Source organism: Lepidochelys olivacea (genome assembly GCF_965140295.1).
Source record: "Lepidochelys olivacea isolate rLepOli2 genome assembly, chromosome: 20".
NCBI classification, from domain to species: Eukaryota; Metazoa; Chordata; order Testudines; family Cheloniidae; genus Lepidochelys; species Lepidochelys olivacea.
The window spans coordinates 14,505,494-14,575,414 of record NC_140430.1 but is presented as its reverse complement, the minus strand read 5'-3'; the positions used below and the strand labels follow the sequence as shown (position 1 = coordinate 14,575,414).

Here is a 69,921-nt window from a genome sequence, read left to right as displayed (position 1 = left end):
CACGGAGATTTTTCTTTTTAATCATCACTGTTCTGATCGGTCTCCACCTTTGGAAAAGCTGATTTTAAAAAAAACCACCAACAAATGCGTGTGGTGGTCCTGGTTTAAGATGCCAGCACCACTGTGATTCCCCTCGGATCAGGTGCATAGGAAGCTGGCCAGGGAAGTCAGCACTCCTGGGTCTTATTTCCTGGTCTGACACCGATTTGCTGTATGACCTTGGGCAAGTCACTCGGGCCAAAATGTTCACAGATGAGTGCCTCCAGCTCGGAGGTGCCCAACAGGAGACTCCAAATCCCTGCCCCTTTGAAAATGGGGCTGTTACCGACTCAGTCGCACCTTCTGAGACACAAGGACAATCAATGTTCTTGCTTCAGCCCTTCATAAAGTGCTTTGAGATCTAAGGCAGAACAGGGCTAGAGGGGAGCTAAGTGTAGCAAGGAGTAAGCCGCGAGGTGCTGATTAAGCTTGTAGCAGGGTGGTCACCCGCTCCTGCCCTAAAGGGCTTGAAGAGAGGTTTAAGATGGTTTGGGAGAGGTTTGGGAGAGGGCTGAGGGTGCAAGAGGGCTGCTCCTAGGAAAACCAGCTAGCCTTGGCTGACTGGGGAAACAGCCACAGCTGTGGCCACGTCCCAATCAGGGCCCAGCTGGCCTTTATAAGAGGGCAGTGGGCCAGGAGGACACAGTTTCTCTTTAGATGTTGAGATGCTGACTGCTGGGAGCTGAGCAGGCTACCCTAAAGTGGAGCGGGGCTAGGGAAAGGCCTGGGGAGCTCTGGCCTTAGAAACCCCCAGGCTGCAGGCCTTGATGAAGGCCTAGAAAAAGGGTACTGGGGTTGCAGAAGGCAGCCCAAGGGTAGGCAGAAGCAGCAGGTCCAGACCCTCCTTGCCAATGAAGAGGGGCAATTATACTGCAGTCTGCCCCAGGGAGCGGGCACTAGAGGGTGACTGGCAGTAGCCAAAGACTGAGGTGAGGTGGGGATAGAGGGTGGGGGTTCCCTGAGGGGTGGGGAGACCTAGATCTGTGGGGGTACTGCCAGGGGGCAGCACCCTGGCATGAAAGGGGTGCCAGGGTCTGGGAGGGACAGGGGGGCAAGCGGGTCACCAGCCTGTGGAGGGAGCTCAGGAGGCTGGAAACACTAATTCTCTGGATGACCAGCAGGAGGTGCCGCAGGGGTAAGTCCCACCTGGCCACAAAGCTGAACTCTATCACATCCCCCCTTCTTGGTTTAGCTTGCAGCATGGGGCTGGCCATGCACCTTCTACTCCTCGGAAAGGGGAGCGAGATTAATGCAAGTGGCACTGAGCAACTGTGAGAGGCTGGTGCCCTTAGGAGACCTGGGGTCTCCTCCCTGCTCTGTTACTGACTGAGCTTGGGCAGGTAACGTCCCTGCTCTAGGCCTAGGGGCAGCTGGTATAACAGAGCAGCTGCAGGACCCTGGGTTTTGAGGGGAAGTTTTTGATTTATTATGCCCCATGCAGGTTCCAGGAGGCGGCTGGGGAGGAGGTATGTGCTATTCAGCGTTGTGGGTAATCTCCCTGGAGTCCAGGGAGATTACTGATGAACCCAAGAAGCTGAGTAACAAATACAGCTGCCTCAGCTGCCCCAGAACCTGCATGGGGCATATCAAACGCTTCTTCCCAGGAGAGTCTGAGAGACACTTTTCTCTGGGCGGTCTGGGAGGGGAGGCATGGTGCAGCTGCAGCTGGCCCCAGGTTCCTCTAGCCAAAGGGGGGCACTCGGGACTCCTCCAGGTGTGGGGGGGGAGGGTCTCAGGGCTCCTGCCATGCAGGGGGCAGCACAAGTAGAAGGGCTGCGGCTAGCCTAGCCTGCTGCCTGTGTCTATGCCTCAATTTTCCTCTTAGCCTGGGCTATGTACAAAGTAGCACTGATTCAGCCCAAGGCATGCCACTGAACCAGTGCCACTTGGCATGTGAACCTCTTTAGCTCAGTTCAGACATGGCTTCGACTGGTCTAGCTTCCACCTGTACATTACCCAACATCCACACCCACAAAGCTGCACCAGCTTAGCCATCTCTTTTACCTTCTTATGTGGTGTCTCCCTATCTTTAGTGTATTTATCCTCACAGCCCTGCCTCACAGGGGGTTATCAGCCCATTGCACGGATGGAGCACTGAGGCACAGAGAAACGAAGCAATTTGCTCAATCGGTAGCAGAGCAGGGATCTAAACCCAGGTCCCCGGCTAGCGCCCTAACCACTGGGCCATCCTAAGTATCCTCTCTCCCTTTAGTTAAACCAGTGCAGCATCTGTGTGGCCAGAGGACAGCTCCAACCAGGGAATCCTCCCAAAGGAACGGCTGCAAGCCCAGAGTCCCACAGCTCCCAAAGAAGTGGAGTTTCCACCCTGCCCCCTCCCACATGGGCTCAGAGTAGGGATTCTCATCCCTCCCCAGGAGAAAGAGCAACACCCCCCGCAAGTAACCTCCTCCCCCCAGTAACCCTGTGTAAGGGGCATATGGCAGGCAGAACTGGGCCCAGCCTGATGCCAGCAGCACCAGGCCACCCCAGCAAAGCCCAGAGAGGGGCTTCTGGGCCACCCCAGCCAGTACCCATTTTGGGAGATTCTCCCCTTCTTTCCTCCCATCCCCACCCGGGTCAGCAAGGGGAGGGACAGGGTGAGAGCAACAGCCAGAGCCAGACAGGCAGGACTAGGCAAGATTCATCCCTCCACAGCTCTGCTGATGCCCCTCAGTGCTGACCCCCAGCCTCCTGCTATCCCAGTCCTGGCCTCCCAACCCCCCAGAGCTGTGCAGTGCCCCTTGATCTCGACCTGCAACCCTCCCTGCTCTCCGAGCCCTGGGTTCCCTGAATCTCCTGCTACACTGCACCAGGCCGAGCCGTTTGGGGTTGCAGCCAGGTCTTACCAAAAGATAACCAGCCTCAACAGAGAGACCCCAAAGCCTGGTCCACGCCCAAAGTGGATTTAAACCACGGTTGTGCTTTGAATCCGGTTTCATCCGACTAGTGCCAAACCTGTTACCTGGGGACACTGACCCGGGTGTCAGCCTGGTTCATATCAGCTTAGCTCCCACTGGTAAATTTCCAGGCGGCAGCTAACCCAACACCACCAGCTTTAAACCTATAGGAGGTTCACACGGTTTAGATTCATGGATCTGGAGACCAGCAGGGGAGCATCCACTCGGGCCTCATGTCAGTGTCAAAACCGGGGTTCAGTGAACTGGCTTTCAAAAAAAGAACAGGAGGACTTGTGGCACCTTAGAGACTAATCAATTTATTTGAGCATGAGCTTTCGTGAGCTACAGCTCACTTCATCGGATGCATCCGGTGAAGTGAGCTGTAGCTCACGAAAGCTCATGCTCAAATAAATTGATTAGTCTCTAAGGTGCCACAAGTCCTCCTTTTCTTTCTGCGAATACAGACTAACACGGCTGTTACTCTGAAACCTGGTTTTCAAAGCAATTTTCATTCAATGGAACATTTGGCCCAAGAGATGGCGAATCCAGCACCTCCCTCCTCCATAGGTGCAGCCCTCCCGTCTGCATCTCCTTTCCATGGGGAACCTGCAGCTCCCAGCCCCTGGGATCCTGCCCTGCCTTTGTCTGATGGTTGGAAAGCCCCTGAAGCAGCCGATTTCTCTGCTCACGCCGGGACTTACAGACCACGCGCCGCCCAGCGGCCCCTAGGAAAGACCCTCCTCTCTGCCTAATAAGCTCTAGCAAGGGCTTTGGGTGCTGGAGAAACACAGGCAGCATCTTGGCTAACAGCCCCAGGGAGGTGCCTGGTGGCAGGAGGCTATGCCAATGGTTTAGTGGTTTTTCAAGTGACTTCTGGCCTGAGGCGCTGTACTCCCAGCCGTGGGCCACCAGGTGGCAGTAGGTTGTGCCGTTTTTGCCTTCCCAGCTTCTGCTATCAATGCATAGCACAGACACCAATCCACAGGTCTGCGGGCTGGATCTGGGGGTGGGGGAGCAGGAATTGCTACTGCCCCTAAGGCCCAGGCAGGACACGGGGAGGGAGGCACGGCACCGGCGCTACTCCCGTCCCTTAGGACGAAGCTAGGAGCTGGCGGGCTGTTGGGGGGCAGCGGGGCACTGGCCCTTTGGGGCTCTGCCCTGCGGGATGCTGAGCTCTGTGCGCTCCTGTCCTTGCAGGGCGCCAGGGCCCTGGGGCAGAGAGGGCCCAGGATGGGGGAGGAAGAGGAGCCTGATTGGGGTGGGGGGCTGAGTGCATGGGCCAGGTGGATCTGGCAATGATGGAGCATAGGGGCCCCAGGGTTGGGGGCAGAGCCAGGGGCTGCACTGAACTGAGGGGGGTGGATCTAGGAGGCAGCTGTGGAACTGGGAGGGGAGGGGAGACTTTACCAGCAAACTATCAGTGCAGTGAATGGCACCAGCCCAGCCTGGGGAAATCGTTAGCTCCCCTTTGTAAGGTGCCCTGAGATCCCCAATGAATGGGCTGAGCACTGATCCCTCAGGCAAGGGGCAGCTCCAGAGGGGCCCTTCCCCCAGGCTCAGGAGAAGGCAGAGCCCGGCATGGAGAGAGCTTGTGGCTGACTGGGCCAATTTCAGGCTGGAGCCAAGGGTTTGTTCAAATGAGCCAGCCCAGCAGATCAGGGTTCTGGTTCTGACCCGGATCTCGCCCACCCCGAGAATTTAGAGAACATGGTTTCAAGTCCATCAGCTGACACACTGAGGGTCTAGAGCCCAGGAGAGCGCCAGTAGCCCTGCAGCCTGCCCAGGGATGGCTTAGCAATCTGGCTCTTGGGCTAGGACACCCTCCCCTCCTTGGCATTAGGGGTTTGAATCCCAGCTCTGTTTTTCCTGATCCCAGACAGCTTGGTGCATGGGGTGTCCGAGATCTCAGTGCCCTCCTCATTTGCCATCCCTGACTCCCCGCACTGCCCCAGAGGTGGCTGCGCTTCAGCTCTCGACTTCAGCATGCCAAGGGCTCTTGGGCTGTAGAAGTTGTTCAAGCCCCACGGCAGACCCTGGGCGGAGCTGACATCGCTCATGGAGAGCGCGTGGCTGGCAGGCAGGGTTAGGGGGAGGCCATGGCTGGCTGATAAGCCGGGTTGGAGCAATGATATATGGCCCTGCTGATAAGAAGCGCTGTCCTTAATTGGCCTTGATTGCCTGTATCATCGCTTCACAAGATGAGTGTTGCTGTGTTTTTACATGGCATTGTAACACGCTGTCTGCTCCAGGCCAGGCTCCCTTAAATCAACTCAGAAATGCCTGCACGGGCTAGCGGCTGTCACACTTAAAGCCAGCGGGGCTGGGGGGTGCCAGGGGATAAGGCATCACACCCACTGCTACCCCCGCCTCCTCAGCACTGATAGGAGTGGGACCCTCTCTGGAGCCTCCAAAGGCCCCTTCCTCAGAGAGGGGAAGTAAGATCCCAGAGTACATTCACGGCAGGGCTTGGAATAGAACTCAGCAGGTCTGATTCACGGCCCCCTGTTCTAGCTATGCGCCCATTCAGTGCCAGGAATAGAACCCAGGAGTCCTGATTCCAGTCCCCTGGTCTAAGTACACTCCTGTCAGTGCCAAGACGAGAACCCAGGAGTTCTGGTGCCCATCCCATTCTAGCCATGCTCCTGTCAGCACCGGGAGTCCTAATCCCAACCCCCCGTTCTCACCTTGCTCCCTATCAGCGCTAGGAATAGAACCCCGGAGTCCTGGCTCCCAATTCCCGTTCTCGCCACATTCCCTGTCAGTACTAGGAATAGAACCCAGGAGTTTTGGCTCCCAATCCCCTGTTCTCACCACTCTCCCTACTAGTGCCTCTAAGGTCAGGCATCACAGTTACACAGGTGCTAAAATAACAAGGAGTCTTTGTGGGACTTTAGAGATGAACAAATTTATTTGGGCATAAGCTTTTGTGGGTTAGAACCCACTTCCTCAGATGTGTGGAGTGGAAATACAGGAGCAGGTATAAATACATGAAAGGATGGGGGTTGCTTTACCAAGGGCGAGGTCAGTCTAATGAGAGGTTTCAGAGGAGCAGCCGTGTTAGTCTGTATTCGCAAAAAGAAAAGGAGGACTTGTGGCACCTTAGAGACTAACAAATTTATTTGAGCATGAGCTTTTGTGAGCTACAGCTCACTTCATCGGATGCAGTGAGCTGTAGCTCACGAAAGCTCATGCTCAAATAAATTGGTTAGTCTCTAAGGTGCCACAAGTCCTCCTTTTCTGTTTAGTCTAATGAGAGAAATCAATTAACAGCAGGATCCCAAGGGAGGAGAAATAACTTCTGAAGCGGTAAGAGAGGAGCCCATTACAGACAGTTGACAAGAAGGTATGAGTAACAGTAGGGGGAAATTTGTATTGGGGAAATTAAGTTTAGGTTTTGTAATGACAGGTGCTAAAAACACCCACCCCAAAGTTTAAACCATCAGTCAAAGTTCACTTTGCCTCTGCATGAAGCAGAATTTGCTTACTCTGGCCACGATCCAGCCAGCAGCCCACTTTACCATAAACTGTCCCGGTGGGAGATGAGTCCAGGAGTTTCTATTGTGACAGACCACCAGGGCCTCATTACAGCTTCCCCCCTCCTCCCCGGATGCCTCTAACTGTCCAACCCTGCTGCTTCTCTTGCAGGTCACCTGTCCGAGAGGTGGGTTTCGGGCACCTGTGGTGCCAGGCTACAAACTACTGACCCCTCCTGGCGAAAGGGCAGGACCGTAGGTGCAAGAGTCAAGTACGTGAGCCAGCAGCGTGGCCGGCATCCCGTGTTCCAAATTGTGAGACTGGGGTAAAAGATCAGGAGACTGGCATCAGAATCGCGAGACTGGCTTTAACATGGGGAGATGGGTGTAAAAACGATGCAACTGGCATGAAAAGATTGGCCTGGAAGTCGTGAGATCATTGTAAAATTGTGAGGTTTGAAAATATCGTGGGGTTTTCTTGGCTCCCTGATTTCTTAGCCTTTCGGGGTCCCGTTACTCCCATTTTCTGCCCTTTCGTGATTTCAATGACAGCTGAGGTTCGCCTGTCACTCCATGACTCCAGAAGCTGGTGCCTGATGAAACAAAGTCACATCGAATCTCATGATACACTTGGGATCCCTGGGACGCTGCTGCCGAGGAAAGAGGGGCAGGCAGCCCTGGGATCACGGCTCCTTTGTGCTTTTCTTTACCAGTCACCTACACAGTGCTTTGCAAAATCCGGGAGGAGGCTCTCACCATCCGCAAGACATGAGACTCCCCTCTCCCTGGGCTCGGCCTGCTGGGGGTGGGGGTTGGGAGGGCAAGAGGCACTGGGGGTGGGGGCTACGGTCCCTGTTCAGCCCCACCTCTTGTCTGGATTGAGGACCAGGTCCTCCCAGTCTAATGGTCTCTTGCAGGGGGCTAAATCTGAGCTGTCTGCATGGTCCATGCTGGGGGGAGGGATGACCCCTCCTCCCTAGAAGCAACATGCAGGAGCCCAGGTGCAGGTGTAGCAGAGATGCCTGGCTCATCTGCTTAATTAGGAGCTAATTGACTGTGGGGGGTGGGGATGCAGGGAGGCGCACCGGGCATCGCTCTTCCTGAAGAGCAGCTTGGGGAGCCAGCAGCTCGCCCTGTTTGGATCAGGGCCGGGGGGAAGATCTGATCCCCCCAGTGCCTAGGGAGATGGTGGGCATCGGCTGGAAAGGGGGGGTCTCAGGAGAGCACTGGGCCCTGTGTGCTGCGTAGCTGACTCAATGACCCACAGCCATGGAGTCGGCGGAGGGGGGGCGAGAGACGGTGCCCAATAAGCCGCCCTGAAGATGGGCCCCAGCCCCATATCTGGACCCAAACTGCCCCATCCTTGAGGGCTTCCGGCTCTGGCCTGTTTGAGGGAGGGGCCCTGAGCTGCCATCTGCGCTACGGGGAGGCGCCGGGTGGGTGGCGCTGGAGGCTGGCGCCTTCTCTCCATCCACAGAACAGGGCCGGTGCCGGCAGTTCCAAAGCGCTCTCCCCCTGCGATACCAGGGGGACCCCCTACGCCCAAGGGACATGAGGGGGGCTCAGGCTCCGTGTCTCAGCCCATCCTTGGCAGCTGCCCATGTGGTGCCTTTTGGGAGGTGGAAGCATGGGCACTAGTTACTGGGCTGAGACCCCCTGACTCATTACACACCACGGTGGAAGGGGTGGTTAAACGAAAAGGCTGCCAATCCCTGAGGGTCACGTGGCTCCCAGTCCCGTCCCCCCCCCCAGGGCACATGGCGAAGTCGGCCATCCAGTCCGTGGCTCCGCCGGCCAGGATCTAGGGCACCCCCTGCAGCGGCACCAGGCAGCACCTGGTCATAGCTGGGGAGAACCCCAGGGTCTGTCAGCGCCCAGCAGCCTCAGTTACGAACCCCCTTTCTGCCCATCAAGGCCCAACCCCAGCCATCCTCTGCCACGAGGAGGGCTGCGGGACGTGGGCACCGTCACCCATCCCTGACCCCCCCCCCATGAGGGGTTCTGTCTGGGGCGCCATGGGCCATGCTTGTGCACACCTCCCAGAACATTGCAAGGCCATGCTGGAAGATGGGAGAGACCACAGCAGCCCCAGTCCTGTCTCCTGCTGCTAGACGGCTCCTCCCCGTGCTGCCCTCGGCCCAGCAGGGCTCTGCCTGGAGCCGCCAGCCTTTGCTGGCACAGACATGCTCATCACCCAGCGCCTCCTCGAACTAACCCTCCCTTGGTGCTGCTAGGCTGGCCCACCCCTGCTATCTATCACAGCCCCTCTACTAGCATCACTTTGCCTAGGAACCAAACCCACTCCCCGGCTGAGCCACCAGGGGGAGGTGTTGACTCACATGGGCGGGACTTGTTTTGTGGGTGGAGCTTAGAGAGCACCTCCTCTTTTCCCCTTCCCTACCCCAAATTCAACCGGTGAGCGCTGTTGTCCTTCCCCTCCAGATCAAGGGGGCAGAGCTGTGTTCCCGCAGGTGCCATACTGCCCCAGAGCCGCAGGGTGGGCGATCAGAGAACCCTGCTCCATCCACATGGCCTGTGGGCACCATGTCCACCTCACATAGCGTTGCCCTCCCAGATAGACCTGGTCTTGACTTCCAAACGTCCGCCTTGCCCTTGCCCTGCCAACCCACCCCCCTCCCACCAAGACACTCCAACCCACAGCCACCCCCTTCCCTTTGGATCCCAGCCTGGGGTGGGTGGAGGAGGACCAAGATCTATCCACCCCCATGCATAGAATCATAGAATATCAGGGTTGGAAGGGACCTCAGGAGATCATCTAGTCCAACCCCCTGCTCAAAGCAGGGCCAATCCGCAATATTTGCCCCAGATCCCTAAATCGCCCCCTCCAGGATTGAACTCACAACCCTGGGTTCAGCAGGCCAATGCTCCAACCACTGAGCTATCCCTCCCGCCGAGAAACCCTCCTGAGGCTGGGAACGGGGTAGGGGAGCGATCCGATTGCCCAACACCGCACACACACACCCCTCCCTGAGCCAAACCCTCTGTCAGTTTCACCCCTGGAAACGGGAAAGGAAAGCGACGGGGGCGGGCGGCTTTTTGCTGAAACTTTGCTTCGCGAGTTCGGTCCCCGCTCGCCTCCTCCCCTTCCCCCGCGCCTGCCGGCGCTGCCTTATTTCGGCCCATAATGCGGCGCTCGCTTTTCAGGTCATGTTTTTAGTAATAACCTTTAATGCGGCTGGCCGGGGTCCAAATGGTTGCTATGGAGCGATGTGTATAACTGATCAGATGGACTATGAAGTGTTAAGGCTCCTCTGGGGTCCAATCCCACATAAAGCTATCATTAATTTCTCTGAATTACACCAATTCCGGGACATTCTTTATGGACAGATAGTGAGGGAGACAGTTATATGACAGGACTTGCTGTGCTAAGCAGATGTGCCTGGTTCTCTGCTATTCTATGCATACTAAATGGCTGCTCCGGAGAGTCCCCAGTCGCCGCCCCTTTTAGCGGGAGCCAGGAAAATGGCCACGGGGAGCGGCGGGGGGGGGGGGGAGGGGGAGGGTCTGTTCTTGGGGCTGGGCCCCATCTTGTGGGGGAGGGACAGCAGTTTGGAATTCTGCAGTGTCTGATTCACCAGCCCGCCGGCCCTGGCTCGTTCCCCCTTTTCTCCTCCGCCGGATTTTCTCCTTCACTCGCTTCTCTCCCGTCCCCCATTTCCCCCTCCTTTGCCCCTTCGCCCCCCCCTTTCCGCCCTCCCCCTGGGAAAGGCCACTTCTGACTGGGAGCTAGCAGCTTCCAGGGGGAGGCATGATGGGGAGGGGGCTTAGGGATGCAGTGGTTGGGATCCCCAACAGGGCCCGATCCTGGAGGTCATGGGCCCCTCTGAACCCCTGTGGCGGGAGGGAGGGAGGGGGACCTGACCAGCCATGGCAGAAGCTTTCAAGGGTTCAGCTGCGGGGCTCTGATCAGCACCCAGAATCTGTTGGGAGGGGGCAGATCCCCAAAACTTCTGGCCCAGCTGGGATGCCATGGGGGTTTGCCTGGGCCAAGAGAGACGACTTCTGGGCGTTCCCACTGACTTCTGCCAGGCGGTGCAGGAGAGACGTCTCCACTGGGCCCTGACCACTAGGAGCCCCGAGGTAACCGAATGGCAGCCAGGCCAGTGCGGCAGGATAGAGTTAGCCAGTGGGGGCTAGTGGGGCTGCCTGCCCTGACCACCAGCCCCTGAGTCTGGGAGTCACCAGAGTCTCCAGAGCATCGTCATGGTGCTGACCCAAGTCCAAGATCATACCAATGGGGTCCTGTCACCATGACAACGTGGCTCAGCACCCAATTCTAAAGTAGCCAAGGGGGTCCCTGATGGGATATGGTGCTGCTCGGCTGACCCCCATCCCAGAGCAGGGGGCAGAAGCCAGGGGAGTGAGGGAGATCGGGCTGGGCCAGTCACAGAGAGGTGGGGGTCAGATCCTGGTTCTTCTTCAGACAGACCCCTGAGGGCTCCAGGGAATGATCCTGTTTCTAGGTCGAAGGGACCAGCCTGATCTCCGGCATCACCAATGACTTTGAAATCTGCAGCCCAGCCCTGTGGGGCAGAGGGTACGCGGGGCATCCTCTGGGCACCCTATGCAGCTGCCGGTGGAAGGGGAAGAGGGCTTGTGGCCCTAGCAGGCCTTTCTCCATTTGGGAAAGGAAGTGTGGCAATTTGAGCAAAGGTGTGAGAGTTAGGACTCCTGGGTTCCATCCCCAGCTCTGGGAGGGCGTGTGGGGGTCTAATGGGGTGGAAGGCAGCTGGCTTCTGTCACTGGTTCTCTGTGAGCATTGAGTGAATCAACATTCAGTGCCTCAGTTTCCCCAGCCACAAAACAAGGCCATGAAACACCCACCCTTACTGAACACCTGACTGTGCGTCTCCCTCCGCTCCTGACCACAAAACACCTTGAGACCCCCCGCGAGGGGCTGCGGAGAGGTTACCATGATACCAGCCCCACTCCCCCTTCACAGTGAAACAACCCATACCAACCGCTTTAAAATGGGCAGGTGGCGGGGGGGATCTCGCATCCCTCCCCACCCCCAAAGGCAAAGGGATTTTTTTTTAAGTAATTAAAAGCGTCCGATGGTTCCCCAGGCCCCATTAAAAGTCATCGGGTCTTCTCCAACTCCAAGATGCTATACACAGAGGCTTATATATGACTGGTAATTTACGTAAAACAAGCCAGCAGATGGCTCAGCAATTTAGCAATTACCGGGTGTTAGAACATGTATATCTCGGCTTTATGAAGAATTTTATTATTCCTAATTGTGTCACCTTTTTTCTTTTCGGAACAATTCCTGCCCATTTCGCTTCTCTCTCTCCTGCTGTCGGGCCAATTCTCCCTGGCCTGGATCAAATATGTCCACGGGGTACGGTCCATTTGTCCCACTGGGCGACCGGGGGCAGTGGAATTTGGGGGCTGTGGGACTCAGCTATGAGGCTGGGGGGGGGTCTCCTTCCCTTTGCAGTTTGTCCTTAAGGATAAGTCACGTTAAAGGTGTAATCGTAAAAACTAATTGCTGAGCATAAAGCTTTCTCCAAAATGTGGTGCCCATTACAAATCGGCAGTGCTTTCGCATGGGTGCGGAGGGAGGGGAACCCGAGCCACTAGCTGTCTCAGGAAAACCGGGTTCAGATCCTCGGGAAGGTCACTCGTGGAACGAGTCTGCTGGGTCTCCGCTTAGCTCCTGCAGTGGGGGGGGTGCAGAATTGTCTGCTGCTTGTATGGGTTGTTTAGTAAGTAGAAGAAGGACGGGATTTTTGGTTCCAGCAATGAAGATGGGAGGTGTCTCATGTGGCTGCCTTTGAACCCCTCTCCAAGACTCCAAAATTGGGGTGCAAGCAGGAAAAGTGAGGTGCCAAGTGGGAGCCGCTTGTGTTTGCTGTGGCTGTGTCTGCTCATGGAATGCCTAGGGTTAGAAATATTGAAGGTCTGGATTGAGGGGTATCGGCAGAGCTATGTATGTAGGGAGCCCAGGGCCGGCATAACAGGGGGCTGCTGGTCAGGATTGAGGGGTATCGGCAGAGCTATGTATGTAGGGAGCCCAAGGCCGGCATAGCAGGGGGCTGCTGGTTGGGATTGAGGGGCACTAGCAGAGCTGTGGGGGTGCCATGGATGGATTTCCACGGGGGCTGCAAGTGGGGGCTGAGCATTGCAGAGCTTCACTCTCATTAGACAAGGAGAAAGGTTTCCAAGGCACGACAGAAAGCAAAGCAGCCATTGCCTCTCTCCAGCCCCCACGTTAACTAAACAAGGCAGGCAGCCAGAACTGGTCGCCTTTTATCAGTTCTTAGGCACTTCTGGCCCATCCAGGACAGGGCTTGGGGCCCGATTTCCAAGAGCTCAGCTCCCCATTTAGCTCCAAATCAGAGGCTGGATTCTCTGAAGGGATCAGCCTGTGGGGTAGGGGTTGGGCAGATTGGAGAATCTGATCATCAGTGTCACCATGGGAGGTGCTGCGGGCTGACCATGTGGGAGTCCGGCTTCTGCGTTATTTCAGTCTGTGCCTCGATGGGAGTGGAACCCCAGTTATCAGAGCCCATCACTCCCCAGGTAGATGCCGGCTGGCCCAGCCGCAAGTAAGTCTTTTTGCTGAGCACATGTCCAAACAGGAAGGCAGTGCTGAGAACCCCGGAGTCCTGGTGCCCCCACCCTACCTTCCGGCAGGACACATCAGACCTGGCTCCAGTTCTCCAAGTCTCTGGGGGGATCCCGTAGGTGCAAGCTGGGAGAAAAGGCATCAGTTTCCCTGGGGGAGATTCCCAGGGGGCTATTTGGGTCAATCCCCCCCTCCTGTTTCTGGTTCCGGCTGCTGCAAAGCCTTGGCCAGGAACGTGGAGGGGGATGTTCTCAGGACGGCGGCCTCACGAGAGCGTTGATGCATCAGGGAGAGGTTAAACGTGGTGCACTGGGGGGTGCAAAGGAAGCATCTGACGAACCCACAGCTGGACTCCAGCTGATGCAGCTAGCCCCGGACCTGCCCCATGCTCAGTAACGAAAGGCACTTGACGGGGGTGGGCCTGCGCAGAAGCAGAGGGAGCGGGGGCTGCGAAACCCTAGGCCAGGGGTTCTCACAACAATATTTTTGGTGGCCTCGGAGTGCAGCCACCAACTATTGATGGTGGTAGGAGGACCCAAAAGCTTGGCTGGTTCTCCAGTGTGTTTTTTTTTGTTTTGGTTTGTTGTTTTTTTTGCAGGGGGTGGGGGAAGAACCGTGCTGGGGCTTGCGGCTGAGTCAGACATGGACGTGATCAGAGCTCCCGAAGTTGTCCCCTGCACCAGCCGCGGCCACAATGGAGAGCCAGAAACGGGGAGGCACGCACCGGGTGCGCCAGAGTGGAGTGGCTCGGGGGAGAGAGGAGAGGCTGAGACTGCAAGATGCTGATGCTGCCTGAGTGCGAGAGATCCCGCAGGCTGTCGGGGATCAGGGAGGGGCGATGAAGAAAGATGGGGCCTGCGGGGCAGCCTGACACCAAATCAGGAAACACACCTCCAGTGGGATGTGACCCCACTCTGGGGGGGCTCCCCCTGCTGTAAACCCCCAGGCACCTGTCTTTGTCTCATGCTGGCCTAGCTCAGCCTGTCGACAAAGCCTCATTGAATCGGATTCTCTGGACTCGGCCAACCCTTGTTCCCCTCCCTACTGCTTCCCTCTCCGCTGAGGGAGCCGCCCTCTGCCCAGCCAAAGGCTAGTGGACCAGCCCCCCTTGCAGAGCCCCACACCATCCAGAAGGGGGCGATGTCCCAGGCTCCCAGGTCAGTAGGAGCTCAGCGCATCCCCAGCCTGGGTATTGTGCAATGACACTGCCCAGAGCAGCAAGGATCTGTCCCGAATAAAGTCTCTTTGAAGTCCCATTTCCCTGCTTGGGAACAAGGAGTTGAGCAGACACCAAGAAAACCAGGCAGCTGGACGGTTTGTCTGTGGCCAATCTCTTGGTTTAGCAGCTGCTACTGGCAGCCCCTCCCTTGCTGGCTCCGGTTGGACTGTCCTGACCTCCCTGGGGAGGCTCGACCCCCAAATCCGAGCTGCTGATGTCAAATTCTTCAGCCGCCAGCCCCTTCCCATGATGGATGCAAGAGGTCTCTGGAGCCCAGCTTGGCACGGATTTAGCATCCACCGAGACCTTGAAATGACAGTGCCCACCTGAGGGGCGAGATAATAACACCGCTTAGGCCTCATAAAGCACTTTGTACCCAAAGATCCCAGGTCGGGAGCATGGTCCCCATTTTGCTGCTGAGGCCCAGTGAGAAATAACTCGCACAAAGTCACCCAGGAGAGCAAGCTGGGGATAGAACCCAGCTTTCCCAGCTCCCAGTCCTATGCAGCGCGCTACCCACTAGGCCGCGCCTGCTTTCGTAACCTGCAGCAACCTGGGGGACCGACAGCCTCAACAGACCAGATATTCCCAGGTCCCTGTGGGTTTGGGCTGGATTCGTATGGTCTTTGCTGTTTATTAGGGGTATTTCAGGAGTACCCGGACACCGCGGGAGGATCGGGGCCACGATGCACTGTCTCTGCAAGCTAAAGCTGTCACAGAACCCTTGTGTCAGAAGATGTGAGGATTTCAGGGGGTACTAATCGGGCCCTGACTGGAAGTCTTAGTGGAGACGGCAATGGCTGCAAGGGCCATGAGCACCAATGCCTTGCGTGCCCTCCACAGCTGGCAGGAGGGGACAGCCCTGCCCCTGCCCATGGGATTCCTGCTCAGGGGCTATGCTGGTGTCGCAGTGTGGCCTAGCAGGTAGGGTGCTGGGCTGGTACTCAGGATTGCTGGTTTGCCTTCCTGGCTTTGACTTTGGGCAAGTTTGTTCCCTTTGTTCAGGCTGTGAGCTTTGTGGGCAGGGGCTGTGTCTGGGCAGGCCCTGTCCTGGCATGTAAGGATCTTGGCTGGGGCCTCCAAGTGCTACCGTCCGATGCCTTTAAAAAGAACAAACCCTTCCGGCATCTTCGCCCTCCTGGCAGCCCAGGGACGTGGCTGGCACGGCAGTCGGATCCCCACAACACCTGCCTGTCCCACAGGTTCTGGCTCCTTCCCCTTCTCCCATCCAGACCTATGCAAGGAAGGAGCATATGCCAGGGTGAGATGTGGGGGCTGTGCATTGAGCTGGTGCGGGAGGTGACCCTGCATTGAGTTGGGGGGGATTGCACCGAGTGGGGGGGGGACTGTGCATTGAGCTGGGGGGAGGTGACCCTGCATTGGGTTGTGAGGAGATTGCATGGGTGGGGCTGTGCATTGAGCTGCGGGGGAGGTGACCCTGCATTGAGCTGAGGGGGTTGAACTGAGGGGGGGGCTGTGCAGTGGGCGGGGGGGACCACTGACTATCTGTCCAGCCCCAGACACATCTGTCCGGCTGTCACATCCATTAAGACCAGCTCTTCCGTTCTCCCCCGCCCATCGCACTGTCCTGCTAACTGCCCCTGATGGGCCGGCCCAGCAGCGAGGCCGAGCACTGACTGGGCCGTGGCGGGCCAGACCTGGTGGCCTTGAAGAGTGCTTGCCCTGTGGGTCAGTAGAGGGCACCAGCCTCCAGCCCCTTCTGCCCAGGACTGGTTCTCTCTGCAGCCCAGCACCTTGCCAGCACTTGGATTTGGGCTGGGCTGGCTCCATCCGGGCGCCCCCCCGCCGGCGCCGAGCTTTAATTAATTAGCGCACTCAGTCAGGCGGCGGGCAGAGTCGTTTTCCTCCGTGGGGACTTCGCAATAACGCTCCAGACCCCAGCTGCAGCAAGCAACGCACACGCTCAGCAATTATCCAGCCAGTGGCTCGCCTAATCGCTGATTGCCAGGGCAGCGCCGGGGACCCCGCCACCGTCCCCTGGCATCGCAGCGCAGGGCAGATGGCCATAAATGCGTCCCCAAGGGAGGCTGGGGTGACAATGGCGGGGGAAACATAGGTGAAATTCACACCCATTAATGCTACTTGGGCTAGGGCCCTGGCCAGTGAGCTGGCCCTATAGCTAAGCAGCCAGCATCAGTAACCAGGACGCCTGGGTTCTAGTCCCAGCTCTGCTGTGGGACCTTGGGTGAGTCCCTGCCCCTCCCTGTGACTCAGTTTCCTCTCCCACCCTTCTTTATTCAGACTGTGAGCAGTATGGGGCAGGGGCTGTGTCTGTGCAGCACCCGACACAATGGGGCCTTGATCTGGATTGGAGCCACACAGCCCTGCTGAGCTACTTCTGATTTGGGAGTGTATATCTCTGGAGCCTTTCATTCCACCCCCCCTCGCTCCTCCCCACACACACACACACACCTCCCGGAGAAACCAGCAAAGCTCTTGCAGGCTGCTGAGCTATGGGTATAATATGAGGGCTAGAGTGGGTGTGTACCACTGCCCCCCGGTGGATGGAATCGGAACTATTCAGCTTGGTGACATAGACCCTATATCCCTAGCCCCAATGGGGATTCTCCACTAGCTCTTGTGGAACTTGGAGAGTGGATGTTTGGCGCCAGAGGAGATGAGTCCTCCCCCTGCTGTTTCTGTTGCCAGCTGGCCAGCCGAGACTCTACTAGGAAGACATGGGCCTGGGGGTGGGGGGAGGGGAGGGAGGGAGCTCGTCCCGGAAGGCAGGAGAGCTCATGTGCACAGGGGCAGGTTTTCTCCTGCCCTAGTTCCTGTTTGGAGCCCCATTACTCAGGACAGAGGTGGTGCCCAGCACACGCTGCACAGAGATCCAGCTCCTGGGACACTTTGCAAGGACATCGAATTGCCGCAGCCCTGCCCGTGCCCCCTCCCTCCTCCAGCCCCTCAACTCTGCACCAGGGGCAGCGTGGATTGGAAGGAGCCAGCTGGGTGCATGGGCCCCGTGCCAGGGTGATTCCACTTGCTCTGTGCCCGCCTAGGGTGCGGAGAGGATAGTGCATGGGTCCTAGCAGTGGCCTCGTGCCTAGGGATGCAGGGGGGCTAGGCTCAGTTCATGGCTCTGGCACTGGTTCCCTGCGTGTCCCTGGGCTCCCTTTCCTGAGCGATCAGCACTCGTCAGCTCCCAGTGCATACTGGGGGCAAAAGGCGCAGTGAAGGCTGGTGAGAGGCAGAGGTGACCAGAGCAGGGATGGCAGAGAAAGCGTGTGGCAGGGAAGAGCAGCACCAGCTCTGAGCTGCAGCCCTGGCAGCAGCGCCAGGCCGGGGAGCCAGGCCCAGCTCAGCCAGATGGAGCCGGGCCTTGGAGCGAGCAGAACGTGCCACCAAATAAGGGGAAGTTGAGAGCCGTGACCCCAGCACCTGCCATGGTCTGAGAGCCTGGCAGCTCCTGGCAGGGGCTGCGGAAGCAGCAATTCTCAGCCAATCCAAGGCCGTGGCACCGTCCCCATCTGGCAGGGCCTCGAGGCTGGGAAATAGACCCAGGCATGCTCGGCCCAGCCAAGCCGGGATGCGGAGCCGTCTGCTCGGCCCAGCTGCTGCTGGTGGACCCGGCGCCAGCACCAGCCGGGAACAGGCCAGCAAATCGCGCTGCCTAATGAAAGCCTTTGAATTTGCAGCTGCCTCCAGACAGGTGGACGTGCAGGGAATGCAAGTGCCAACCTCAGGGCAGAGCGTGAGGAACCAGGGCACAAACCCCAAATTGGCTGAGAGTTTGATACTTACATTTCACCAGCCAGATATCAAGTGTGAACTTCTGGGGCACTAGACCAGCCTTAGCCTGGAGTCACCAACAGCCCCCTTCAGTGCTTGGATCTGTCTTGCCACCCAAGTGGGCCTGTCTTTGTGATAGCTGGTCCCTTACACCAAGGATCACAGCAATATTCAGGTTATTCCCAGTCTCAAAGGACCAGTCACTTACCCCAGGTCAATTGTAACTTGGCTCTCACCCCAAAGACAACGCTTGGAGTCAATCCTATCCTAAAGGAGCTAAAGATTTATTACATAGGAAACGGAAACAAGCGAGTTAGTTACAAGGTTAAAGCAGGTGAGCATACCCACACAAATGAGTTACAGTCTGTCGTTTCACAAGGTAATAGACGCTTCTATAACCAGCAAGCTCTATGTGTCCTTTAGGGCTAATCCAGCCCAAGCACTGGGGATCTCTTGTTTATCCCGAGCAAACCTGCCCTCGAGCGTGCAAGCAGCACAGAGCTACAGTTTCTCCTTGTTGAGGGTTTTTATTCCCTTTCCCCCTTCTCTGAGCCGCCAGTTCAGCGGATGGGAGGGATTCACTTGCCTGTCTCCGGTTCATGGGGTGGGGGGGCAGGGAGCAGTCAGCAGCATCTCTTGTCCTCTGATGTTCCACAATAGGTCGTCTGCTGTCTCTGGGCCTCCGGTGAGATTAGGTGAGGCAGGAGCTTGCAAGCATTCAGTGAAGTCCAACCACGAAGCACACGACACGTGATATCTATTTTAACAATCCTAACACCCAGACTGGTTCCAGCCGGGTATTTGTCAGTACCCAAGTGAGGCTTGGGCAATGTGGCATAAGCTGTCACAACAGGGACGTGGCCAGGGCTCACAAGGAGGTGACCAGGAGGGCGGCGACTCACGAGGACATGGCTGGGGGGCAGGGGCTCATGAGGAGGTGGCCAGGGGCATGGGGCTCACGGGGATGTGGCCGGGGGCTTGTTGGGATGTGTCTGGTGAGGGAGGCTGGGGCCTCACGGGGACATGGTCAGGGAGGACTCAGGCTCATGGGGATGGGACCGGGAGGGGGGCTCACAGTACTGAAAAATGCAGGGAGATGGTCCCCATCTCTGTCCAAGACTAGACCCCCTTGGGGTCCTGGGGGCCGGGCAGCTGGTCGTCATCCTTATAGTGGGATGGACACGCACACAGAGCCAGGACCCAGCATGGTACCTGGGCAGCAGTGTGGTTCTGGGGGGCCTGGCCCCATAACAGACACTGTCAGGAAGCCTGGGCCCCAGTGCAGGATGCTCTGGGTTTGCGGGGGGGAGTTGCCCTGCTGCCCCCAGGAGACGGAGGCAGAGCCCTGGGGAAGGCAGGAGACCCCCCCAACCAGCTTCATCAGGGACAGAGGGGGGCCAAGCCCTGGGGAACAGGGGGGAAGGGATAGAGCAGGGGAGGGGTGGCAGGAGGGGCACGGGGAAGGGTGGAATAGGGGGCAGCAGAGGCAGGGTGGTGGGGGGCAGAGGGGTAAGGAGTGGTGGTGAGATGGAGCTGGGGGGGTGGGAGGCAAGGGGAGTGAACTGAGGAGGTGGGAACAGGAAGCCGCGAGACGCTTTGGGAGCACAGAGTCTTAATCCCAGCCCAGGAGCCCTGGCTCCTGCTAATGCCCAGAGCCCCCATCGCTGCTGCGGGTTCCCCCCGCTCCTAGCCCCAGGGCTCTCTGAGGGGCCCGGTGCGGCGATCCGGTGCACAGTGGCGCTCCATTGATTTTGCCATTGAGCTGTCAGCGTCCGGCCCACTCATATTTAACATATTGACCAGCGGGGCACCGTAAAATTGAATTTGCTTCATTACCAGACAGATCCTGGCTTGTAAACTCTGGCTTCTTGTCCCCCGCGCAGAGCTCTCGGGCCTGGCCAGGGGAAGAGCTTCCTGGGTGGAAGGGAAACTAAGGCACGGGCCGCAGGCGATGGAGCCATAGGGCTGCTGCATAGGGATCCCAGCCCCTATCTCCCGCCCCCAGCAGCTGCTCTGAGCTCTGCCCTGTACCCACTCAGGGGGTAGGGAGTGGGTATAAGATGCCCAACCCTGTCAAGCTGGGTGAGATCAACACACACCGCCCCCATTTTGCCAATGCATCTCTGCTCCATGCTACCACCCCCCTCCCCAGGGGAACCCCAGTCTCTGTGCCCTGCCCTGTCCTGAGGCTCCCTCCCCAGGGGGCTGGATTGCGCCAGTCCTGGGGGCACAGGGTGGATGCCTCTCCCAGTAAGAACAGGTCTGCAATTTCTTCCGTCTGGCTGGATTTGAAAAGAAATCCTGCCCCATCCCCTTCCCAAGCCCCGGGGCCACCTGCAAATAAAGGAGGCCTACAGGAAAGCAGAGACCTGCCTGGCACAGGGCCTCGCCAGGAGCTCCATGAGCCATCCATGGCAAGGCCCAGGGAAGAGAAGGAGGTGCAGCGGGCAGGGAACAGCTGGGCCCAAGGAGGCCGGCTGTGGTGGGAGGCTGCCCCTCTTCCACGGCTTGTTACCATGCTACAGCACCACACCCCCCTCATCTAAAGGCTGGGGGGAATCCCAATCCACCCTCAGAGCCATCCAAGGAGACATCCCTCTAACTCAGGGGAGACAGGGCTTGACACCCCGGATATTTCCAAGGTAAAGCTCTATGGGGCACGGACTGCCTTTTTGGTCTGTGTCTGTACAGCGCCTAGCACCAGGGGGTCCAGGTCCATGACCAGGGCTCCTCGGAGCTACCGTAATACACCTAATAAATAACATACAGCATCTAGCACCATGGAGTCCTGCTCCATAACCAGGGTTAGTTGACACTACCATAATACACCTAATAAATAGTGGACAGCGCCTAGCACCATGAGGTCCTGGTCCATGAATGGGGCTCTGAGGCACTACCATAATACACCTAATAAATAATCATAAGGAAAGAAAGAGCAGCAAAATCAGATGTTCCCCATTCAGGTGTCCACTGAAGGGGCCAGAAAGGTCTGGCTCCCTGTTCTCGTTCACCTCCAGTGGAGGGCTGCGAAGGACTGCCCCCCTCAGTGCAGGGTGCCCCCCGATCGACGAGAGGGGGGGCTGAGAGCAGAACGGGGGGCTGGCGCAGCAAGCCAGGCTGGCACACAACACAGCGAAGGTTGGCCAGAGATTGCCGATACAACAGCTCCTTCTGTTCACTTCCATGCCAGGGCCCGGCATCTGACGAGCTAATGAAAGGCAGACGAGTCGGGCTTAATTAGGTCCCTCTCACGCGGTGGTCTGTGATTTTTAGCACCCCGTGGCGGATGCGGAATTGCAGCCACCACCCACCCTCCAAACTGCAGCACAAGCCACGGTGCCTGGCCTGCCAGGGGCATGGGGATTTTTATGCCGAGCTAATGATGTTCCCCTCTCCCCCCCGCTCTCACGCGACCCCCTCCAGGTTAATAAGAATCCTGCTGACGCTAGACAATGCTGGATCTTGAAAGGACGCGCGCAAGGTATTTTATATCACGATTCAAACAAGCCTCACATTGTTCTTTACTATAGAAAACCCCAGGTAGCTTTCAAGCCCATACTGTCATCACAGGATAGTTCCCTTCCCGCGTCCCCTGCAGACGCAGCTTCATTAGTGTTGGGTTCGTTCTGAGCCCTTGGCCTGCCCCGGTGGGTCTCGTTAAAACTCGGGAGCTCTGGAGGCACTAGTGGCTTTATTGCAGCCTCACTCCTCAGCAGGGTCCAAGCCTGCTGGTTTGTTTATTGCAGGGTTACTTGCAAGCTCTGACCTGCGGAGGCTGGTGAGTTGTTGAAGGGGTACATGTTTTGCAGAAGGGTTTGTTATTGTAGGGCTGCTGGTGTGTTGCTGGGCTGTGCACATGGTTTGTTATTGTAGGGTTGCTGGGCTGTGCACACAGTTTGTTACTGTAGGGTTGATGGGGTGTGCATACTGTTTGTTATTGTAGGGTTGCTGGGCTGTGCATTTGGTTGTGAGCGTCAGACAGTATTCTTCTTGTAGGGTCATTTGCCAGTGTCTGGTTGCCCATGCTGGTTTGTTATTGTAGGGTCACACTCCCACCCACACACTAACATGCCCTAATGAACAAACAGGCAGGTTCACAAGAGCCCACCCTCATGAGCACATGCCCCCTCCCTCCCTTTATCAGCCCTCTCCCGGGCACAGCGAGATGAGCTGCCAGGCCCTGGCAGCTCATGACTTGGCATCCCCTGCCTCCCAGCGCTGCCATCTGCTCCTGCTTGTCGGACCAGTTATCCCTGCTCAGAAGCGGGTGCTTGGAAGGTGCAAACCCCCAGGACTGAGAGGAGACGAGCGGGAAAACCTCCCCAGCAGCGAAATCTCTGGCTGTGGACCCAGTTCCCACGAGAAGTGCTGAAAGGTCCTTGGAGCCTGTCACAGAATCATAGAGACGTAGGGACCTCGAAGGTCATCGGGCCCCAACAGGTGTTTGTCCAACCTATCTTTAAAAACCTCCAGTGACGGGGACTCTAAAGCCACCCCAGGTACCCTGCTCCAGACCTTCGCTATCCTTAGGGTCAGAAAGCTCCCCCCAATATCCCAATTAAACCTTCTGTGCTTCAAATTAAGCCGACCCCTTCTTGCCTGACCTTTGGTGGATACGAAGAACAGCTGATCACCCTCCTCTTTATAACAACCTCTTCCATATGTGAAGGCTGTTCTCGTGTCCCCCTGCAGCCTTCTCTTGACTGCACACGTCCAGTTCTTTCAACGTATAGGTCAGGTTTTCTAAACCGCCAATCGCAGGTGTTGCTCTCCTCTGGACTAGTTCCAATTTGTCCACATCTCTGCACAAAATGCCTAGTTCGATCCATCTAAGAGCGCTCACAACCCCCATTGGAGGCAGAGCTATTACCCCCCTTGCACAGCTGGGGAACTGACACACAGAGAGACTAAGTGACTTGCCCAAAGTAAGTCTGTCGTACTTGAACCCAGGTCTGCCCTGTCAGAGGGCCCTAACCACTGGACCCTCCTGCCTGGAGTCCGCTGAAATTTTTCACTCAAAACTCTTTTTTGCCAAAAAATGAAAATTCGGGGCATCTGAAACATTTTGCCATTTCACGCCAGTTTCACCAAATTGTTTCTCTGGGCGAAAAAAACTGGTAAAAAATTCCAGAAAAATCTAAAACATCTCAATTTTCGTTTCAAAGGTTGCTTTGATTTCATGACTGCAAACAATCATCATAGGCTTTTAAAAGGCCCAAATCAAAACGAAACGTTTAGTGCGACCCAAGATTAATTTTTTTTCTTTGACTTTTTGACTCTGAAAATTTTGTTTATGGAGCCTCCCAAAATGAATGATTTTTCCCCACAAATTTTTGGAATTTCCCGAGGACTGAAAAATCTATTATTTGCCCGACCCCAAGTGGTAAGTGGGTTTCCCATCTGGAGCAGGATGAGTGAGGCAGACTCGGGGTCTTCCCCAGTGCACTGTGTATTTACAGAATATGTCCCATGGATGGGGGGAGGTGGCAAAGTCCCCACTGCCCTGTCACCAAAAAGCAGCTTCTTTAGGGCGCAAGGTATGTCTGCACTGCAATCAGGAGGCATGACTGCAGTGGGGCGGGCATTTCATCTCGCCAGCACAGCTAGGAAGAGCAGTGGAGATGCAGTAGAACGCTCTCCAGCGTGGGCTAGCAAGACAAGAACGTACCTGGAGCCCTGTGCATGCCTGTTCACCCTGTTCCTGCTAAATTAAAGCCAGTTGGGTATGCCTAGCCCAGCTGCAATCACACCTTCCACTACAGCGTAGGCAAACCTCCCCCCCGGCACCGTTCCCATCTCCCTGGGACCCTTCCCCCTAGTTCCTGTCCCAGCCCAGGACAACCCTCTGCCCTTGGTCTCTTTGGCACATCCCCGCCCCTTGAGGCCAAGCTGCAGCTGAGGACCAGTGGCCTGGCCACGGACCCTCCTCTTGTACCACTGCTCAGCAGTACCAGGCAACATCTGGACAAGATTCAAGGGTCCCCACCCCAGGCAGTCCCCTAAGCTGTAATGTGGGGAGAGCTTCACAGGGAGTGAGGAGGGGGATGGTGCATCAGGGAGCCTTCACACTCACCTGTTGCCATAGCAGCAGCCCGGTGTTGCCCAGAGACAGGGCAGGAGGGAGGGAGGAATCAGAGCATCCTAGATCCCACCAGCCCATCTTTCAAGGGCCACGTCAGGACGTCGCTGAGTGTGGAGGCCCCAGAGCCAAAGGGGAGCTGCCTCCACCCTGCGGGAGAGGCCTCTTCTCTCTGAGGTCTGTGACCCCCACAGTGGATGGACAGGGGGAGGGGCACAAGGGAACGGGCAGGTGGGGTATCTGAGGCTCCAAGCTACTGATTCAAAATCATGAAGGAGACTCATTTTCCAACATCAGCTGCTCAGCAATTGCTGCAGAAATGCCCCAAATGCAGCACAGCCACCTATTCGGCATGACCACGCTTACCTCTCCATCCATCCCCATCTGTCTGTCCATCCCCATGCACACCCATCTGTCCCCATGCACATCTATCTATCCATTCGTCCCCATGCACATCTATCTACCACTCCATCCATCCCCATCTGTCTGTCCATCCCCATCTACCCCATGTACATCTATCTATCCATCCATCCCCATGCACATCTATCTACCACTCCATCCATCCCCATCTGTCTGTCCATCCCCATCTACCCCATGTACATCTATCTATCCATCCATCCCCATGCACATCTATCTACCACTCCATCCATCCCCATCTGTCTGTCCATCCCCATCTACCCCATGTACATCTATCTATCCATCCGTCCCCATGCACACATATCCATCCATCCTCATCTGTCTGTCCATCCCCATGCACACCCATCTGTCCCCATGCACATCTATCTATCCATCCACCCCTATACACACCCATCTATCCATCCATCCCCATCTGTCTGTCCATCCCCATGGAGACCCATCTACCCCCATGTACATCTATCTATCCTCATACCCACCCATCTACCTAACTATCCATCCATGCCTTCCCATACACATCTATCTATCTATCTATCTATCTATCTATCTATCTATCTATCCATCCATCCATCCTCACGCACACCTATTTATCTATCCATTCCCAGGCACACCCCTCTATCTATTCCAGCCTGCTAGGTTCTTAACATTCATCTCTTCAGCCCCTGGGCCTACTGCCCCCCACCAACTCTCCCCTCCCTCCCCCGCCTTATCCCTTTCTGCCTTTCATAGTCTCATGTGGCTCTGTCAGTCATGCTCAATGCTGGGCCAACCCAGCAAGCCCTGCACTGGTAGCTGCTACCGCCCTCGTCTAGGCAGCAGGAAGACGAGGATGGAGACAAACGGGCTGGCAGGCCTCCCCTGCCTCCTGCCAGGATCCCTGAGACATCCCTGGCAAAGAGGGTTAATGATTGATCTGTTTGGTGCTTGTCCCAAAGCAAGGGGAGAGTGATGCCATTATGGACAAGTGGGAGTTACCGCTACAGCAACCTGTAATTAACAGCCAATAGTTCATAAGCAGGAGAGATTGCAAGGGGCTCTACACCGGCGGAGTCACCAGCTACAGATCTGGCCTGTGATTTACAACCATGTGGCAGCTCTCCTAGAAGGGACTACGAAAGGTGCTCATGGTGCCGTGAGCTAGGTAAATCAGGAGCATTTGCCTTCATTTAACTTGACCCAACCCACGTTAGGAGGGAGGTTCGGTGGAGAGCAGTGTCAGAGACAGCTGAGGGCAAGCAGGTGGCAGCCAGGTTCACAAGAAGGCCGGCTCTTGAAACCTCTGAAGAATAAACTTGTGAGACAAGAGATTTGGGATCTATTGACCTTGGGCAACACCCTTCCCTTCGCAGTGTCTCACTTCCCCTGGCACTGATTCATCTTTGTACATTGCATTAAACCTCGCAATCATTTTTATTATTGGCCTGGGCCAAGATCAGGACCCCATCATGCCAGGTGCTGCGCGGACACAGAGTGAGAGATAGTCCCTGCCCTGAAGAGCTCACTCTGAATAGATCAGAAGGGGAAACTGAGGCACAGGAGGAGGGAACTGACTTGCCCAAGGACAGTAGCAGAGTCTGGAATAGAACCAGGGGTCCACAGTCGCACCCACTGGCCCTGGCTGCCTTTCATGTAACTGCAAAGTACTTAACAGTTCAGTGAAGAATCACTATCCTGAAATTTGCCTCCAGTGTGTTCCTGGTTCTGAAGTGTCTTTGCCTGGGGTTTGCTTAGAGTTAAATAACACCCTTGGAGTTATTCTTGCTGCCAGATTGATGACCCACCTTGGGTTATATCTTGGTTCAGGGCCCAATCCTGTGTCCGTCGTTCATACCATTAGCTCTGTAGGCTAGTCTAAGATCTACACGCAGTTTTTATATGGCTCTATTGGTTTGAAACTGGTTTCTTTTTTATTAATAAATCCCCAGCTCTTACAGAGTGTTTTCCATCTCCGGATCTCAAAGCACTTTACAAAGGAGATAAGTATCATTATCCCTGTTTCATTGATGAGGAAACAGGCACAGAGATTCATTTAAGGTCAGCTAGTAAAGCAGGGAATAGAACCCAGGTCTTCTATGTATCAGTCCCCTAGTCTAGCCACTAGGCCATTCTTCCTCTGAAATCACTTAACTCACAGGGAATAATCTATAATGGCGTAAGGCACAGTTCCACAGTAAAATTGCTATGGATTGCAGCAATTCAACTACATGAAAACTCAAACCTACCTCATCAACACAGTTAAACAGGTACCAAAATTGCAGCTAGACCTGGCCTTTGATGGGGTTAAAGGATCAGGCCCTGAGTTGTTTTTTATTTGCATGTAAAGTGCCAGGCACGTTTACAGCACTGTAGAAATAATAAATAACCGATCCAATCAAACTAGCTTCCTCTTGGCCTGCCTTTTATTAAGAGAGGAGGAAATCCCAGCCAAGGGAGTTAAAGCAAACAGGGACTGCCTAGCCCAGCCAGATGTGTTCAGGAAGGATGCTACAATAGCAGGCAGTCCCTGGAGGAAGGATGACAGCTCTGATTCACAGGGGGGTGGGGAGGGGATAGGGGTGGAGACGATAAACCCAACATTGTGGGGATGATGCAAATGAGCTCATTTGCCAAGCAAACCAGGGAAGAGACTTTTACAGAATCAGCAGCTCTAATGCTTTCATCATGTGTTCTGCAATGCTCCTTGTTTCTTTCCAAGCCCCAGCACCTGGAGTCAGGAGAATTCCTGAAAATCTCAGCATTTGCTTAAAAAATAAAGGCCAGTTCTAAGCCTAATGGTTGCAGAGAACAGCTCGAAAACGTGGCATGAGGCTCAAAAGGCGAATAAAAAGAGCCCCCAATGGCTTTTTAAAAAAATCTCGTGTTTTTAAAGCTAATCTCAGGACTTTTTCGAAGCCTGACTCATGGGTTTTGAACACCACTTAGGACTGGCAATGCTGCTTTTGCCCTCATTTTGGGGTCTGGATTCTGATGCCCTGACACCTGGCATATATAATAATAATAGCACTTCCCATGATGGGAGCAACATGCAGGGATTACCTAACTAATCCTCACCTGCAGGGTAGGTGGGTGAGTATAGTCGTTCCTGTTTTACAGATAGGGAAACTGAGGCACGAGAACAGGGAAGTGACTCATCCAAGTTCCCACGGTGACTCAGAAGCACACCCAGGACAGGAACTCAAGATGGGCAACATCCAAAGCTGCCACTCTTCCCTCAGGGTGACTCAAGGGCCTCTCTTACAGCCCCTCTGTCAGGAGTGACTCCCCTCAGCACCCGCCTCAAACCTGAAATGGGATCCTCTTCCGCCATTCTCACCCACCCTGCTACACTCGCCAGCCTTCAGCTCCGGCAGAATTGTGCAGACACAAAACCACATCAGCCCCCATCCTAGCTCCACCCCCTCCTCTGGATCCCCTTCATTGCAAGGTCCAGGGACCTTGAGAGCTGTTTGGGCCAGGGGAATACATCTTTCCCGCATATCTGTAAAGCACCATCTACATGCAGGTCGGTGCCACCAAGTGTGTTTGATTTGGTGATGCAATATGTGCTTGGTTTGTGTTAAGCTGTGCATCCAGCTTTTGTTTGGTATTGCATTGTGTAATAAGTATGGTGTTGCATTGTGTGTTTGGTGTTGGGTGTTCAGTTGGGTGTTGCACTGTGTACTCCATTTGGTGTTGCATTCTGTGTTTGTTTGATGTTGTGTGCTCAGTTTGGTGCCGCATTGTGTACTTTGGTGTTGTACTGTGTGTTTGGTGTTACATTGTGTGCTGTTTGGCATTGCATTGTGTACGCAGTTTGGTGTTGCAGTTGTGTGTTTGGTGTCGCATTGAGTGTGCTCAGTTTGTGTTGGCTTGTATGCAGTCTGAAGTTGTGTGTATAGTCTGACGCTGCTGGGCTAGGTTTGCTGTTGCATCATGTGTGCTCAGATTGTGTTGCATTGTGCTCAGTGTGAAGCTGCTGTGTGTATAGTCTGACGTTGCTGTGCTGTTTGCTGTTTCACTGAGTATGCAGTTTGCAGTATTGCCAACCCCAAGCATTCAAAAATAACAAATTGGGATTGAGATTGACTTAAAAATCATAAAAAGAAAAGGAGTACTTGGGGCACCTTAGAGACTAACCAATTTATTTGAGCATAAGCTTTCATGAGCTAAAAATGACAATGTTGGGATTTTTATTTGTCTTCTGCAGGGACTCTGTGCCCAGCCCCTCGTTCCCCTTTTTCCCTCCACCACATGGCAGGGGCTCTACGTGCCCCAACATTTTCTCCTGCCCATGCCATGGCCAATCCACCAGGTGTCCCCCATTTCCCCCTTCCAGTTTTCCTGGTTTTCACCAATCTCACTAGGATTCTACCCACTGACACCTAGAACATTCCCTGAAATTGTGGAACGGATCCGATGTGGCATTCAAAAGTTCCTGAATTACAGACAGACCAACAGAGAAACGTTGTCAAGCTGCATATTAGACCTCAGTTGGCTCAGACAATAACAATGGCAGATTCCCCTTCTTCTTTGCACAACCCTCTGTGCACGAAGGTCCAGACGTGGTCACGGGCCACTTTTGTCTCTAACCCTCCCCTATCTCCCTGCTTGTTGCCACTTGTAGAATCTCATCATTGTCAGGGCAAGACCCATCTTCTCTGCAACCTGGAACAACCTCCCTCTACGTCTCAGCCTCTTCACCTGATTGGGAATCGGAAAACACCGCTTGGTTCCCTTGCCTGCGCTGTTTTCATTCCACACTCCCTCTGCTATGATCTCAGTCACGGCTTTGTCTAACTCTGTAAAGCTAGGCACGGTCGCCACATCTTATTTGAACTGGTGTGAATCCAGATCTACTCCGGAGTCACACTTGACCCCCTCTGATTGGCTACCTGACCTGCTTACCCACCTCCTAGGGAGGAGGGGAGGCTGGATGGGAACTGGGTAGATGTGGGGGTGGGAGATGTGAGGGACAGGATTGATCTGGAGGTTGGGGCAGAATTAATTGCTGGGCCGGGGAGGGGCAGATGTGGGGTGAGAGCATCTGCAGCAGGGGCCAAAATCTCCTGACCCGATAAAGTGGAGAGAGTGAATGGCACTAATTGTCACACACACACACACACACGTGCACACACACGGGGGATGGCCAGGGGGAGTTCAACAATCAAAAGACAGACCAGAAAAACACAGTTTGTTTGGTTTTTTTAAATCTCATTATTGTTGGGCCCCACTCATGCTGTTTGATCTTTTGAGGTTAGCAATATTGGAAACTGCGGTTTCCCTGGGGCAGAGCTGTCTAGTTTGTTTGTTGACTCCAGTGAGAGGAAACACACATATTAGCTCTGCGATTCATTGGGGAAATACAGTTACTAAAATGCTAGACGACTGTTGTGTTGCATTGTGTGCAGTGGGATGTTCACGTGTGCACATCGTGTACATAGCTTTTTTGCTGTTGCATTGTGGGTACAACTTTTCTTTGGTGTTGCAGCATCTGTTCAATTTGTGTTGCATTGTGTCTACAGCTCATTTGATGTTGCATTGTGCGTACAGCTTTTGTCTGGTGCTGCATTACATGTTCAGTTTGTATTCCATTGCATTTTGTGGGCTCCGTGTTTGTTGCATTATGTGTGCGGCTTTTGTTTGGTGTTGCAATGTGTGCTCGCATTTCATTTGGCGTTGCATTGTCTGCACAGCTGTTGTTTGGTGTTGCATTTTGTGTGTTGACTTTGTGTTGCATGGCGCCTGCAGCTTTTGGGTGGTGTTGCAATGGGTGTGCATTTTGCTTAGCTTTAAAAGGTGGGTGCACTTCGTTTGCGGGTACATTGTGTGTGCTCAGTTTGTTTTGCATTGTGTGTGTGTGCAGCTTTTGTTTGCTGTTGCATCACACTAGCCCAGGGACAGGGGGTCAGGTTATAACCTGCAGAAGAGCAGCCAGGCCCATCCCCACTGGACAAGAGGCCGCTCGAGCTCCCAGCTGGGTATGGCTCTGCCCTGAACAACTTGAAACCTTACTCCTCCCTGAATAATACCCAATGCCTCCATGGCCCCTGGGAGCCCGTTGCACCCTGGGAGTTGAAGTCCCCTTGCCCATTCTCTGCCTGGACTTCCCAGCTGGGCAAACTACACTCCCCAGATTCCCTGGCTAGGAGGCTCCCGGGCTCCCTCCCCCCCAGGGCTCTCTGGGAGCTGCAGTCTCCCCTCCTACCCCACCCTAGCGCCAGGTGGCCAGAGGGAACTACAACTCCCAGCATCCTCCGGGCCGCCCCTTCCCCCCGCCCCCTGCTGGGCTGAGTGGTGTTTTTGTTGTTGGTAAAAGGTTAGTGGAACAGCTGATTGCTCTGTAGGGTAAGAGACCTTCTTTATCTAATGGGGCGCCTCTGCTTTTCTCCCCCTCTCAGGCCCCGGCCCCCCACTCCTTCCTCTGCTGCTGCCTGGGGGAGGGGGTGGGTCTGGGCTTTTGGAGAGGGGCAGTTCCCTTTCTGCACCGTGCAGCCTCGTGCCAGGGGCTCGCTGGGGACAATGCGTGCTCCCCCCGCAGTGCTCCCCCCCCCCCGCGAGGGCTGTGCCTGTGGCCAGGGTACCCTGGAATCCGGCAGCCCACGGATCTCAGGCTCGCCTGGCCTGTGTTCGAGGCCTTGGGCGGCTGGGCTCCCTGCTGCAGGGAAGGCAGCCTCTGTAAGGGGACAGCCCAGGAGGTGGAAACTCGCCCCCCCTCCCACCACAGCTGACAGCCCCCCCCCCAGCTTAAGCCCCCTTCCACTGCTTTACCCCCATCTCCCCTGGCTGCTGGGACCTGCCGGGCTGAGATGTTTGCCTGGTTGGAGCTGAGCCCCCTGGATGCCCCTGGCAACCCAGAGATTAGCCACCCCTATGGTATTAAAGAGCAAAAAATCTCTCCCATGCCTGTATTTTCACCTGGGGCTGGTGCATCAGGGCGATCTTCATCCCCCCGCAGCCACCCCCCTGCGCAAGTTCCCCCCTGTGCAGTTTCCTTCCCCAGCACGCCTGTGGCTTTGGGTTTCCGAACACGAGTTTCCTTTATCGCTTTGGTTTGGAGCCGTTTGATTTTTTTAAAGCCTTTTATTCTGAGCAAGAAGGGCAGGGGCGGGGAGGGGGAAGAGTTTCCCCGAAACCCGCGGGGGACCCAGGTCTTTTCTTCTCTTGCCAAGCTGGGAGGTGGTTTTTCCTTGTCTCTCCTTGGACCCGGCCTTGCACAAGGCTGGTGCACGCTGCTTGCCTTGTGCAAGCATCAAGGAATCCTCCCCCTGTTCCTAGCAGCCAGGTGAGCGGAGAGGATGGCTGGCAGGCAGCTGCTGGGATTTGTTTTGCACATGGCTGCTCCTTGGCTGGCGTGGCACAGTTGGAGAAGCAGACTCCTGGGAGGGGAAAGGAATGTACTGTAGCTTCAGGCACTTGGCTGGATGATGCCCAGGAGGTCCCACGCCAGCCGTGCGCTGTCTGGGCTTGTGGGGCTGATCATGAGGTGTCTTGCCCAGGCCATGAGCGCTTTTGAGCAGTGATTGTGCAGGATTCCCAGGAGAGCAAGGCCAAGAGGCCCCAAGCGAAATCAGGGCCCTGTTGTGGCCACAGAGAGGCAGTCCCTGCCCCAAAGAGCTCAGAGTCTCCATAGGCAAAGGGTGGGAGTGGAAATGGAGGCACGCGGTGGGGAAGTGACTTGCCCCAGGTCACATAGCAGAGCTAGGAGTAGAAGCCAGGTGTCCTGCCTTAATTCCACTCTCTAGCCACAGCTGCCACCCTGCTAACCTTAAGATGCTCAGAGTGTCATTTTATATCAGAGGAAGTTAGTAATAGCAGGACTCTATAAAGGAGCTAATGTTGATACCTAGCTCTTATCATCGGTGGGTCTTACAGTGCTTACAAAGGAGGCCAGTTTCATTATCCCCATTTTACAGATGGGGAAACTGAGGCACGGAGAGGCAGTGACTAACACAAGGTCACCCAGCAGAGCAGGGTGTGAGCTGGCACTGGAGTCCAGATCCCCGGAATGCTAATCCTGTCCTGTATCCACTAGGCCATGCTCCCTCCCAGCATATCTTCCACCCAGGCATCACTGCACCAGGGATTTTAATTGGTGCAGGCGCTCTTTGGGGATCTCATTCAGATGTACTGGGACACTCGCCACGCAGGATCGATGCACACGGGCGCCAGTGTGCGGAGAGTCTAATGATGGCAGGGAAGGCACCAAGTTACAGGGCGCCTCTGTCACATGGGATCATCGAGCAAGGATTTTGGCTGGGCCAGAGAGGAAATTGGGGTCACCCCCTTTGCAGTGAACCCCTCTGAAGATGTTTAGAGCCCCATCAGTGCTGTGTACGAGTCTCTTGGCTGTTACCCACATTGTTAACTTGTTGTGTAGATGTAACCTCACCTTGGCCATGGCGCTGACGAGACAATCTAGCTGCTGAGTTAATTGCAGCTGCTGTGTAGACAGGACCAGATGTCTCTCTCCCTGTGCCTAGCTTACAGCCCTGATGTGGTGGTCTGTCCCTGCTGCGTTTTGTAAGCTAAGCAGTAATGGGCCTGTACACTGCTTGGAGGGGAGACTTTCCAGAAAAACCTAGGCTTCTGAGGGAAATGACTCTAGCGATAAAGCAAGGGGTGCTGTTATTATTTCTGTATCGTGGTAGGACTTCGGAGGTCCAGTCATGGACCCAGCGCCTGTTGCGCTAGGTGCTGTATAAACAGAATACAAAGACCCCAGAGTGCTCTAAGCTGTCCTGAACCGATGCCCCAGCCAGGTGCTGGAGCCACCACTTTCCAGCTGAGATGTAAAATCAATGGCCTGGCTCTTTTGCTGTTGCTAAGCATCCTGCGACCGCTTTCACAAGAGCCGGGGCTTTCACCGTGCATTCCCCTTCCGTGTGTTTCCCCAGCTGGGTGTGAGACTCAGTTTCACCAACCCCAAATGTTCAAACATCATGAGTCAGGCTCACCAAAAATCCTGAGGTTATGTAAAAATATTAGCGTTTGGGGTTCTTCTTATTGGCCTTCTGCTTGGTGAGCCTTTGCGGTGCACTGGGGTCACATTTGGAAGCTTTCTCCACTGCCCCGGGGGCTGGATACGTACTTTTTCTTTGAGAAAGGCTGAAATCATCACATATCCCCTTGACTCCAGGAGCTGGGGCTTTAAGGAAAACAATCATTATCCTGAGGCTCATGACAAAATCATGAGAGTTGGTAACACTGGAGACTCCACTTCCTGTCCTCTATTGCACTGGTGTGGACTCCGCCCCAGGGCAGCAATCAGAGTGATCCTAGTATATGCCACTTGTAAAGCACTTTGGGATCTGATGCTGGAGAGGCAGGATGAGACCCAGATACTCCTGGTAGGCCAGGGCGGGGCCAGGGGAGTGGGGTCGTGTTTGTCCTCTCACCTCGCAGCAGTGTTCCTTAAAACCAATGCGGTTCCCCTTGTGCCACAGTATCCGTGCCCAGGGCAGTAGACGCATCTGTTCCCCCCAGTGTAGTGGCCAACTTCACCTGGTTCCATAGGGCTGCATTTTCTGGGGCATACTGGCTAGAGCACTGGACGGGGACTTGGAGACCTGGCCAACTAGGTGACCTGGGCAAGTCCCGTCCCTGCTCTGTGCCTCAGTTTCACCAGCTGTGAAATGAAGAGAATGATGCTGACCTCCTTTGTAAAGAGCTTCGAGATCCATGGGTGAAAGGCACAATAGAAGAGCTAGCTCCTGCGATTAAAGTTGAGAACCCCTTTGTTTAAAGGTTGACTGTTCTAAGTCAAATGCTCTCTTGGATTCTCTTGAAATGTGACATGCCCCCTGGGGATGCAGGGTTGGGTAAATGATCCAAATCCAAAATACAGCCACCTGAAAAACCCAGTATTTCATCAAGGCAACAGATTCTACCAACGTGGTGGGGGTGGGAGGGGCACACACCTGAGGCTCAGACTGTGTCTCCGATTGTCCCCAGCTGAGCTCAGTCACCCGGCAGTTAACTCAGCTCGTGTGTGGTCCCCACCGCTTCTTGGGGGAGGCAATTTTGAAAGCACTATTAAAGGCAGAGTTAGGCTGTCTGCATTAGGGGTTGCGAAACACTTGTGTGCCGAAGAACTTGCAAAGCACGTGCGCAGAAAGACGATTTCTAGCCATAGTGATTGCACTTGACATGGTGGGTTGAGGGGATGGGCTGTGACCCTGAGCTTTTGAAAGCTACCCGTGGCAGATCTCTGAGGACAAATTACAGGCCAAGTGCGACTGTCTGCCTCGATTGAAGGGTTTCTGTTACAGCTGGGAACTGTAATCCCAGGACAGCAGGGAACTGAGAAGGGCGCAAACTCTTTTTGAAAGGAAAAGGAATGACACGGGAATGCTTGCTGCGCCAGGCCAGGGGTTGGGAGAGTGCTGGGGAAGGGGAATCATGGGAGTAATGGGGATGGGTGGCAGGGAGCGGAGAGGGGTTGGGGGCTCCGGGGAGGGGGAGGGGTGGGACATGGGGAGGGGAGACGTGGGGGAGCGGTAGGGTAAATGGGGTGACTAGGGATGTGGGAGCATGTGAGCCCCACCTTCTCCCCCCCTATGTGTGTATGAGGATCTTGGGAGGGAGGTGTCAGCCTGCTCCTCCGAGAGGGTCTGAGTCCCTCTTTCTGCCCCTGTGTGTGCTAGGTTCTTGAGGGCCCAGCTGTTCTAAGGGATCTCAGCCCCTCCCCTGCCCCCATGTGTGTGCTGGGATCCACTAAGCCCTGTCTCCCTGGAGTGAGGAGACCAAGCCCCTTTCCCTGCCCTTCCCCCCTCCATGTGTGTGTGCCGGGATCTTGGGGGCCCTGTTATTCTAAGGGGTCTGAGCCCTTCTCCCAACAGATGTAAACCGGGTTCTGGAGGGGCCCTGACTACACCACACATTGAAATCTCTGAAAATCAGACAATTCAAAGTTAAGGTGACAGCACCCCTGCGTGGTGCTGGCCAGGGGGCCAGCTTGGAGGCTGGGCGAGCCAGGGGCCTCGCCAGAGCAGGGAGTGCCTGGAGGGGGCAGTTTGGGGACCAGCGCAGCCTCTATAACTGAGAAATGTGTGGCCCTCCCATAAGCAGCTGCTTCTGATACACGTAGAACAAATTTCTTACGTGCTCATGGCTTCTCACATGCCAAGGAATGGTCCTGAATGATTTCATGGGGCAGGACGGGGAGGGGAAGCTGGAAATGGGGGTGGGGGCGCTACCTGATGTGAGAAATGGGGGTGGAGAAGGAGAGAGACTGCACTGTGTAAAGCTACTGAAACTAAACCACCACGGAATAAAATAGTCAGATTTTTGGCCAGGGATGAGATTTCCCTCACTGCCCTGTTAGCAGCACCACCTTCCAGACATTTCACAGCATGACCTGTGGTTCTGTGCCAAAAGGGACAGGAGCTCGTAGGATCACATAGCCTGCTTGCTAGCCAGCAACAGGCTGGCTACAAACTTAGGGGACAGCTATAACGACCTGCCTGACCCCTGACTCTTACAAAAAATGTTTCTCTTTCTGGTTGGAAAACTAGGAAATTCACGGACAAAAAACTTGGTTAACACAGAGCTGAAGTTGCCTGTTGGGTCTCTTGCCCATCCAGCAGGACTCAAACGTTGGACAACCAGAAAAGGCAGGGTGAAGGGACGCCCCAACACAGCCTTAACTCTGCCCCTCTGGAGCTGGTGGTAGCCAGTAGGAATTATCTGTGTGCGCTCCAGCTGTGCTCGCTGTTGTTAGGTGGCGCTATATGGAATGGTGGAGGGATTAGCTGGAGAAGCTGGGCAGAGCTGTGATTGTGATGAGGGGGTAATATGGGGGTGCCCTGCCCTGCAGAGATTCTGAGCACCTCTGCCCACGCCTCGCCCCACGTGTGTGAGGACAGGAAAACGGTACATATGCATCCTGAGAGATGCCGTTTGTCTCATTCCAGTGCTGAGCTGGGAAGCATGTGTCAGCAGAAGGGCCCGGGGGTCTTCTTGCCATGGGGGGCGTCAGCAGTGAGGTGGGGTACAAGGGTAGGGTGGGCGTGTCCTGATGGGTGAGCGACAGTGTTGTGTTTGAGGGGATCCTATGTGGGATGGTGAAAGGTTGTAAAATACAGTGCGTGTGGGGTTGGTTTTCTGGTGGAGGCACCGTGTCCGGGCATAGGGTGGGCATAGGCAGCACCCATTCAGTCCAGCTCACCTAGACACAAGCTTCACCTTGGTAAAGAGACTGCATTGGACTCTGTGCTGCAGCTGGCGTGTGCTTCTTCCCTGGGCATGGGCACAAGCTGCAAAGGCAGAGTGCAAGTACGTGTCTTTTGGGCACCCTGGGTCATTGCTCAGAAAGGGCAGGATTAAGGTTACATTGGTGTGCACCTTTACTCTAAGTTTCCTGGCTGTCATAGGTCTGCGTTTTGCTGGATGGGCACGGGGCACCATGGGGCAACCTGATTTGTTTTTGTCAATGGATTTGTGTTAATTCCTAGGTAGACCCCAGCCAAGGTTACGAGTCTAGGTGCAAGCCACCATCCCTGTGCCAAAGATTTCACAGGGTGGGAGGAGAAACTGAGGCACAGAGCAAGGGAGTGAGTTGCCCAGGGTCACACAGCAGGTCAGAGGCAGAGCTGGGAACAGAACCCAAGTGCCCTGAGTCCCAGTTTAGTGCCCTTGCCACTAACCAGAGTTAAAAAGACTAGACAAAGGTCCCTTTCTGTCTGAAATATGTGTGGTCTTGGGGGTCCAGCTCCAAAGGTGCCTGAGTGCCAGGACTCCTGGGTTCAATTCCCCACTCTGAAATGGACTCCCTGTGTGCCCAGGAACCTCTGTAAAATAGAGACAGTGGCACTGCCCTGCTTCCTGCGGGCTGGGAAGCTAAATGCATCCATGCCCATGAGGTGCCCACAGTAATGAGTTCCGTGGATGTACCCATGGCATGTAGGGAAGCAGTGACTTTCAGGGCATCCCAGGTTGGTCCATGGTGGGATTTTCCCATCCTGCCCCTTTCCCATCACTTTTTTCCCTCCCACCTGTGACATTCCCGGGGTACAATCTGGACTGTTGAGCAACTGTGTCCCCTCAATTCTCCAGTCTGGGGTGCCTTTTACACGGCTTCGCTGTGCGAGCAACCACTCCTGGTCTGCTCACACACATGTAACTCACTCACAGCTACACTGCAAGAGTGTTACAGCCAACCACCCCTGAATTACACTGAAACTCCCAGTCCCAGACTTTCCCCCAGAAATGTGCATCTGGTACTGCCCAGCTCTCTCCTGGACACCACAAACTCATATAAAGTCCATCATTTTATTAATAGAAAATGGTATGCACAAACCCTGGTATCTCAAATGGAGTTTCCCAAATACTTCAATCCAAACACCCTGGTCTAGATAAAACAATAAAACAAGTTTATTAACTACGGAAGGATAGATTTTAAGAGATTACAAGTAATGAGGCATAAAAGTCAGAATTGGTTACAAAGAAATTAAAGGTACAACGCAACTAACATCTAACTTAACAAGCTAAGTGATTTCAAAGCAAAAGTCTTTCTCACTACATCTTCTAGCAGCCTCACTGGCTGAATTCCTTTCTGCCTGGATCCCTTCCTTTGTCCTTCAAGTGTTGTCAATGCCGTGAGTAGAGAAGAAAGGAGAGATCTTTAGGGGAGTTTCTTCCCTTTTCTTACAGTTCTCTTTTTCTTTGAGAATCATCTCCAGCTGAGGTTCAGGAGACAGCAGGAGATGGGAACCTCCAGCACTTTCTTTGCCAAAATGTAGATTTCTCACTCTCACCCTTTTGCCTGCCAAAGAATGGCCACTTACCCAGGTGATGGTCCATTTGATTTTGTTGACACCTAGCTGAGGGATCAGTTTGCCTGGTGTCTCTGTGGAACTGGTTTGTGGCTGCCTTTCTAAACTTGGAACATGTCTCTGCAATGTCGTACAGTAGAATTGAATAACTTTACATACAATGTTGTCACACACCTTTTACCAGGACAATAAAGGTAAGCATATTATGAGTTTTTGAATGATACCTCACAAGGCATACTATATACAAAATTTATCATAGTCTTGTAGAAAAGGTGAACATTGGGTTACAGACTGTCACACTGTCCTTCTTCACCTTCCACCCCGATGAAGAGGATGGAGGAGGTGTCTCCCAGCAAGTCGCAGGCACAGGCCCACCCTACCATGGCCTTCCTCAACGTGGCCCGCACTTACGTGCCCAACACCAAGGTCGAGTGCCACTACACTCTGCCCCCCAGCATGAAGCCGTCGGCCCGCGACTGGATCGGGATATTCAAGGTACTGGGAAGAAAGAGGCGGGTGGGAGCTGGATGCCTTAGCTGGGATCTCCCCTGTAGCTGTCCCCACAGGGGGGGCCATGCAGCAAGTGTTCTGATCAGGCAGTGAATCAGGCTGAGATGGGGAGGCACAGGGTGCGTGGGTGGCCTCCTCATCACCTGGGGTACAAGCTTCCCCTCCTGTTGCATTCTCTGCTGTTCCATGGCGCTGAGCCCGCAGCGTGCTCGTGAAAGGAGGGGCCCACTTCTGCAGGCCACCTTGAAATTCACCCACAAGTCAACCAAGCCTCCTGCTTTTCCCTGCATGCAAAAGCAAAACGAGATAGCGTGGCCTAATGGCTAGAGCGCTGGCCTGGGACTCATGAGACCAGGCTTCTATTCCTGGTGGCCAGCCTTGGCAAGTCACTTCCCCTTCATGTACCTCAGTTTCCCCATCTGTAAAATAGGGGCGGGCAGGGGAATGATACTGCCCTCCTGTGCTGTGTAACAGCTAGGCAGACCCAGGCTTGAGGTTTCAGCAGTTCCAAGCCCGCACTTAAGCATCCACGCTGCATGGTAAACCTGGGCTTACAATTGCCAGACCCGGGTGTCGCAGCCAAGCTAGCACGCCCATGCTGCGCCGTGCAGACCTTCAACTTGGGTCTGCCGCTTGAGCTGCATGCAGACTGCAAAATGACACGCCTTGGCTGTGACCCACCCCCACCCCCAGCAGGGCTGTAAGACCCGGGTCCTGAGTGCTTGCTGCCCCAAGTCAGCCAGATCTGTGTGTGGACGGAAGCGGGGCTTGGGCTCAAACCTGGGTCAGAGCCCAGGCTTAGTGGGCAGCATAGACACCCATTGCTGTGGTAGCCCCTCCCAGTCCCCCGCAATGAGGACAGTGACACTGGCATTTGATGAGCGCTAGAGAAACGCTTAGCTAATGCCAGGGGTTCCTCAGACACCTTCTTGCCTGCGTCTGTCTGTCCAGGTGGAGGCCTCGTCTGTGCGGGATTACTACACCTTCGTGTGGTGCGTGGTGCCCGACGGAGGCGCGGAGGGGGCGCCCGTCCATTCCAGCGTCCAGTTCCATGGTAGGGAGGCAAGCTCCTGGGGAGCAGGGGTACGGAGATCACGTGCGTGGGGGTGGCGGGAGGGTGAGATCGGACGGGGGGGTCAGTCAGTGAGCAGCCAGAGCAATGGCCAGAAGGGGTGGCAGCCCTGGGAGAAGGTTTGGGTTACGGAGGGTTTGCCGTGGCTTGTCGGACCAAGGGCCCATCTAGCCCGGTATTCCGGCCTCCCTGATAGACATGGTCTTGCCAGCAGGCCCATCTAGCCCAATATCACCTTGCATTGCTGGGTCAGGCCCACGGGCAGATCCAGCCCCGTATCCCCACCAGATCGGGCCCATGGGCCCAACTAGCGTGGCGTCCGGCCTCCAGGCATGCTGCAAAGCCAAATGCTCACTGAAGCCCCCCTGCCTGGGTGTATGGTGCAGTGACTACAGGGGGCATTGGGAGGGGAGGGGAGGGATGGGGGTAAAGCAGAGAGGATTCTAGGAAGGGGTGCAGGAGGCAGCTAGGGGGAAGGAGCGAGGCCGGGACTGGAATGGGATAGCAGGTCTCCGAGCAGCCCCTGATGGAACGGGCATCCAGGCCACCATTGACCTTTGGCACTACCCGCTGGTTGTCAGAGAGGCCAAGCCGGAGTGAGCTGAGTGAGGCCAGGCCAGAGCAGGCCATACAGACTAGGCTCAAGGCCAGGGGGCGGTGGACTGGCTGGGGAGCAGCACCTCTGTGACCAATGTGGTCTGCTGACAAGGCACTCGCCAGCCGCTCTGCCATGGCACCGACCACACTGGTGCCAGGACTCAGGAGTGCGGGGCAGTTGCTGTGGGCAAGACGTGTCAGGGGAGAGCCAGGGACCAGACCTAGCCCCAGACTATGGGGCATCCGAGCCCCAACCCAGAGGCAGTCAGCCTCCTGCCAAGGCCCTAACAATGGTGGGGCAGAGGCATCTGATGCTGGGCCGTGTTTGTCCTGCTGTAGCCAGCTACCTGCCCAAGCCGGGGGCCCAGCAGTACCAGTTCCGCTACGTGGACCGCCGTGGCGAGGTGCGCGGCCAGAGCAGCCCCTTCCAGTTCAGCGAGCCCCGGCCCATGGACGAGCTCGTCACACTGGAGGAGGATGACGAGGGCAACATGGACATGTTGCTGGTGGTGCCCAAGGCCACCCTGCTGCAGGTAATGAGGGGTCAGTATTGCCTGGTGGGTAGAGCACCAGATTGGGTGCCTGGAGACCTGGGTTCTGGTTCCAGCTCTGCCAGTGGTCTTGGGCAAGTCACTTCCCAGGCTTGTGCCTCAGTTTCCCCTGGGCCTGGTTAGGCTGTGAGCTCACCCAGTGGACAAGGTGGAGGGCAATGGGAGGGATCAGCTGTTGCTCTGCCCAGGAGGGCACCTGGACATGTCCTGGTCAACACAAAACCCTCCCCTCCTGCCAGGCTTTTCTCCCTGCGGGGCAGGCAGTAACAACTGCATTGGGAAATGGGGCAGAGCTTAGCCCTGGCCCCGCCCTCCATCAGCTCTGCCCCTTCAGGACGACCTCCGGACTGTGATAAGAGCCCCATCGCCAGTCCCTTGCTCTGCCTACCTGAGTTAACCCCTTGCCTGCCTTTGCGTCCTGCCGTGTTCTGGGGGCCTGGGGGGAGTGTAGTGCCTGCCCCCTCTGTCCGTACTAAAACGCCGGTCCCTGTGGGTCCCATTCCCCCCCAGAACCAGCTGGAGGAGAGCCAGCAGGAGCACAGCAGGCTGCTGCGAGAGAAACTCCAGCTGGAGGAGGAGGTGAAGGAGCTGCAGGCCCGGATTGAGCAGCTGGAGGGGGCTCTGGGCACCATGCGGGATGAGCACACCAAGCTGGCCGAGCAGTACAAGGTGTGTGGGGTACCCCCTGCGGGCACCGAGCCCTATCAGGCAACAGCCACTGGGTTGAGTCCCCCACCCCCTGCTTCCCGTCGCCCATCACACTGGGGGTAAACTGAGGCACGCACGTGGGTGAATGAGGTCTCCTGGCTCTTGTGTTCAGGCCACTGGGCTGGGCTACCTCCCGGGAGACGCCCACCTAGGAGGGGACCCCATATTCCTCCTTGCATTCCCCCCACCCTGCTACCCACAGGCTTAGCCCCAAATTCCAAAGGGGCTCTCCAGCTTGAGGGGGGGGGTCCCTGGGCTTCCCTGCTCCTTGCCAGAGCACCCAGATTCTGTGCTGATCCTGTATCCCTGATCCCGGCTCACCCCTCCCCTCCCTGCCCCGCCCGGCGGCTCGTCTCCCAGGATCTCTCGAGCTCCCATGCAGCCGTGATGGAGGAGCGGGATGCCCTGAGCCGGCAGCAGGCGGGACAGCTGGCCCGCATCCAGGAGCTGGAGGAGGACGTTCAGGCCCTGAGCGAGAAGGTGCTGCAGAAGGAGGTGGAATTGGACAGGTGAGCAGCAGTGGGCGGGGGTCAGCAGGCATGCGGAGGGGAGTTAGGGTCAGTGCTGTGGACTGGCAGGCAGGGAGGCAGCCTAGGTGCCAACTTCTGCTCCCGCCAGTGGGTGCTCCACCCCGCTTTTCCCCTGGCTCCGCCCCCACTCCACCCGTTCCACGAGGCCCCGCCCCTGCCCTGCCCTCTCCCACCCATCCCTTGCCCCGCCCTAACTCTGCCCCCTCCCTGCCCCTATTCCAACTCCTTCCCCAAATCCCCGCCCCGGCCCCACCTCCTCCCCTGATCTCGTCCAGTCGCTAAGCAGGGTTGAACCTGGTCAGTGCTTGGATGGGTGACCGCTGAGGCCAAACCCAGGGTCTTGCGGGAAGCTGAAGAGGCCCGCTGTTTGGGGGGGGCTCTTGCCCTGAGTGAGAATAGGCTGATGCCCTAGGGGGTGATGTCCTGTGCTCCAGGGAGTAGGGTGGGGGCTCAGTATGGGGTGCTCTCTCCTTTCTTCCCTCCCCCCGAAGCGGCGTGGACTCTGATGTGCCGTCGGGGTGCAGCCTCTGGGGTGGGAGTGGGGTTGCAGTGCCCCGTATTCCCAGGCCGTGCTGACTATGGGGACCCATCAGCGGGGCTGCAGGACACAGCCTCCCCCTGGGGTTCTGACCCGGCAGCAATGGGCCTGCCTGGCCCCCTCGCTGTGCCTCACCCGCCCCCCCACCTCTGTAGCCGGCAGTGCCCCAAGCCGAGCCGGGGCTCACCCTGCCTGTCTCCATCTCTCCCGCCCCGCCCAGGATGAAGGACACGGTGAAGTCCCTGGTGCGGGAGCAGGAGCAGATCCGTCACCAGCTCAAGGAGGAGAACGCCGAGAAGGAGCATTACCAGGTGAGCACTGCGGCGCCCCACAATGGGGGGACCCGGGGCAGGGCTTGTAGGGGTGACTTGGTGGTGGTGGAGCTAGCTGGGGTGAGCAGAGGAGCGGGGGTTCCTCCCCTCCCCCTCAGACACACACAGGAGTGGGGGGGTCTCTCTCCATACATGCGTAGAGCGGCAGGGTTCCCCCATCCCCAGGGGACACCCAGAGGGAAGGGAGGTGGGTCCCACCCCCTCTCAGGAGTCTCTGGGCTGGCACGTGAGGATCAGGTGTCCCCCGCCCCAACCCCCCAGGTCAAGCTGCAGGCCTCGGAGCAGGAGAGCCGGAACCTGGCCTGCGACCTGCTGCTGGCCAAGACCCGGCACGGCGAGAAGGTGTCGCAGGCCCTGGTGCTGCAGGAGGACATCAGCAAGCTGCAGCAGAAGCTGGCAGCCGCACAGCAGAGGACGGTGAGTGCCCAGGGTGGGGGGCCCGCCTTGGTGCCAGGGGGCAGCCTCCACTCCCCCCTCCCTCTGCTTGGGTGTGTGCATTCACCAGCCCTTCCCCTGGAAAAGAGGGGATTAGAACGGTGTCACTGCAAGAGCAGGGGGATGGGAGCCAGGACTCCTGGGTTCTCTTTCCTGGCTGTGGGTGCCTGTGTGTGTTTTAGGGGTGAGGACAGGGAGCCAGGACTCCTGGGTTCTTTTCCCACTGACTCCTGAAATGCAGCCACTTCTGGGGCATGGAGAGTAGTAACAGGATAGAGTTTTACCAAGAAGGCAGCAGCCCAAACCCTGCTCACGTGAAAAGTGCCGCAGGATCTTTGGCACCCTCTTGGAGCAGGATTTTGAAGATCTCTGCCAGGAGGGGAGTCTCCAGGCTCCTCAGAAAGCCTGCATTAGCCCTAATGTGATTCGAACCCTGGCTTAGAGGAAGGCCAGCTATTTCCGGCTTGTCTTTGGTGCATAGACCTCAGAGCTACCCTGCACCTAATTGAGCAGTTTGCCTTGATAACATCCTGTAGCAGGGAGTTCCGCATGCTAACGGCAAAGAATTTTAACAGTCTTTTAAATGCCCTCAACTGCTCCCTTGTCGCTGTGTATGGGGGTGGGATGCAGGGGCAGAACCCAGCTGGCCTCTTCCATCCCACTCATTATTTCCGATCCCCCCACATTGCCTTTCCCTGCCCTGCCAGGCCCAGCTGGAAGCGCTGTGTGAGCAGCTCCGCTCCACCCAGGACCTCCTTGCCGCCAGCCAGCAGAAAGTGGTGCTGCTGGGGGAGGAGTTGGCCAGCGCATCCTCCATCAGGGACCGGACCATCTCGGACCTGCACAAGAGCCGGCTGGAGTCAGCCGAGACCAACATCAAGCTGGCGGACATGACCCTGAAATGGAAGGAGGGGAAAGGCCAGTGGTGGAAGGAGAAGAGCAACCTGCTGCAGAGCATAGAGGTGCCAACCCCCACCCCACTGGGCCTCTCACTTGAATGGGTGCAGCCACTGCTGGGGTGCAGCCACCCCTGGGATGGGGTACTGCCAATGCAGCAGGATTAGGATGGGAAATGAAAGTGCATCCCCTAGCTGGGCTTGTCTCAGTGACCGGTGGACAGGGAGCTGGGGCGAGCATGTCCAGGCCTTGGGAAAAGCCCCCCTGTCCTGACCCACACAATGCTCAGAACTTGGTTTATGTCTCAGCACAGCGCCCCCTAGGGCTGCCCTGGGTTGGGCACTGGCTGAAAGGAGAGCGCCCCCTACTGAGCTCCCTGAAGCACAGCATGAGGGGAGAATAACCTGTACTAATCCCCCTGCTCCCTGCAGCCCAGAACCCCCTAAACCTCTTATCAGAGAGGACAGTGCCCCCTGCTGAGCCCCCTGCCCTGTTTCCTGCAGCGCAGCGCCCCCTAGCACCGCGTTGGGGCCAGCACTGGCTGCGAGGGGAGGGCGCCCCCCATTGAGCCTCTCACCCTGCTCCCTGCAGCACAGCGGCCCTCACACTGCACTGGGTATTTGTAGTCCTTCCATCCAAGCCTAGCTAGGGAGATGTGCTGGCCCCCCGTGAGCGCCCCCCATGCCGTTTGCAGGCAGAGAAGGACAAGATCCTGAAGCTGAGTGCCGAGGTGCTGAAGCTGGAGAAGAACCTGCAGGAGGAGCGAGCCCAGAAGCAGGCGCTGAAATCTGAACTGTCCCACGAGAGGGACTCCAGCCTGGTAAGGCCAGTGCAGGGTGGGCACTGTCCCTGGGACAGAGGGGAGCCCCAGTCTCTGCCCTGTAGGGGGTGGGATCAGAGCTGAGATGGGGAGGCCCTGGCGTGTGGAAGGGGGCGGTCCCTGCCCTATATGGGGAGGAATCAGAGCTGGCATGGGGAGGCCCTACCCCGAAAGCCACACACTGGTGCGAGGGGGCGCCCTGCCCCACAGGAGAAGGGATTGGGGCGCTCATGGGTTCTGCGGGATCGGGTGCCTGGGGTATGGAGGTTCCCTCCCGAGGCTGGTGCAGGGCTGGCCATTGGCACTCGCCCTGCCCTGGGGCAGTTCTCACGGTCCTGTGCCCCCTTCCCCCCTCCCCAGGTGCAGCTGTCGGAGAGCAAGCGGGAGCTCAAGGAGCTGCGTGCGGCCCTGAAGGTGGCTGAGAAGGAGAAGGAGCAGCTGCAGGAGGAGAAACAGGTTGGTGCCATCCAGGGTCAGAGATCAAAGGGGGCTGAACCCCGGAGCCAGGAGGGTATCAGGAGCGGGTGACATGAGCCGCCTTCCCTGCAGAGGAGCTGGGCGGGGCCCTGGGGTCAGGCAGGGATCCTGCAGCCTGGGCAGTGGGTGGGGGCAGGCAAAGCCCCTGCCCCCTCCGGGGTCCCCACCCAATCTCCCCATGGCCTGGGGCCCGGGGCGCAGGTGGGGCCGATCCTGACCCTGGCGGCTGTCCCCTCCCCAGGAGCTGCTGGAGTACGCCCGCAAGCTGGAGGAGCGGCTGGAGAAGGTGGCCGACGAGAAGTGGAGCGAGGTGACGGTGGCCGAGGAGGAGGAGACGGCGGCCACGGCGCTGAGTGGGTAACCCCCCGTCCCCAGACATCGCCCTGTGCCGCTCCCCCCCACCCCTGTTACCTCCCCAGCCGTCCCCATCCTCCTACCCCCATCCTCCAACCCGCTACCTTCCCACCCCACCCCTGTTACCCCCATCTCCATCACCCCCATCCTCCCACCCCTGTTACCCCCATGCCCCTACCCCCATCCTCCCACCCGTTACCTCCCCACCCCACCCCTGTTACCCCCATCCACCCCACCCCCGTTACCCCCATCCACCCCCATCCCGCCCATCCTCCCACCCCTGTTACCTCCCCATCCCACCATTACCCCCATTCTCCCGCCGCTGTTACCTCCCTACACCATCCCTGTTACTCCCATTGCCCCCATCCCCCCATAACCCCCTCACCCCACCTCATTACCCCCACCTCATCCCTTTAGTCCCACCTTTATCCCCACCTCCATTACTCCATCCACCCACCCACATCCCCCACCCCATTACCTCCCCACCCCATTATCCTTCTCCCCATAATCCTCCCACCCCCATTATCCTCATCCCCCCCATAACCTCCCCATCCCATTACCCCCGTTACCTCCATCCCTCACCCCTTTAGCCCTGTTACCCCCAGGCCCCCCACTTCTGTTCCCACTTTCCCCCACCCCATTACCCTTCTCCCCATTATCCCCACCACCATTACCCTATCCCCCACCACTTTACCCCCCCATCCCTGTTCCCCCATCCCTCCACCCCCATTACCTCATCCCATTACCCCATCCCTGTTCCCCCATCCCCATAATCCCCCCACCCTGTTATTCCCATCCCTGACCCCTTTAGCCCTGTTACGTCCTGTCCCCCCCACCCCATCCCATTACCCCTAGGCAACCCAGAGGGGCTGGTAACGCTCCGCTCCTTGACCTGCTCTGCCCCCACTTCACTGCCTCACCCCGGGACCCTGCACCTCCGATGGTTACCCCCTCACTGTTACCCCTGTTCATCCCCCCTGCATCCCCGCCCCGCTCTCACTGCTATGTCCACTCTGCAGCCACCCCCTCTCTCCCTCCCTGACATCGCCCTGTGCTGCTCCCCCCACCCAGCATAGTGCTGCCCCCCGGAGTTACCAACCCTGTGCCAATGCCAGCTGTCACTCCCCCCCCCCCCCGGTGCTGGCTCCCCCCTCCAGGCTCCTCCCCCCAGCAGGGGTCCCCCCCCTGTGCCCCACACACCATGCTCTGCTCAGCAGGGGGCACTGGCTGCCCAAGTGACCCTGTGGCCTCCCCTCCTCCCCAGGCTCCCTGGACTCCCCACTCTCGGACTCGGAGGACGAGTCCCCCGAGGACATGAGGATCCACACCCAGCTCAGCCCCTACAGCCTGTGCGACAACCGATCGGCCACCAAGACCCCGCCGTGCCTGCGGGAGCCCATGCACAGGGTGGTGATCAGCCAGCCGGCCCCCATCACCACCCAGATCAAGCAGGCCACTGAGGACAACAGCTCCGACTCAGTGAGTCCCCGGGGGGCGAGGACCCCCCCAAGCACCGGGCAGTGTGGAGGGGGAAACTGAGGCACAGGGACTCGCCCTTGGTCACACAGCAAGCAGGGGCAGGGGCGGAAGTAGAACCCTAGCATCCTGGCTGCCAGCTACTTATGCTACCCCACTCTTCCACACTCCCTCCCAGAGCTAAGGACAGAACCCGGGAGTCCTGGCTTTCTTGTGACCATCAGGTGCCATTTCTTTCTTGCCAATGGTGGCCCCCTGGCCCATGCAGAACATCCATCCTAGATTGATGCAGGGACCCGCACACGGTGCAGCCCCCCTCCCACTCTGCCCCAGTCCAGTCAGTTCACCCTCCTGTGAGCAGTAGCCCCCGCCGCATCTCATGCCAAGCCCCCAAATCGAGCCCAGTGATTATCTGCCAGTGTTGTGCCCAGGGACCCCCCAAGTGTGGTACTGCACAAAGGACCCTGTCTCATCCAACGGGCTTCAAGCTTCTGATCCCTGGAACCTTAAAGCCCGGAGGTGGATGGGGTGGGCCCCCACCTTCCTGGGCAACAGAAAGCCCAGCTTTGAGGGTGCGTCTGAGCCTGCTTCATCCGGGGGGAGGGGTTATCTGCCAGCCCCCCAAACCCTCTTGCATTCCCCTCGACCACATCCCTGATAGGAGTAGCTGGAAGGTCCCTGGAGCTGCCCGGACCTGCCTCTAGCAAAAGGCCCGCTCAGCTGGTCCCTGCTGTCTGATGAGAGCCCACGCAGGACTGGGGTCAGCTCCCCCCCTCCCCCCTAAGGACAGGGGGAAGGGGTGTCTGTGCCAGGCTGGGGATCAGGCCCACATTTGAAATCTCTCCGTGTCCCACTGCAGTCGCTGTTTGTTCACGGGGCAGATTCTTCCTCCCCCGTCCCTCCAGCCGTGAGTCGGGCAAGGGGCTTTTTAGACCCGCCCCTGTAAAACTGACAAACCTCTGATAATTGGCACGATAGAACATGCAGTTTACATGCAGTAACATTAATGGCCAGGCAGAAAAGGGGGGTGCCAGGGAGTCTCTCCAGCACCTCCCACTGGGGAAAGTGGGGGGTTGGGGTCAGCCTCATGGGGAGTGAGGACTTCTCCCTGCCAGCCTCACAGCATCAGTGCTGGGGAGCCCCCACCTCCATCCCCAAAGGGGCAACGAGAGCAGCTGGATGGGGGACTCTGCATCATCTGGGCCATCGCAACACTAGCCCTAGGAGGGGCTGATCTTAGCCCTCCAGGTCTGGGGCCCATCTACACTAGGAAAGCAACAGTGTTGGGGGGGATCTGGTTACAACACAGTAGCTCCCCCCCCCGCAGGCCGAAACCAAAGCTCCAGCTCCCAATCCTCTGGGGCTTCTGGGCTGGTGAGATCTGGATGTGGCAGTCAGCTAATCACCAGGCATTTGGGGTTCCCTGGGGCTCCTGAACGGGAGCTGGGCTGGGGCTAGGGAGGTTGCCCGGCTGCTGGCTCCATGATTCCCCCGTACAGCCTGGGGGCAGGAACCTCACAGAGACCCATTGGGGTAGCCCACACCCTAGCAGTACAGCTGGGGACCTCGCAGCAACGGGGATAAAACTCACACCCCTGTGCTCCCAGGGCCCAGCCTGCTGCCGCTGGATGTAAAGGAGAATCCCCATCCATCCTCAGCAGTGTAGGGCCTATGACACATAGCAGGACTGTTCTTCCGGGGAGCCCAGCTGCTTAGGGGGGGCACAATCACTATGCCTGTGCGCGAGGGGCACCCGACTGCTGGGGGGGCAAGGGCTGGACTCTGGCCCCCGGTGCTCTCACCCTCGCTCTGACTGCAGGAGGCGGAGGACGAGAAGGCTGTGCTGATGGCAGCCGTGCGGAGCGGAGGGGAAGAGGCCAGTCTGCTGCTGCCCGAGCTGGGCAGCGTCTTCTATGAGATGGCAAGGTGAGGGGGGATATCGGCTGGGGCCTGTCAGCAGAGCAGGGGTCTGTTCCTTTGCCCTGCCATAAGGAAAGGATGGAGAAGAGGATGGAGGGGAGCACAGTGGGGGAATGGGGAGCAGGGTGGGGGATGGGAGGAGGATGGAGGGGAGCAGTGGGAGGCTGGGGAGGAGGATGGAGGGGAGCAGGGTGGGGGAGGGGATGGGGAGGAGGATGGAGGGGAGCAGTGGGAGGCTGGGGAGGAGGATGGAGGGGAGGAGGATGGAGGGGAGCAGTGGGAGGCTGGGGAGGAGGATGGAGGGGAGCAGGGTGGGGGAGGGGATGGGGAGGAGGATGCAGGGGAGCAGGGTGGGGGGATGGGGAGGCGGATGGAGGGGAGCAGAGTAGTGGGGTGGGAGTAGGGGAAGCGGGGGATTGGGGCAGCTTTCCAAGCCTCCTCTTAGTTAGTAAAAATATATAAATTTCCCTGTGGGCGCAGGGAGCCGGTGACTTTTACAGCCAGTGGCCATAAAAGTGGCAAGCACGGAGCTGGGAGATGTACAGCCGTGTCAGGGCATTTCTGAATCAATTTTCAGCATCATTAGATTCCTTTCTCCTGCAGACAGAGGCGGGCGGGGCGGGGGTCTATTTGCAAGTGAAATAGAGAGAATCACCCAGCTGCAAGGCAAGGGTGGGTCTGTGTACCCATGTGGGGGAGGGATGGGATGCAGTGGGGGTGTCAGGACCAGGAAGGGCAGGTTGGTGCAGGGTGCTGAGTGCAGAGAGGTGGGATGGGGTGTTGGGGGCAGGCAGGTGGATACAGAGGGGATGGGATCGAGGTATGGGGGGAGGGTGGGGTGGGATGCCAGTGTTGGGGATTGGCAGGGTGGCTGCGGCAGGGGGACAGGATGGGGGCGTCAGGATAGGGCAGGGTGGGTGCAGTGGGATGACGTGTCGGGGGGAGGCAGGGTTGGATGCTGGTGTCGGGGGAAGGGCAGAAGGGATGCGGGGGGATGGGATGCGGGAGTCAGGATAGGGCAGGGGGTGGGTGCAATGGGATGTCCTGTCGGGGGAAGGCAGGGTTGGATACTGGTGTAGGGGGAAGGGCAGAAGGGATGCGGGGGGATGGGATGGGGGAGTCAGGATAGGGCAGGGGGTGGGTGCAGTGGGATGACGTGTCAGGGGGAGGCAGGGTTGGATGCTGGTGTTGGGGGAAGGGCAGAAGGGATGCGGGGGGATGGGATGGGGGAGTCAGGATAGGGCAGGGGGTGGGTGCAATGGGATGTCGTGTCGGGGGGAGGCAGGGTTGGATGCTGGTGTCGGGGGAAGGGCAGAAGGGATGCCGGGGGGATGGGATGGGGGCGTCAGGGGAGGGCAGAGTGGGTGCAGTGGGATGACGTATTGAGGGAAGGGCAGGGTGGGTGCAGGCTGCCGTGTGCAGAGGCGATGAGACGGGGGTGTCTGAGGAATAAAAGGAATTCTGGGTTGAGGGGGCCACTGCTCCCCTTTGAGAAGGGGGAGGGGCTGCTGCGCTGTGGGGGGTGGGGGGTTGGTCCTGTGCAGGGAATTGGGGGGCTGCTCCGTGTTCTGCAGAGTCTGACGGGGAAGGAGCAAAAAGAGAGACCCGGGGGATGGGGGCAATCAGGAGGGGGGAGAACTGGAATAGCGGGCGGGGCGGGGAACCCATAATAACCCCGGCCTGGCTGTGCGCTCCGTGCAGGGCCGGTGGCGGGGGGTACTGCCAGGGCCCCGCTCAGGGGCGCGACGAGCTCTAGGGGTGCCTATCCTCCGTCTCTGTCGCCCCTTTGCAGCGGCATCACAGGCCGCCAGCCGTCGGACCCGGGCCCGTGTGGGATGGGCACCTCCCCGCTGGACCTGCCCGCGTCCCCCGGCCTGTGGAAGGAGTGCCCCATCTGCAAGGAGCGCTTCCCCCTGGAGTGCGACAAGGAGGCGCTGGAGGAGCACGTCGACAGCCACTTCTTCTTCAGCGCCCACGACCCCTTCGCCTTCGAGTGACACCCCCGTGGCCCCCGCCTCTCCCTGCCTCTCCCTGGATCCTCCTGTCAGGCACTGCCAGGCTGGCTCACCCCCTAGGAGCCACACCAGGGTGCCCTGGGCTCCCCCGAACGCTGGGGGGCGATTTTGCCCCCTCCTCCTGCCCTCCATGGCATCTGAGAGCAGGGAGTGAAGGGGGGGGGGGGGAAGCTGGGCAATAACGCCGCCTAGTGACTGTTCCCAGGCAGGTCTGTAGGCCTGAGGTCTCCAGCCCCCACCCTGCTGCCTTAGGCTGAAATAGGGCGAGTTGCTCCCACCCCCCAATATGGGGTTCAACCACTGCAGATGCTGAGCGCTCATCAGTTGCGGGGGGGGGGCACACACACCCCTTGGCTGTGGGGGCTGTGTGTCAGGGCAATAGGAATCCCCGGGGGGTGTCCCCAACTCCCATCTGCCTCCTGGTACCTGAGACTGCTGCATAGAGCTGGGGAAGGCTCGCTGGGGGTGGGGGGTGTTGGAGCTGCGGGCTGCCCTAGGGGCACACTGTCTTCCCCCCCTTCCCCCAATGTTTCCCCTGGGGCTCCAAACTTGGAGTGTTGGGAACTGCTGGGCACTGGATTTTGGAAGATACAGGAGATGGAGGAGCAGTTCAGAGAAGGTGAGGCCAGGTGAGGTTAGGCAGATTTCCTGGGTCCCTCAGAGCTCTGGGAGGTGCAGGAGGTCAGTAAGAGGAGAGCAGGGGAGGGGGCTGAGTGGGGTTAGGCTGCCCCATAGTTCAGGCTAAAAGGGGCCTGGATTCCCCCCCCCCTCATGGACCCCGCCCTGGATCCCAAAGACCCCGAGCTCCGCTCCCCTGGGCCCAGTCAACTAGCCTTTGGGCTCTGGCTGGGCTACTGGTTTCCATGTCTGGGCTAGGGAATTTCGCGGCTGTCGTAAGGATCTGTTCCCCCATGGGACTCAGTTTCCCTGGCTGCAGGGCAAGGAGACCCAGCCCCCACCCCGTCCACTGCTCGGCCCTGCAGGACGCCAGCACATGCCAAGAGCCAGCCGATAATGCTGGAAGCGCTCCGCTGATTTGTTAGAATGTCAACTGCTTAAATAATTGGCACAACGGGCCTTCCATCAGCTCGTTCGCCACCGCTGCCTCCCACGCGGGGTTAATGGCCCAAGAGGGCCCACAGGATCCAGAGCCCCATGCACCGAAACCCTTCCCTTCCCGGTGATCTCAGGTCGGGGGTGGAAGTGGGGAAGGGTTGTGGGGGGAGGGGGGGTTGCCCAGGTTATGGGGGGGGCAAAGGGGCCTGAGCTGGTGCCCAGAGCTCTGTGTGTGTGTACACCAGGGCATCTGTCCTGTCCCAGCCCATGTTGGGGGCTGGGTTTCCCCAGCTGCTTTTCTCTGCCAAGCGGCCTCCTGGCCCCAGCATCCCCTTGGCCTAGAATTGAGCCACTCCCTGCCCCGGGTCTGGTCCCAATCTCGGCTGCCCCATGGGGCGCTCCAGGGATCCCAGCCCCCACCTGGGTGTAAATCAGGAGTGACTGCCATGGGATCATCCAACCGTTGCACCAGCATCTCCTGGGGCAGCATCTCCTGGCTCTCTGTCGCAATCTGCCACTCCCCGCAGCCTCTGGGCAGTGACTGTGCCGGGGCAGTAATGGGGTGGAGTGTGACCGGACCGGGAGACGGGGAGGAGGGATCCAAAGACCCACCTGGCCAACTTGAGAGTTGACAGGATCCCTGGGGCATGGGAGGGGGGCAGGGTGCACCAGCCCTGACATGACAGCGGGGTGGGGGGCACAGACCTTGCATGACCTCTGGGAGCTGCAGGGGGGATACAGCCTGACTGAACCCCTGGGGAGACAACGCGGGGAGGGTCACCAGCCCTGGCATGACCCCTGGACGGGGCAGCAGGCAGGGCAGAGCCTTGACACTACCCCTGAAATGGTTTTATTTTCACTTTGTTTTTTAAACACTCGTCCATTATTACTGTTCTAATTCTCAGGATTCAGGGTCTCCCTCCACCGGGTCTCTGCATCTTATAGCTACCCGCTGTAGCATGCTCAGTAATTAGTGTTGATTTGCTGTTGGTTTGCTTGATTTCGGGGGGAGGGGGGCAGTTCAACCCACCCCCACCCACTTGTACATACCCCACCTTCGATTATTCTCATGCACTTGCTTTTTGTATTCACGGTTGCAATTCCTTTTGTTTTTAATTTGTTTTTTTAAATATAATACTGTTGTGAGTCTTCATTTGCCCCCTGCTCTTCTTGTGGAGGAGGGAGAAAGAAGCCAGGCGTCCGGCTCGCCCCCGAGTTCTCAGTTAGTCGGTTGGGTGGGATGAGAGTTCGTGATTGTGCCTTTTGAATGCAGGAGATGAGGCTGCTGTTTTGATCACTGGTTTATGGGCGCTCTTTATTTTGTAACTTACCGTGGTTGGTGATTCTGATGTGTCCAGCTGTTCCCTGCTTCTCCCCAGGCCCATACCTGGCCGGTTTTTGTTGTTTTTTTAATGTTTTTTTCCCCCCGACAAAGACAACTAAGGTCCCCGAACGTCAGAGCAATAAAAAACCAGTGCACACACACAGACACACACACGCACGCGCGCGGCCCATGTATAGTGTGTATATATATTTATATTACATGTCTTGGCTATTCTAATAAAATCCAGTCTCTTCAAAGCTTTGCCTGATTTATGGTTTATAGGGCACCGTAAAACCTTGCGCCACTCCGCCAGGCCCAGGGAGATCGCTGCCCTCCCAAGCTCTGCCAGGATAGTCGGGCTGCTTTTTACTCATGGGGGTAAACGCCAACAGAACTGCAGGGGGCAAGGCCGATGCCTGGGCAGCCGGGGGCAGAGATCAAGGCCGGGAAGGCAGCCGAAGCACCTGGGATTGGAAATGTTCCTCTTGCTGCGATGGGGGACGCTGCTGTGGTGGAGCTGAGCAGGGCGGGATAAAAGATCTGTCCCCATCCCTTGGCTGGTGCAGGCTTTGCCTCCGGAGCTGTGCTTCCATATCTCCCCTGGCCCACATGGAGAGGCCGCTCTGGGCAGGATTGTTGCCTGCAGTAGATTGCCTGTCTGCCCCGCTGCAGTGTAAGAATGCAGTTCTGGCCACAGGGAGGAAATCAACACTTAGGTGGTGCCAGCTGGGTTTGGACCCCCTGCCCAACTGCTGCAGACTGTTATGGCTTGAACGTGAGGCAGAGACTCAGGATGCCTGGGTCTGACCCTGGCAGCAGCTACATGACACCAGGCATTTCTCGTTGCCACCAGCTCTAAGCAGTGACTCCATGCTCCTGTCTCCGAGACCGGCCAGTACCAGATGCATGAGAGGAAGCTGCAAGGACTGATCCTCGGGGGACAGGTCTGAAGGCCAGGAGTCGTGACTCCCAGCATCACAGATCCCAGCCTCCCTAGCCTGGAAGTATTACTATTATGGAACCATGTAGAGGTCCCAGCTGAGATCAGGGTCCCATTGGGCTAGCACAGAACAGACACAGAGCAGGAGACAGTCCCTGCCCCAGAGAGCTTGCAATCTAAACAGATGTGAGTGGGTGGGGAAACTGAGGCACCCAGTGGGGAAGTGACTTGCCCAGGTCATCCAGCCAGTTAGTGGCAGAGCTAGGAGTAGAACCCAAAAGTCCTGAGAGGCCTCGCCACGGGGCTAAGCTGCCTCCTTGTGGGTTTGTGGACAGGGTCAAAATGGACTTTAAAATCTCAGATGGTGGCTAGGAGTCTTCCGGGTCTATACCGGTGCTGCAGGAAGATGCGCTGGTAATTCAGAAGGGGGGCAGAGCCAGGTCAGCCCTAGGGGGCGCTGTGCTGCCTGGAGGTGTCCTCTCCGGGGCGAAACATAGAGCTGAGGTCTTGATACCTTGTGTCATGACTTATGAAGAGAGGCTGAGGGAACTGGGATTATTTAGTCTGCAGAAGAGAAGAGTGAGGAGGGATCTGATAGCTGCTTTCGACTACCTGAAGGGCAGTTCCAAAGAGGATGGAGCTTGGCTGTTCTCAGTGGTAGCGGATGACAGAACAAGGAGTAATGGTCTCAAGTTGCAGTGGGGGAGGTCTAGGTTGGATATTAGGAAACACTTTTTCACTAGGAGGGTGGTGAAGCACTGGAATGGGTTACCTAGGAAGGTAGTGGAATTTCCTTCCTTAGAGGTTTTTAAGGCCTGGCTGGACAAAGCCCTGGCTGGGATGATTTAGTTGGGGTTGGACTAAATGACCTCCTGAGGTCCCTTCCAACCCTGATATTCTATGATTCTAATGGGGTCCCGGAAAATCCCCCAGGAACAGGAAAGTTAATCCCGAGCCCAAATCCAATGGGGGATTCCAGTCTGCCTCCTTCGATCCACTTCCCCAGCAGGCTTCTCCACTCCAAGCCTAAGATGTGGTGTGGCTGTTTAACAGCCGTCGCATCCCACCCCAGGGGTGGCCGCATCCTAGAGGTGGCTGAGTCAATGTCTGCGGGCAAGCCTGCGGGCTGTTTTATACAGGAGAGCCACTCACAATCCCCTTCTGGCCTGAAATATCCCTGGGGCTGCAGGGCTGACAGCTGGGGCCTTCTGCCTGGCGAGCCCTGGGCCCACTTGGTACCAAGTGCCACTTGTGCACATCTGGGCAACCTGGCAGACTGAGCTGGTGCAGTTTGGGTTTGTTGCTATTAAGTAAGTGTCTGCAATGAGCCGGAACCAAGTGCCCCCCATCACTGAGACCTGAATGGGCCATGGAGACGCCTCTAGCCCCTCTTCCCAGGAGCCGGTCCTTCCAGAGCAGGGCTGGTCGACATCACCCCGGCTCTGTGTGGAATTGCCAGACCCAAGTTCCATCTAGTCAAGCATCCTGCCTCTGACTGTGGCCGGTGCGAGGTGCTGCAGAGGCAGATATAAGCAGGCTACAGTAGCAGATGTGGGATAATCTGCCCCACACATTACGTCTGATCTTGGTCGCTGATACATTTAGGCTTAAACCGCAAAGCCCAAGGTTTAATATCGCTGCCTACGTCAGCATTCACTCTTCTAACTCTGGCTAGTCCTGCTATCCACCGAAATGTCCCCCTTTGGGAGTGTTTGCCCTCAGTGACTTCCTGTGGCAGGGAGTTCCACAGTCCAATTGCCCTTTGTGTGAGAAAGTGTTGCCTCTCATCCCCTTTGAAATCCCCACCATTCACTTTCATTCACTGTGCCCTTGTTCTTGAGCGGGTGAAAGGCAGGATGGGTCTCCAGGGGCTGTCAGCCCTTAGTGTGAATTCCCCTTAGGACTGGATGGACAACGAAGGGAATGTGGCTCCAGTGGGAGAAAGGGACGTCTGGTATAGACCCTTTGCAGCCCAGTCAGTGTGTGGCCTCCGGGTTCCCCCCGAGGCCACAACACAAACTCATGCACTGGGCTAGTAAAGCTGGAGGTGAGACCAGCCCCTTTGAGAGCCAAGCTGAGCTGGTCATGGGTGGGAAGTGGCTGTTGCAGGCACCCCAAGGAGTTGGGGGAGCTCCGTGGGTTGCCCGCTTGGCTGTGGGGCATGGTGCAGCTAGGGACCCTCCAAGGGGACAAACTCCAGGGAGCTGGAGCCACCAGGGAGAGAGGGCGGGAGGTGGAAGCAGGAGGCACCGTGCCCAATTCTGCTGCCCATCCCATGGCACAGGAAGATACTAAGACATGGAGAGGGGCCATACTTCAGCAAATGAGCGGGTCCGGGACCATGCCCATCCGATAATGCCCAGGCTCTGCTTCCCATCTCATGCTGCTTTCCCCAGGTGCCCATGATTACTGAGTCTTCATAGTCAGTATTATTTTTATTACAGTAGCTCCTCAGCGCCTCAGGACTCAATTGTGCTAGGTGCTGTACATTGTTTATTAGGTGTATTACGGTAAGACCTAGCAGCCCCAGTCCTGGTCGAGGATCCCACTGCGCTAGGCGCTGTACAAACACACAACAAAACAGACGGTTCCTGCCCCAAAGACCTTCCAGTCGAAATAAGCCAAGAAATGCAAGGTGCCAACAGATGGGGGAGCACGAGCTGATGGGACCATGCTGGGTGGGGCAACGGGCAGCAGTTTCAGCCCCCCACTGCCCACATGTCTGCAAGCCTTTCGGAGGCAGAGTTGCAAGGAGGGATTGAAGGAGGAGGCGCAGGGGGCGCTGCAGGTGGGTAGGGGAAAGTTGGCCCAGGGGTTAGGGTGCTAGCCTGGGGTCTGAGGAGAGCTGAGGCCAAAGGCCATGCTCTGCCATGGATTTCCCCTGTGACTTTGAATTCAATGGATCTTAGGAGCCCAAAGACCTTGCACCTGGGCCTTAGCCTCTCCGTGCCTCAGTCTCCCATCTGTACAATGGGGCTGCCTCACAAGGCTGAATACACCCAAGACTGTGAGATGCTCTCGTACTAGGGAGACGGGGGCCAGATAAGTACCACAGATAGAGGAGGGATATGGTGAGGGGCAACATGGGAAAAAGCCCAAAGCTGCTTCATTCCCCAGGTTTGCCTCCTGGGGGGACCCCCAATCCTGCCCAGAACCATCCTCAGGGTTTAGGGAGCGACTCTTGTTTGATCCTTCTTCCGATTCACCCCCTATGTTTGAACCCAGCTGTCCCTAGGACCCCTCCCCACCCCCACAAATCCCAAAAGGGGATGTGGCAGAGGGTGCAACCGGTGCAGGGCTGGGCCTGCGTCTTCCGCAGGGCTCGGCTCTCCCAGCGCTGGTGCGGATAACGACAAAATCCATTTTTATCACCCCTTGGCTTTTATGGTCCCTTTAAAATATAACAGCAAATCATTGAGGAATTCATTAGCTCCACGCACACCCCTCCTCCGGCCCCTTCTTTTCTTTTCTTCTCTCTTTTTTTTTTTCTTTTTTTGGCCGTTGTGTGTGTGTAATTTAATTTAATTAGAAATGTAAAATACAAAGGCCCAGCAGGCAGGTGAGGCAGGACTGGGGTAGGGGGGAGAGGGCAGCAGCAGGGTGGGGCGGGGGGGGCAGCACTGGCCTGGGGGCTGAGTAATAGCCCAACAAGAGCCTGATTTACAGTGGCGCAGATGGAGGGTTTGCCCTTGTATAACCAATAGTAACGGAGTGTTACAATCCGAGTCTTAAGCACAATGGCTGACCTGGGATACATAGATCATTAATACTACCTGCACCGCGGCTGCAGAAATCATCCAGGGGGAGGAAGATGGAAAAGGCAGCAGAGACGGCGCCAGGGGGATGGAGAAGACATGGCCAGTTTAAATGGTACCCGGTGCACAGGCCGAGGGGTAGGAGGGCTCATCCCTGGGGGAGATTGGCTGGTGCTAGGATGCCATTGGGGTGGGAGGGGGGCATTAGAGGATGCCCTGGGTAGGGGGACACAGGAAGTGAGAGACAGTGGAGGAAGCAACGGGGGTTTTAAAGCCGAGCAATCACTGAATCAGGGAAAGTACCTAGCACCCCGGATCTCCATGGCCTCAGGCCCCCTGCCCCCTCCCTTCACCTCCATGCAGATAGGGCCTTGTGCAGCTGGCTGCAGCAACCCATCCAGAGCCCAGGAGACAGAGCTCAGCTCATCTCCAGACCTGGCAGCACCTGGTAGGGAGCATGGCCTCCCCCGCCCCCATGAGAAACATCTGCTGCCTATTCTTAGCATAAAGAAAAGGAGTACTTGTGGCACCTTAGAGACTAACCAATTTATTTGAGCATGAACTTTCGTGAGCTACAGCTCACTTCATCGGCTGTAGCTCACGAAAGCTCATGCTCAAATAAATTGGTTAGTCTCTAAGGTGCCACAAGTACTCCTTTTCTTTTTGCAAATACAGACTAACATGGCTGTTACTCTGAAACCTATTCTTAGCATAGTGTCCCAAACCCCGCGGTACTTGGGTGGGGGTGGGGGTGGGGGTACTCCTGTTTCTGGGAGTCTGCACGCGTCTCCGGTGCTGCCAACACTCCCATTTTGCTGTGTCTCATGGGCTTTGGTGGTTTTTCTTCAGGCACCAGCTTCTGGAGTCAGGTGATGACAGAAGAATCAAAGAAAAGCACCCAACACCTGTGTGTATATATATATATATATATTTTTTTTTTAATCTTCTGATTTTTCAGCAGGTCTCATCATTTTTGAAGGCCTGAGTCACTCGTGTATTTGAAATGCTTGAGATCATTTAAGCTGCGCGTGTTTCAATAGATCGATAGATGAGGTCAGGTGTATTCTAGAAAATCGTAGTCTGTGACTTTACCCTTCCCCCAATTACATCCCAGAACTCCTTCCCATAGCCCACCCCACCTCCCCAATATTATGCAACACCCCCTTACATAGCCCATTCCACCTCTCCAGTTTCACACAGCGCCCCCTGACATAGCCCCATCCCACCTCCACCCCAGCACCCACTGACATAACCCCGTCCCCCACCTCCATCCCAGCACCCCTGCCATAACCCCACCCCCACATCCCCACCTCCACCCCAGCACCCACGGCCGTAACCCTGCCCCCCACCTCCATCCCAGCACCCCTGAGGCCCCGCCTTTGCACCACCCATTCCCCCAAGACCTCACCCTGGCACCACATCTTCCCACAAGGCCACGCCCTCACACCACCTTTTCCCCCAAGACTCCATCACCTGCTCATTCCCCTCTGTCCCCTTCCCCCCATCATTCGCCCTTACAGCTGGTAAAAATTGATGGGGCCATGGCTTCTGCCTCTGTAGAAGGGGGACCAATCTTCTCCGGGACAGGCTGGCTAGAGTAGCCAGGAGGGCATTAAACTGGTAACAAAAGTGGAGGGTAAAAAGAGGGAGAATCTGAGCACTCAGGACAAAATCAAGATGTTGCAAACAAAACTAATCAAGGAACCAAAGGAGACGAAGAGAAGAAATTCTTTCACTGCCTGCACACCAATGCTAGGAGCCTGGGTGACAAACAAGAGGAACTGGAATTGCTCATTGATGAGCATAAATTTGATCTAATTGGTATTAGTGAAACCTGGTGGGATGATTGCCATGAGTGCAATGTTAAAATCAATGGTTTATAACCTATTTAAGAAGGCTCGAGTGGACAAAATTGGTGGGGGGAGTGGCACTCTCTGTCATAAATGGCATTACCTGTTTCCGAGTCATTGACGGCTTGGAAGACAATGATCTTGAATGCGTATGTATCAATGTCCTAACTGATAAAGCACAGAATGGGGTATAGTTGGTGTCTGCTACAGGCCATCAAATCACACTGGGGAACAGGCTGACCGCCTCCTTACGCACCTATCTGTAACACGCAGGGGGAAAAGCTGCCTGTTTATGGGGGATTTCAATCTGAGTGACATATGTTGGCGGTCTCATGCTGCCAGTACTAAAACATCCTTGGAATTTCTAAATATTCTAGATGGCAATGTCCTAACTCAAAAAGTGTTACAGCCAACACAGGGGGATTCTATATTAAACCTTCTCCTAACGGTTAAACAGGAACTGATCACAGAATCAAAAATTATGAGAGCTTAGGTACAAGTGACCATGATTTGATCACATGTATAGAATGCAAACAGAATAAAGTCCAGACCAGTGATATACATATTTGGTGCTTTAAAAGGGCTAGTTTCACAAAGCCAAAAACAATTATGAGCCAAATCAGCTGGGAGGAAGAATTTAATCAGAAAAAATGTGAATGATAATTGAGACTTGGTTAAGAACACTTTACTAGATGTCCAAAAAGCCACAATCCCACAATAAAGGAAGAAGGCAATATTGGTTAAAAAATGACCTGGTTTAGAGGGGAAGTAAGGGCAGCTATTTTATATATATATATATATATATATATATATATATATATATATATATATATATATATATATATATATATATATATAACAAATGGAAGAAAGGGGAAGTTGATAGTAGTGAATATAAATCAGAAGTTAGGAATTGTAGAAAATTGATAAGAGAAGCAAAGGAACAGAAGGAGAAATCTATGGCCAGCAAAGTTAAGGACAATAAGTAGTTTTTAAAGTATATTAGGAACAAAAAGAATCCTAACAATAGTAGTGGTGCATTACTAGATGGAAATGGTAGCATTATCAACAACAACTCAGAAAAAGCAGACGAGTTCAATAAATATTTCTGTTCTGTATTTGGGGGAAACAGATGTTGTCATCATATCATATAATATGCTTTCCAGTCCACTAGTGTCTCAGGAGGATGTTAAACAGCAGCTACTAAAGTTAGATATTTTTAAATCAGCAGATCCAGGAAACTTGCATCCAAGAGATTTAAGAGGGTTGGCTGAGGAACTTGCTGTACCATTAACGTAGTTTTTCAATAAGTCTTGGAACACCAGGAAAGTTCCAGAAGGCTGGAAAAAAGCTAATGGTGTGCCAATATTTAAAAAGGGTAAATGGGATGACCCAAGTAATTATAGGTGTATCAGCCTGACATTGACCCTGAGTAAGATAATGGAGTGACTATTACGAGACTCAATTAATAAAAAATTTAAGGATGGTAATGTAATTAATGCCAATCAGCATGGGTTTGTGGAAATGGATCCTGTCAAACTAACTTGATATCTTTTGTTGATGAGATTGCAAGTTTGGCTGATAAAGGTAATAGAGTTGATTTAATATATTTAGACTTCTGTAAGTCATTTGATTAGGTACCCCATGCCACTTTGTTTAAAAACACAGAAAGATATAAAATTAACATGGCACACATAAAATGGATTAGAAACTGGCTAACTGATAGGTCTCCAGATGTAACAGGTGGGGAATCATCATAGAGTGGGTGTGCTTTCACTGGAGTCCAGCAGAGATGAGTTTGTGGCCCTACACTATATAACATTTTTATTAATGCCCTGGAAGAAAACATAAAATCATCACTGATAAAGTTTGTAGAGGACACAAAAACTGGGGGAGTGGTAAATAATGAAGAACACAGGTCACTGATACAGAGCGAGCTGGCTCGCTTGGTAAGCTGGGTGCATACAGACAATATGCATTTTAATGTGGCTAAATATAAATGTATATATCTAGAAATAAAGAATGTAACAAAGAATATAAATGTATATATCTAGAAACACTTACACTATGAGGGACTCTATCCTGGGAAGCCGTGAAAAAGATTTGGGGATTGTGGTTATAATCAGCTAAACATGATCTCCCAGTGCAACACTGTGGCCAAAAAGGCTAATGCGATCCTTGGATGTATAAACAGGGGAATATGGTGTAGTAGTGAGATTATTTGACCTCTATATTTGGCACTGATGTGCTTGCTACTGGAATATTGTGTCTAGTTCTGGTGCCCACAGTTCAAGAAGGATGTTGATAAATTGGAGAGGGTTCAGAGCAGAGCCCGGCAGCAGCACTGGGATCCCACAGGTCCCCTGCCATAAAAGCAGGTGTCAGGGCTTAAATTCAGCCAGAGCCACCTGGAGCAGAGCTCCGGTAACTATTTTCAGACCTGTGGGAGCCATGGCACCTCCCGCAGGGTTGACACCCTCAGCCCTGGCGCATCCCACAGGGCTACAGCCTTGAGCCCTGGTGGCCCACCCTGTGGAGCTAAAGCCCCAAGACCCCCCGCCCCACAGCTCAAGCCCGGAGCCCCAAATGAGGAGCAGGCATGGGGGGCTCTGGGAAATACTCTTTGAGAATTGAAGCCCTGGCGGGAGTGGGGGAAATGTACTTGGTTGCGGGTGGGATTGGGTAGGCAAAAAACCAGACTGCGGTAATTTGTGGGAAAACACTAAATCTTTTTATTTTAAACGAAGGTTTTAATTCTTAAATGTAAGTGAGGGATTGATTTTTTTTATGTCTATTATAACAGGAGTTAAAATATTTTGTATGGTTTAAGTGAGATTTGTTTTCTTCTTGTAGTGGTAAAAATAGTGTCTGATTTCCGTTTATATATATAATATATTAACTGACCATTTTTTGTTGTGGGTTTTTTTTCTTTCGTAGCATGGGGGAATCTGTCTCTCTTGTGGGATTTGCAGGATCAAAGCTTTTTGCGACTGGGGGTGGGATAATAATGCAAGAAACAATGTGGGAGCGGGTGAGAACGGGAGTGGAGTTTGCGGGCAGGATGGGAGTGGGGAGTGTGCAGGGCTCTAGTTCAGGGAAGAGCCACGAGAATGATTAAAGGAGTCGATGCTTTATAGTGATAGACTCAAGGAGCTCAATCTAGTTTACCAAAGAGACTATTAAGAGGTGACTTGATTACTGTCTACAGGTACCTACAAGGGGGAACAAATATTTGATAGTGGGCTCTTCAATCTAGCTGAGAAAGGCCTAACACGATCCAATAGCTGGAAGTTGAAGCGAGACAAATCCAGACTGGAAATAAGGTGGATGTTTTTAACGGTGAGAGTAATTGAGCTTTGGAACAGCTACCGAGAGTCATGGTGGATTCTCCCCCACTGACCTTTTTTAAATCCGGGGGAGATGTTTCTCTAGGAGATCTGCTCTAGGAATTATTTGGGGGCCGGTCTCTGGACTATGTTATGCAGAAGATCAGACTACATGATGACAGTGGTCCCTTCGGGCCTTGGAACCTATGACTCTATGAGATTCCACCCCCCAGCCCTCACTGCCATAAGCCCATCCCTTGCCTCCCCCAACTCCACCCCTAGCACTCCCTGCCATGACTCCACCCCCATAACCCCCAACTTCACCCCAGCACCCCACCATGGCTCCACCCCCACCTCCCCCAACTTCACCCCAGCACTCCCTGCCATGACTCCACCCCCACCTCCCCCAACTCCACACCTAGAACCCCCTGCCATGACTCCACCCCCATAACCCCCAACTTCACCCCAGCACGGCTCCCCTAACTTTGCCCAACACTGCTAGCTCTCTCCCCTTCCTGCACATACATTAACACCCCCTCACTCAGCCCCCACCCTAATGTCCCTTCCCCCCGCCCCAGCCCCGGAGCATCCCTGGAAACCTCCCTCTTGCTGCATCTCTCCCCATCAGGAGAAGAAAAATTGCATGCACCCCAAGTGCCAGGATTTGAGGTTGCAGGGGCAGTTTCTGTCTCCCCACCCCAGCAGGCCTGCCTCCTTAGCCTCCCAGCCGGTAGACAACCCGTGTGTTCTTTGGTCACATCCCCAATAATTACATCGGGGCGGGGAGGTGGATCCAGCAGAAAATGGGACCTAAACTGCAAAATATATGATGTCGTCAAGCCCTCGTGACACCCCTGTTTGTCAGGGGAGCTGAGAAATATTTTGCCCAGGCAACGGAAAAGCTTTTCTAATGAGGGCCGATCGATATCGCTTACGCCGAGACATCCATCAGGGGCCTTTCTGAGCCGGCACGTCCTTAGAAACACCTGCTCGGGGGAGGCGGTGCGGGGGAATCATGCATAATTCCTCCTGGGTGCGTCGGGAGAAAACCCCGATAAGATCATCACCCCGAAGGAGAAGGGGCCCGAGATTGATGTGCCCAGAGCCCATGCTGGCGCTGATTCCATTAGGGACAGAGCCTCCGCTCTTGGCTTAAATAAACAGGCCTGTAAATCAGTGCTCCAAGGAGCTGGGGAAATATGGCAGGAATTGGCAGCCGTTTAACCTCGGGAGGACGGCACAGCTCCCTTCTCCGAGGACCCCTCTGCGCCAGCGAGGAGCTGTGGGTGGGAGATTGGCAAGGGATGGGCTGCGGGTCCAGCCAGGGAGGCCCAGTTCAAGGCTGCTCCTGGCCCCAATCAGGCTAGCGCAGGGGTCCCCAAACTGTAGCGTGCGCCCCCCTGGCGGGGGCGGGGGGGGTGGAAGACCATTCGGAGGGGTGCTCAGGAGCGCCACCCAGCCCCACTGCACCTCCAGCTCTGCTCCGGCCCCGACTCCCAGCCACGGCCCAATCCCCCAACCACCGCTCCACTCCTGGCCCTGGCCCCACACTCGCCTTGGCCCCCAGCTGCGACACTGTTCCCGCCCCACAGCCACCGTCCCCGGCCACAGCTCCATTCCCGGCCACGGGCCCACCCCCAGTTGCAGCCCCAGCCTCGGCCCCGTTGCCCCTGGCCGTGCCCCCCCCCCGCCCGCCCCCCGCAGCCATGGCCCCACTACCAGCCCCAGCTCCCGGGGGGGGTGCACAGACATGGGTAAGGGGGGGGCACAATCGTGAAAAGTTTGCGGCCCACTGGGCTGGGAAAGACATGCTGCTAGCTTGAGACCTTCGCCTTGTGCCGGGCTGGTCTTGGGCAGCGACAGGACCTCAGGAGGGGGTAGGGAGTGGGGTCAGGGTCCCACCACCTGGGGGATGGGACTCAGTTCCCCCTAGAGGAGGGGGCAATGTGGTGACCAGGTGCCTCGCCCCTCTGGTCCCACTGCCAGAGGGGAGATTGCGCCAGTCCACAAGGGCCAGAGCCGGGGGCTGGCTCCCCACATGCTGTGGGCCTGATTGCTTCCCCCCAGCCCCACCCCCAGACACGCGAGGCACCAAACAACAGCGGTGACAGGCAGGCAGCTCACTGCAGAGGGCTCACTTCTCGGTGGGTGATGGAGGGTGGAAGTCGGAGGAGGTGGGGAGTCTTAATGGGCATCTGCTCATGCCCTCGTGTGAGCCACTCCACCGCTCTGTGCCTCAGTTTCCCCTCCCACCCTTTGTCGATTAGCCTGTGAGCTCCTTGGGGCAGGGACTGTCTCTCGCGCTATGTCTGTGCAGCACCTGGCCCAAGGGGGCCCTGGTCTCGGTTGGCATCTGCAGGCCCTACTGCAGTATAAATGATAATCAAGTAGGGGGGCTTTGGTTAAATGCTGACACCATCAAGCACCCCCCAGGTGAGTCCCCAACACAACTTCCTGCAGCATCACTGGTCTCGCAGCAAGCCCAGCACTGATTAGCCTATGGACCCTTGTTCCCTGGAGTCTACCATTATGGCAGCCTCCCACCCTATCCACAGGGCTGTCCCACCAGTGCACTGCTGGCTGAGGGCCGTGCCCTGCCCCGCCCCGCTGGGTACAGCCATCAGTGGCTGCCCTGTTACATCACAGACCCCTGTCTCATTTGCCAGGCCCTGCGCTCCGGGGGCCCAGATTTCTCCCTCCCCTTTAACATCTGGAGTTCGGCATCAGAGTGGTTTCCCTGCCGGCAGCAATCTGTGGCCCCAAAGGTCGCAGCATCTGAGTGCCTCACACACATGCCACCAAGTATTATCCGTGGGGAACTGAGGCAAAGCGAGATTAAGGCCCAGCTCCTCCAAGATAGGTAGATATGTAACGCTCCTTGATCTATCTTTGCAGATCTGGCCTAAGTGAGTTGCCAAGGGTCACACAGGGAGTTGGTGGCAGAGTAGGGGGCTGAATCCTCACTCAGCCAGGAGCCAGACAAGCAATCTAACCACTCACCCATCCTCGATCCTTGCAGCTTTTCTGTACAGCGAGGCTACCTACCCAACCACTGCACACACATACGCGCATGTGGATCACCAGGGTTTAAAGGGAACAGTTAAGGAAGATGAGGACATTGTTGAGAACCTCAATGGCTTCATTGCATCAGTCCTCAGCATGGCAAATGTCAGGGAGATTCCTCCCCCAGGAGCAGTGGAAGTGCCCTAAAAATGGGGAGGGGGGCACAGGCACCCAAACCATGTCCCTAGCCCCCCCGCACCACCCCTTCTCCCTGAGACCCCGCCCTCACTGCTCATTCCCCCCAAACTCCCACCCTCGCACCACCCCTTCCCCAAGACCCTGCCCCTGAACTGCCCATTCCCCTGAGGTCCCGCCCCTGTGCTGCCTCTTCCCCCCATGACCCCACCCCCCCACTCGCTCATCTCCGCCCCCTCCCCTGTCACTAGCCCTTATGGCCAGTAAAAAGTGGGGAGGCCATGCCCCCCCTCCCGTTCTGGCACCACTGTCCTGCCCTGGATCAGCTCTTTCCTGCTCATAAAGGTGAGGGGCCCTTAGAGATGGAGGTGTCAGAAAAGGAAGTGCTGGGGCCATTTAAAACACGGTACTTCGTCAGACCCAGAGGGTCCAGCCAAGGATTCTGACGGAGCTCGAGTATGAAGTTGCTGAGCTGCTCCCGCGCAATCTCTCGTTAAAAGCAGTGGCCATTCAAGAGTCTTCGAGGGTTGCGAATGTCGCACCTGTATTCAAGAAAACTAGAGTGGATCCGGGCGATTCCAGAGCTGCGAGCTATACATCTGTGCCTGGCAATAGGTAGGAATGATCATTAAAAATAAAACAGCAAAGCAACTGGAAGACCATAACCGGGTCAGGTCCAAGCAGCAGCAGGGATTCTGCAAAGGAAAATGGCGTCTTGCCGATTTCTTCAAAGCCTTTGGACATGTCATTAAAGAAGTGGACAAACTTCATGTGACGTCATTTATTTAGACTTCCAAAAGGCCTTCAACCAGGTCCCACACAAGAGGCTGCTGATGAAGCTTGGGAATAATGGGGGTCAGAGGCAAAGTGTTGTCCTGGTCGGGAGCATGGCCAGAATTTTACTAAGGAAGGCCCCCAGGTCAAGTGTTTCTCCAGGTTCCCTGATGCCGTGCTGGCTGTTCCAGCCCCTCTGGGTCCCACTCTCACCTCCATGCTCCCCTCCCCAGTTTACAGGGGACAACAACGTGGTGACAGAAACATCGATCGACTCCCACGATATTTCCTTGGACCTGCTGGTTGCTTCCGGGCAGGGGGACTAGCCTCCCTGAGGCCAGGGCCTCAAGATCCTGTAGTAGGTCCCACATTGTTCAGCAGATTTATGAATGAGCTGGGAAAGTGGGTGAGCAGCACAATTTACAGATTTGCAGAGTCTGGACCAGGGAGGACGTCAGAGAGACAGACCCCAGCCGAGGGAACTGGCAACACAACAGCAAAGGAAAGTCAATGTCACGCAACACAAAGTAATGCCCATTGGAGGGGAACATTTACACCACTCCTACGCCTTCCAGGGTGGTAGATTAACTGTATCAACTCAAGATAGCGACCGGGCGTCCCTGTGAGCCGCTCAGTTGTGGCTGCAGCTTCGTGTGCAGCTGTGATCCAAAAAAGCAAAGGAAATGTGAGCAGCCATCAGGAATGGGATGGCGACTAATAGCGACAAGAGGCTAATGCCTCTATTTATGTGAAGGGGTGTGATTTACTCCTTCCCATCCCACAGGAACCAGGGATCAACCAATGAAATTAACAGTCCGCAGGTTTAAAACAAACAGAAGGAAGTTCACACAGCACACAGTCAGCCTGGGGGACTTGTTGCCAGGGGATGTTGTGGAGGTCAAAAGTATTACTGCATTCAGAAAAGAATTAGATAAGTTGATGGAGGACAGGTCCGTCAATGGCTATTAGCCAAGATGGTCAGGGACACAACCCCATGCTCTTGGTGTCCCTAAGCCTCTGACTGCCAACAGCTGGGACTGGACAACAGGGGATGGATCACTCAGATTTGCCCTGTTCTGTTCCTTCCCTCTGAAGCATCTGCATTGGCCACTGGATACTGGGCTAAATGGACCACTGGTCTGACCCAGTATGGCCATTCGTATGTTCTTATACGATTCAATGGTGAGACCTCTTCTAGTCTTCTGGACCCTGTGTGCAGCCCAGGTCACCCTGTCTCCAAAAGGATGTTGCAGAACTAGAGGGTGTTCAAAGAAGATGATTCAAAGGCCGGGAAACACTCTTATGGAGGGAAATTGAAAAGACGATGCTTGTTACCTTAGAGGGGAGCTGGACATGACAAGTATCTAGAAAATAATGACTGACCTAGAGAAGGGAGATCGGGAGCTTCCGTTCTCCCAGCCTCACAACACAACCAGAAGGGCTAGCAACTTACTATTATTTTAAATATGAATGCTGAAATTCTGATGGTTTCTGGGAACTTTCAGGGGCTTTAAAAATACACCAAAAATAGCAAGAATTGGCAAAACTGCTTTTTGGGCTGTGAGTTCAAAAAGAGGTGTTAGCAGGCCTGCTGTTTGTGACCACCTCTGTCCCAGGACTGGTATATGTAGTGTGGATAAACAGCTTGCACTAATACCCAGGTACTGTCACTGAGATCTCCTCTGATGGGAAACCAAGCAGCCAGGCCCTGACTCCTGCTGCCATTCAGCAGAGGAGTGGCATTAGCCACGTGTTTTGCCATCAGTTTCGCTTCAACATACAAATTTCAGAGACCAACCGAAGGCCAGTGAACCTGGGTTACAGATCTGCTCCTTGGCAGCCAACTTCCCCCGACTGGCTCCATTAAGACTGAGTTTGTGTTCGTCAGATGGGCCACTGTCCTACAGAACCAGCCTGAGGAGGTTGTAGAATCTCCCTCACTGAAGGTTTTTAAAACCAGGTCAGACAAACACCTGTCAGGTCAGAAAAACATCTGGTTCCCAGGCCCAGCTCTGGGCAATCTCTGTTTCTCTCCCCACTCCCTGTCTATTGAGTCAATGGTGTCTTTGGGTCAAGGACTGCCCCCCACTCTGGGTCAGTGCAGCCCCAAACACAACAGGGCCCTAATCTCGGTTGGGGCTGTTGCCTTATGACTAGTTTGGGGTGCGCTCTGCACTTGCTGCTAATAAGAGGTTCATTCTTGGGCAGCTGCTCGGAGGCTGATATTGGAGGAGACGACTGATGAGTTT

General features: G+C 56.0%; 1 protein-coding gene across 5 annotated transcripts; it reads left to right on the top strand.

Annotated features, from left to right (window-relative positions):
- Positions 1-30,697: 30,697 nt before the first annotated feature.
- On the top strand, positions 30,698-52,662 carry CALCOCO1 (calcium binding and coiled-coil domain 1). Of its 5 annotated transcripts, none has more exons than XM_084610162.1 (15): positions 30,698-30,790; positions 38,548-38,712; positions 39,679-39,781; positions 40,736-40,929; positions 41,458-41,616; positions 42,016-42,164; positions 42,944-43,034; positions 43,317-43,472; positions 44,198-44,452; positions 45,082-45,207; positions 45,568-45,663; positions 45,926-46,037; positions 47,303-47,517; positions 49,334-49,440; positions 51,227-52,662. In XM_084610162.1, exons 2-15 carry the CDS (start codon positions 38,551-38,553, stop codon positions 51,429-51,431), a joined length of 2,130 nt encoding a protein of 709 aa, XP_084466288.1. In that variant the 5' UTR covers positions 30,698-30,790; positions 38,548-38,550; the 3' UTR covers positions 51,432-52,662. The 5 variants fall into 5 exon arrangements, with proteins under 5 accessions (XP_084466288.1, XP_084466289.1, XP_084466290.1 ...); XM_084610163.1 differs by having other exon boundaries at positions 30,726-30,761; XM_084610160.1 differs by having other exon boundaries at positions 30,731-30,790; positions 38,477-38,712.
- Positions 52,663-69,921: the final 17,259 nt, after the last annotated feature.

Bases quoted from the DNA above. Each gene is read 5' to 3' on its own strand.
- CALCOCO1 (XM_084610160.1), top strand. From the start codon at position 38,542: ATGAAGAGGATGGAGGAGGTGTCTCCCAGCAAGTCGCAGGCACAGGCC. The intron at 38,713-39,678 runs GTACTGGGAAGA...CTGTCTGTCCAG, and splicing joins ACTGGATCGGGATATTCAAG to GTGGAGGCCTCGTCTGTGCG. The intron at 45,664-45,925 runs GTTGGTGCCATC...TCCCCTCCCCAG, and splicing joins AGCTGCAGGAGGAGAAACAG to GAGCTGCTGGAGTACGCCCG.